The sequence below is a fragment of the Bactrocera oleae genome, chromosome 4, assembly GCF_042242935.1.
Source record: "Bactrocera oleae isolate idBacOlea1 chromosome 4, idBacOlea1, whole genome shotgun sequence".
In the NCBI taxonomy this organism is placed as follows: domain Eukaryota; kingdom Metazoa; phylum Arthropoda; class Insecta; order Diptera; family Tephritidae; genus Bactrocera; species Bactrocera oleae.
The window spans coordinates 38,177,526-38,249,614 of record NC_091538.1 but is presented as its reverse complement, the minus strand read 5'-3'; the positions used below and the strand labels follow the sequence as shown (position 1 = coordinate 38,249,614).

Genomic DNA, 72,089 nt, shown 5'->3' with positions numbered 1-72,089 from the left:
AAATGTATTGGCTAAATGACCACTCAATCCCCCCGCACCGTAAGACACTGTCACACTACACCAATTCACATCCACATCACCACACCTACTTACCATACATTCCACGCCTACATACCATACATTCCACATCACTACACCATGCACCAACACGCACACAAATACAACTTAACACCGATCACACCACCATGAAGACATCAACAGATATATAAGGGACTAAAAGAAGGATCCCGCTTCCCTTTTTTCATCGACTCGCTAGCGATCAGTTCTTTGAGCATCCGCCTTAATCGACTCTCTTTCTTTTTTAATTATTATTTGCTAACGGTGAGTGAAGGTAAAATTAACTTATTAGTTACTTAAATATGGTCCTTCGAGCCCTAGTAGACGGCAATGTCACGACAATTCCGAATCGGTATTAGAAATCAAAAAGGAAAATCTTGATAATTTCTGGACCCGTCTCCAAGCTGCATATGACGCAATAGTAGAATCTGACGACTCAGATCTACCTAAAAATTTTAAATCCTCGGCTTACGCCAAGTACGAAAACTGATTTCGGATCAATTAAAATTAATTAAAGCCATAGCACCTGCTCCACATCCGAGAGTAGAGCTGCCACAAATTCAATGTCAAGAGTCAAATTCAGGCATCCATCTCAAGGTGCCCTCATGTGATACCGAAGTCTTTCATGATGGTTATGAACAATGGCCGTCCTTCCGGGACATGTTTACAGCCGTTTACATAAACCACCCAAAATTAACAAATGCGCAAAAATTGTATCACCTCCGATACAAAACAAAACGTCAAGCAGGCGTCATAGTCAAACAGTTCGCACTAAATGACGATAATTTCAATCTGGCTTGGGAAGCTCTAAAAGCGAGATACGAAGATGAAAGAATATTGGTCGATAAACAAGTAACGATACTAATGAACTTGCCTAAAATTCAGAAAGAAACATGTGATGAATTTATTAGACTACTATCCACTGTTTCTAATTGTTTGTCGGTTTTATCGACACAAAATATTCCCACAGACAGCTGGGACCCTATTCTGGTAAATATATTCACCGCGGCATTACCAGAAAACTCGTTACTTTTGTGGGAGCAATCGTTCTCATCTCGGAAAAAATGCCCAACGTGGCAGCAAATGAAAGAATTTCTAACTACCCAATATGAAATAGCAGAAAGGGTAGACAAAAAACTAGTTAGAACTAAAAACGTTCAAAACGACCTCAATAGAAGCTTTAATAGACCCCAAACCAGTAGCAATAACCATTTAAATAGAAGTTTTTTTAAAAATCAATCGTTCACGTCCGAACAGTATAAACAAACGTCATGCGAACTGTGTACAGGAGGGCATAAACTTAAATCTTGCGATAAATTCAAAAAATTAAATATTGTCGATAGGAACAATTTCGTGAGAACAAAAAAACTTTGCACAAACTGCTTGTCTCGTTCGCATATTCTAAAAGAGTGTGAAAGCAAGTTCAATTGCGTTTATTGTCATAAACGACATCATTCTATGCTTCATATAAATAATTTTTCCAGTTCACCCCCAAACAGCGCAAATACGAAAAGAGTCATGGGTTTAGTTGCAACAGCAAATCACGAAAATTGTCAAAAAGCACCATGCTGCTCAAAGGCATTAAAAACTCAAACGCTACACAGCGAAAACCAAAGTAGGATACTACTACCCACAGCAGTCGTCTCCATCGAACACCGAGGAGAGCTGTTTAAACTTAGCCTTAATAGAGCAGGGATCACAACGATCTTTCATAGCGTCTAGGGCTCAAAATAGGCTACAACTGCCAACAAAACTAGCCAAGTTTGAAATCACGGGAATGGGCGGTAGCGTTGTCCAAAACTCAAATAAAATCTGCCCCATTACCCTAATTTCCCCCCAAGCAGATAAGCACATACAAGCAGAAGCTAAAGTCTTACCGCAACTTACAAATATGCTTCCAAGCTATCACATAAATAGCAAGCATTGGCAAAAGGTTTCACACCTAAAGTTAGCAGATCCCAACTGCAACACTCCCGCTCAAATAGACCTTCTATTAGGCAGCGATCTCATACCACAGATAATACTCGAAGGTATTGAGAAAATTTCAAATACCCTATTGGCACAAAATACCATTTTCGGTTGGATCCTAAGTGGACTAGTTACGAAACCAGTCACCACTATGACCACTCAAGTTGAGGAAATCTCAAACAAATACCTCAATTCACAATTGAAAAAATTTTGGGAGTTAGAAGAGCTCCCCCCTATATCAATCACAACCCCTGAAGATCAGTATTGTGAAGACTTTTACAAAGCCACAACTACTAGATCAGATAATGGTCGGTACGTCGTACGACTACCACTAAAACAACAATTTCCCAACACAATCGCCTTAGGTCACTCTCGCACCTCTGCAATACAGCAGTTTCAAAGTATGGAAAAAAACCTACTTAAAAAAGGCGAACTCAAACCAGTATATGATGGTGTGTTGGAAGTATACCACTCATTTTACTTGCCGCATCATGCAGTGGTAAAGCCAGACAAAAAACAACTAAAGTAAGAGTTGTTTTTAATGCATCAAGATCTACGAGCTCGGGGAATTCCCTAAATGATATTCTATTTATGGGACCCACGCTCCAACCAGATTTAATGCTACTCATTTTAAATTGGCGTATATTCAAATACGTATTTAACGGAGACGTCGAAAAAAATAGGCAAATAGTCGTACATAAAGACGATCAAGATTTTCAGCGAATTATTTTCCGAAAATCTCTCAATAGTCCACTACGCGACTATAAACTTAAAACAGTTACCTTTGGCGTCAACTGTGCTCCATATTTAGCCATTCGAACACTCCACGAACTGGCAGAAAATACAAAGTCAGAATTTCCTCTGGCAACCAAAGTGTTAAAAACACAAACATATGTAGCCGATATCTTATCTGGAAGTCACAGTCTTCCACAAGGATACGAGTCACTCTCACAAGTGGTAAAAGCCCTCAAAACCGCAGGGTTTCCGTTGAAAAAGATAACGGCAAACCACCCTAATATTTTAAAAAATATACCACATGAAAATTTGTTAGATACTAATTTCCTAAAATTCGAAAAGGAAAGTACAACAAAAACTCTGGGGATCCAAAGGAATGCGATATCTGACCAGTTTTCATACACTACAAAGTCAATATCAGCATTATCCGCCATAACAAAACGCCAAATTTTATCCTCTGTGGCAAAACTTTTCGACCCCGCAGGATGGCTTTCGCCAACTATGATACAAGCCAAAATCCTAATACAAGAATTATGGCTAGATGGAACCGACTGGGACGAACAGGTAAAACAACTTCGTTTAGAAAAGTGGTCCCAGTTTGCGAATAATCTAAACGATATCTCACAGATACAAATCCCACGATGGGTAAATTATGCCCCAGAGCACAAAGTCGAACTACACGGCTTCTGTGACGCTTCTGAAAAGGCATATTGCGCAACTATATATGGTCGCACACAAAATGACACTGCGACCACATGCCACTTACTAGTAGCCAAAGCAAAAGTGGCTCCTTTAAAAACAATAAGTCTGCCACGACTTGAATTATGTTGAGCGCTACTACTAGCCAAACTCGTGTCCATCGTACAAACGCATTTAAACATGGCACAATATAAATTATAACTATGGTCCGATTCCGAAATTGTACTAGCCTGGTTAGAAAAACCACCACATGCATGGAAGACGTATATTTCCAACCGAACGTCTCAAATACTTGAACCATTAGGATCAGCCACTTGGCGACATGTAGCCAGTGCTGACAATCCTGCTGATCTAGGTACAAGAGGATGCAAACCCCTGCATCTTGCCACCACCACCTTCTGGTGGAATGGCCCCCGATGGTTAACAGAATCTCCCGATTCTTGGCCACAATCGCCCATGCGCAATATAATTGCCCCAGAAAGTCGAAAAATCGACTCTTTTCACACAACAGTGGATGATACTGACATCCTCGAACGATTTTCATCGTATCCCCGAGCACTCAGGGTAATCGCTTACATGCTAACTTCATTACACTCCCAATGCGATACAGTGACGCACCTAGACTTACAAAAAGCTCTTATCGCATCTACGCAAGCGCGCACCTTCAGCCGCGATATATCACTTTTGAGAGAATCAAAACCTATTGACAAGAGAAGTCCCCTCTTAGTTCTAAACCCATTCCTCGACACGAAAGGTCTTCTTCGTGTGAATGGTCGGCTTGCCAATACAAACCTAACATATAACGAACGCCATCCCATAATTGTTCCAGAGAATCTCGACTTGCCACACTACTCATCAATTATATCCACATATTAATGCTTCATGCCGAACATCGCCTCATGCAACATATGGTCCGCCAGGAATTTTACATTCCCTGACTTAAGCCCCAAATAAAGAAGTGCATTTTCTTGTGCAAAATCTGTACCACGCACAAGCAAAATATGAGAACACAGATTATGGCAGCACTTCCCCGGGAACGCTGCAACTTCGCTCTGCCTTTCTCCATCACAGGTGTCGACTTTGTTGGGCCTTTTCAAATAAAGGCGTCCGTGTTAAGGTCTCCCACTCTGATGAAAGGCTATGTGGCTGTTTTTGTCTGTTTTACGACAAAAGCAGTGCACCTTAAGCTTTTTACTAATCTGACGAAGGAGGCTTTTCTTGCGGCATTTGCTCGCTTCGTCGGTCGACGCGGCTTTCCATCGAAGATCATGAGCGATAATGGTAAACATTTATCGGCGCTCAACGAGCTACCGAAAAACAATTTGTGGACTTTATCAAACAAGTCTCACCTGAGATTGTACAAAAGTACGCGACCCAAGGCATTAATTGGCAATTCGTCCCCCAAGCGCTCCTCATATGGGTGATTTATGGGAATCAGCTGTAAAAAGCTTCAGATCCCACTTCAAAAAAGTAGCTGGAAATTACAAATTCAATTACGAAGAATTCACGATATTATTAATTCGAATTGATGCCGTTCTCAATTCACGGCCTCTTACAATCCTTTCGCAAGATCCCTCCGATTTCACAGCTTTAACTCCAGGGCACTTTCTCAAAGGAACACCCATTCTGGCCATACCTGAGGCAGGCGTGTAGTCGCTATCCTTATTAAATCGCTGGGAAAGAATTAAAATTCTCCATAAGGATTTCAGCCGTCGATGGAAAGAAGATTACATAAAGGATCTCCATAAACGATACCGTTGGAAGACTCCTGAACAAGCACCAAAACTTGGAGATTGTGTCATCATCCATGATGATTGTCTACCCCCTACCGAATGGCGGCTTGGGCGCATAGAAAAGCTACATTACGGCTCCGACGGTCACATACGAGTGGTTGATCTTCGTACAGAAGGCGGAATGCTAACCAGACCGCTCGTGAAGCTATGCTTTCTCCCAACCGCCGATAATTGCGACACAGTAAATCGCAAATAATCAACCGATACTACCGCAATACAATAAAATAATCAAATCAAGAAGCAAAAACCCGAAAAACTCGTTAATAACTAATAAAAAAATGGTCGATCAATACTATGACCCATTCATGCCACATAACGTGGCACGATCATCCATATCCTTTATATGACAAATCTGCGTAATTAAACAACTCTTTCATACAGATTAACATGGATGTGGATACTCCAACTACTCCCACGCCAACTGTGCAGTCGGCTACCAACGTGCGACGCACGGGGCCTACCCCAACGCCCCGATCTGCAGCTGCAGCTGCCCCTGCAAGCGCACCTGCAACGACACCGATGTCAACACCAGTTCCTCGCGGTGGCACGCGACCTTCACCGACGCTATCATCGCCGCCTTCAGAGGCACCTCGTATACGATGTCCCATTTGTAGGCGCCCGCATCGCCTGCAACATTGTGGGATTTTCAGAAGTATGCGACCATTGCAACGACAGCAAGTTGCCCAGGCACACGGGCACTGTCTAAACTGCCTATAGCACACGCATGGGAGTCAAGAGTGTGTGTCCACGGGTCTGTGCCAAATATGCAGCAGACCACATCACACACTACTTCATCGCATTTCGAGGCGCGCCTTTGGTCGGCCACCTACTCTGCGAAGCCGCGCAACAGGACCTCGACCCTCAACTCGTGCGGTACACCCGCGGAATGTAACACCACGGCGTCGACAGCCTAGACCGCATCCACGTCGTTCCAATGGTCTGAGCAACGTTGTGGAAACGTTACAACAGCTGCAGCGACTACTAGGCTAATAATTTGCCTAGGGGGGCCGGGATGGCTAAATGACCACTCAATCCCCCCACACCGTAAGACACTGTCACACTACACCAATTCACATCCACATCACCACACCTACTTACCATACACGCACACACAAATACAACTTAACACCGATCACACCACCATGAAGACATAACAGATATATAAGGGACTAAAAGAAGGATCCCGCTTCCCTTTTTTCATCGACTCGCTAGCGATCAGTTCTTTGAGCACCCGCCTAAATCGACTCTCTTTCTTTTTTAATTATTATTTGCTAACGGGGAGTGAAGGTAAAATTAACTTATTAGTTACTTAAATATGTATAGTAAAGAAAACTTGAAAAAAGCTAGAATACCTTAAAGAGAGAAAGCCCTATATGTTGGCGGATATTATTTATTACTAAAAAAAACCACTAACCACTAAAATTTTTTTTTGCCCAATAGGGGAAAAGTAAAACCACTAGCTTTAGTGGTAAAACCACCGAGTTGGCAATACTGAGAACAACAGGCTCTCAAACTTTGCGAACGTTGTGCAACATTTACATGTCGTACCAACTGGTCGCAACGCATAAAAAATTGTTTACACACGGACACTTTTGTCGCCCAAACTGGTTTGTTGTAGGCGAGCGAAGGACGAGCAAAGACGAAGAGACCGTGCCGTTCGTACTCGGGTAGCACACTTTGTGTCTTTGTTCGTAACAGCTCGCTGCAGAGAACGTATATCATAGAAAAGATTCATGGTGTGCCGATTGTCAAAATGGTCCGCTTGACGGAGGATTTCACCACAAACAAATTATAAGCGGATTTCACCAGAGTTTTACCCTTGCGGAGCGCAAAATAACAGAATTGAACATTTTGAGTGTTAAGTGAGAAAAGTAATGCTAATTTCAATGCTAAGAAATGTACGCTACAGACTCGTATATTTACAATGCGCAAACGACTTTGCATACAATTTTAAGATATTCTGCATATACAGGGTGGCTCCCGAATCGTGCTACAAAACTAAAAAGTAATAAGTTTCAATTTAATCATTTTTTTTATTGTATAGAAAGTTTCATTTTATACAATTAATTATTTCGCTATGCTCAGAAACGCATATGCGACACCTAATTAGAAAATTATTGCGAGGTGAAGGGTTGAAGTCGGGATTGCCTTGCCAGTTCAGGGAGATTTCTGGGTTTAATTTTGTACGACTCTTGCTTAACATAACCCTATAAGAAAAGACCAAGCGGTCGCAAATATTCTTATGCATATATATGTATATGTATAATTATCTGTGCATGTAAGCACCCATTATATTTATTTGTTCATTTGTCTACATGCAACATATGTAAGTAAATATGTACTCTCATTGTTAGATAGTTTCATTAGAGTCTTATAAGTTTTGGATGCATCCATAAAAATTCGCATAATGAAATTCATATCAATAAATATGATTGCATATAAACGTATAAAAATATAAGTCAAAAGGTTAACATTCGGCTGTAATATCAATGCAGGCTTCTGAGCATAATTTACATTCAATGCTCAGCCCTGTTCACGCGCCACTGTTAAAATTTCTCCTTCCGAGCTAGCTGAGGTCAAATCCACTCATAGAATCTTGTTAGGTTTTTACCTTTCACACGCTGGTCCGCAATTGAATCTTCTCTATGATATACGTAATCTGCTCGTTGCTACCCATTTCTGCCTTCTTTTTCATTTTGAAATTCTTTTCATGGTTGCATCAGCGCTTGGTTTCAACTGAATTTATACGATTCGTTCAGAAATTTGAATTTTGTTATCTAATTTTTGTATGTAATATGCACATAATAATATAAATATTTTTGAAAATGGTGAATAAAAATAAAAGTAAGTAACTTAATCATAATTTAATTTATATATTTAATAACATTTAACAGTATTAAACGTAATAATATTCATAAATGTATTTTAATAAAAATTAAGTTACTTTAACTTTTTTATATTTACCTAAATATATTAATATGCGTTCATATTTATTTCTTTTAAGCGCAAAAGATTGAATTCGATTATACAGTCAAACCTGAGTAAGAGAGAACTGGGTAAGCGAGAAAACTCAATAAGTAAGAATAATTCCCAGGTCCCGAACTTTGACCTCTCAAAAACCTCTATGAGTGAGAAACAAAAACCTCCATAAGTAACAGTCGTTTTTTCCACTCTTAACTCTATAACTGAGAGCCTCTTTTATATGTACCTCTATAAGCGACAATTTTCCTATGGAATGTGGTTTTCTTGTAATTCAAAGAAATAATATTTAACTGTGTTAATTTATTTGTCACGCTAACTGCAGTTCATATATATTATTTGCCACGAACAGTGCAGCTCTTACAACAACTTATAATGTCTAAACGAAACGTATAATGTCTATACGAGAAACATCTACCAGCGAGAAAGAAATCATGGCCCCCAGAACTCTCTCTTAACCAGGTTTGACTGTAATTTTAATTAAAACAAGAAATATCATTAATTCATAAATGTTTTTTAATAAATAGAAAAAATGTGGAGATTGATGTGCAAGAACGATGCGCACGCGGTGGCTGGCAGCAGAAGAAGAGGCCCTTAACCGTGTTGTATAGTCTTTTATAATAACAGCAGGCAGAGATAAGGAGATGCCCAACTCGTCTCTCACTGGAAATGAGAGCGCAATTGATAAACGTCAAAACCTACTGAACTCAAGCAACTGTCAAAGTTCAGTAGGTCTGACGTTTAGCAATTGGAAAAAGAGGGACGGCCAGATTAAAATCCTACAGAAAAATATGTAAACAGAGAGATTTGTGCTGCTGTTGAAGATCACTAACAAAAATTAGAAAACAATGAAAACGAAAGAAAACGCGAAATTGAAATGTATGTGATGATATCTTTTGTGATGTCATGCTAAGTGGTATTGATTTTCAATTGAAAATTTTTAAAAACATTTATTAATTGAGAGCTAATACATTTATCCTTTTGATTACGTATTGAAAGTTCAAAAATCAATTGTTTAATATATCACAAAATCACAAAAAGACAGTATAAAAAGTTTCTGCATATGTTTAACGGTAATAATATTTAATCTTAATAAATGATGGGTATTTTAATTTAAATTCCGATCTGGCTACAATGGAAAATGTTATAAAAAACGCTAATTTTGAGGCGCTCTCACACTGAAAGAGTTGGGCATCCCATTATCCCTGACAGCAGGCGTCCTCGAGCTTAACTGTTGACTATGTATTCGCTGTTCCGTTTTGTGTCGTATTCGTTTCAGTGATCCTTGTAAGCCAGGATCAGCTAACTTGCTGACATGGTGTTGCCATGTTATTTTGTCGTATATAATATAATATTATATTGTGGCTCATCCCACAAGTACTCCCCTTCTCGGAGTACTTTATCGAAATCATTGATAATTTAAGAATGTGATCAGTAGTTCAGCGGAATCTGACGCGTCTCTTGGGTAACGTTGTAGGTGAGCTGAAATAGGATTCTGATGGGCGGTATGATGACGACGAAAATCGAGATGTCCCAGATTCGGATGACTCCGGTGAAGTTAATGTAATAAGCGTTGTGTTGTTGTCATCGTCGTTGTTCTGCTCACTGTCGTTGAGCTTATCATCGGGAAGGAAGTAGACAGGCTTTAGTCGATCGATCGAAACTGTAGTGTTGTCGCCTCTGACGTTTACGATGAAATGTTTCTCATGCCTTGAAATGACTCGGTGAGGTCCTTCATACGGTGAAGTGAATGCGTGGTGTGGAGCGTCGCGACGAACAAAAACGTGTGAACATGTCGATAGTTCTTTAAAAATAAATGTTTTCCTCTGACCATGTCGGACGGTAGGTTGAGGTGCGAGGTCTGCGAAGTAGTTTCTCAAGCGTTCTGCCATATTGGATGGTGGCAAACCAGATCGTGGCGAAGGAGCGAGGAATTCACCTGGTAGACGAACTGGCTCTCCATAAACAAGACCGGCAGGAGTTGCGCCAAGATCTTCCTACCAGGCAGCGCGAATTCCAAGAAGGACGATTGGTAGCATGTCGACTCATGAGTTATTTTCGTGACAACGAATCGCATCCTTCAAACGACGGTGAAGATGCTCCACCTTTCCATTCGACTGTGGATGAAAAGTGGTGGTGTGTATGTGTTTACTGTCGAGGAGACGAGCGAGAGCGTTAAAAAGTTGACTCTCAAACTGTGTACCCTGGTCGGTCGTGATTCGTAACGGTACTCCGTAGCTGCATATCCATCCGGCGAAGAGTGTGCGAGCTACACATTCGGCTCCGATATTATCAATAGGAAATGCCTCTGGAAACCTGGTGAAACGGTCAATGATTTTCAAACAGTTACGATATCCTCTTGATGGTACGTATGGTCCAATGATATCCACGTGAATATGTTCGAAATGTCTTGTGCGGCATGGAAAGTTTTGGATTGGTGATAAAACGTGGCGTGATACCTTATTTCGTTGGCAAGCTAGGCACGTTCGGGCCCACAAACGGCAATCGCGGTTAATGCTGGGCAAAACGTATCGTTGCGTTAACAATTTGGCGGAGGCTCGTGCTCCGGGATGACTAATGCTATGGAGAGCGTCGAATATTCTCTTCCTAAGCGCTGCAGGAGCGTAGGGACGAATAAGGTCGCTAGAAACGTCGCAATAAATTGGTTTATTGTAGCCTGGAATGTTGACTGGTCGTAAGTTCAGTGAATCGTGCTGTTCCCTGCGTATACGTTGCTGAAGTTCCTTGTCTTCAGCTTGTGCTTGAGAAAGTTCGTTTGAGGATACTGCCGTTGATATTTCTTCGATGCGGGAAAGACCATCTGCGACGGTGTTGTCTTTGCCGGCTATATACTGGATATCGGTTGTAAACTGGCTGATGAAATCCAAGCGGTGGAATTGCCAAGGTGTCGCTCGATCAGGGTCCTGAGCAAAAGCATGTAGCAAAGGTTTGTGATCCGTGAATATCGTGACATGTCGTGCTTCGAAAATATAGCGAAATTTTCGTAAAGCTGCGTAGATAGCGTGAAGCTCACGGTCGTCTGGGTATGCTAATATCGTTGCTTTGCGTAGCTCTTCTTTGCATCGGACGAACGCTGCTTCTCCTTCTGGTGTCCAGGGGACCGGATGAGAACCTTTTATTGAAACCCCTTGAGTGTACTCGTGCAGGGGTGCCTGAAATTTGGCAGCGTTTTTAAGAAATTTACGACAGAAATGTATCATGCCGAGGAACTCACGCAGTTTTCGGATCGTTGTTGGACGAGGAAAGTTAACGATTGCGTCTACTTTACCTGGAAGAGGTAAGATTCCTGTTGCTGAGATGCGGTGTCCCAAAAAATCTACTTCAGACAGACCAAAACGGCACTTAGTGGTGTTAATTACGACATATTAGTGAGCCGTTGGAAAAGCGAGCGAAGGTGACTGCGGTGTTCCGTAGCATCCTTAGAAGCGATTAGGATGTCGTCTATGTATGGGAATACAAAACCATCTAATCCCCGTGTTACTTCGTCGATAAATCGTTGGAATGTTTGCGCAGCATTCCGAAGTCCGAACGTCATGAACGGAAATTCGAAAAGACCAAACGGTGTTATAATTGCAGTTTTGTCGACATCTTCTTTGGTGACAGGTATTTGATTAAAAGCGTAAAGTCTTCAAGAACACGAACAGGATATCGATCTGGCAATGTACGGGCGTTAAGTCGTCGATAATCTCCACAAGGTCGCCATTCACCAAACTTCTTTGGAACCAGGTGGAGCGGAGATGACCAGGAGCTCTGCGAACGTTGAGCGATTCCTAATTGTAACATTTTTTCGAACTCTGTCCTAGCAATTTTGAGTTTGTCGGGAACAAGTCTTCGGGCTTTACAGGAAACAGGAGGTCCCGGCGTAGTTGATATGTGGTGCTGCGTCGTATGTTTCGTTGGCTGACAGATTCCTTCCGGCTTTGTCAGATTAGGGAACTCCACTAGAGTATCTGCCCATATAGGGTCGACGGGCAGTACTTTAATTTGCGAATTTACATGCGACTTTTAGTCCAGTGATCGAGTCGATAAGGCAGTTGTTCTTTAGGTCGGGTAAGATGCCGAAATGTGCTAAAAAATCTGCGCCAATAATAGTTTTCGTTATGTCCGCCACTACGTAGCGCCATGTAAAATTTCGTCTGAGGCCAAGGTTTATTGATGAGAGTTATGAAACCGTACGTGTTTATCGTAGACCCATTTGCTGCTGTGAGATTATAGTTGATTTGTTCCGGCGACCAAGGTGCGAGAGACTTGGGAAACGTGCAGAGATCAGCGCCAGTATCCACTAGAAATTGGATTTTGGTGGCACGATCTGTTACGAAGAGGCGGTTTGATTCGAGTGAGGAGCCGTTAACCGCCACTAACGATCCGACGGTAGGTTTCCCTGAAATGTGCAAGGCGACTGGCAACGTTTCGCTTTATTGCCGAAATTTTGATGATACCAGCACGTGTCGTTGTTCGGTGCTGGAGAAGATGTGCGCGAACGAAAGCGATGACGAGAACGGGAACGAGATATGACTTGTCTCTTAAAACTGCTTGTCTCTTGGAATGCGCGAAAACTCCAGCTGTCCTCCAATCGGTCGTATGCGTGGGTAGCCACGTGCGCGATTATGCACAAAAACCAATACACAAAGTGCACTACAATCGCAAATTTATGCACAAGTGTTGAAACTTGTAAACGAAATGCACTGTAGACGAATTAGTTAGCGAATTTTAAAATTATATTTACAAAATCGCGGAAAAACTATTAAATAACGTCGGGGTCACCAGTTGTGGTGATTGATGTGCAGGAACGATGCGCACGCGGTGGCTGCCAGCAGGAGAAGAGGCCGTTAACCGTGTTGAATAGTCTTTTATAATAACAGCAGGCGTCCTCGAGCCTAACTGTTGACTATGTATTCGCTGTTCCGTTTTGTGTCGTATTCGTTTCAGCGTTCCATGTAAGCCAGGATCAGCTGACTTGCTGACATGGTATTGCCATGTTATATTGTCGTATATAATATTACGTTGTCGTTGATAATATTAATAGAATTTTAAATATTGTCCTATCACATTCATGGTAACTCCTTGTAAGAAAAATGTGAGACCATTATGCCAACATACAAATGATATATGCAAAACGCGTAATATGCACAAACATTTGCGAAAATTTTGTGAAAAGGAATGACAGAAAAAACCCGACTCGAGTTGCTGGACTCTTTTCATTCGTGGGAACACATAGAGCGACATCAGAACAGATTTTGCCGATAATGAGGGAAAAGAGTCCCCATGTGAACGCCGACCTTGCGCACATACCGACAGAACGCACATGTATGTGGCCATTTAAAGTGGCTGTTACATTTTTACGGCCGTTTTCTCAATGTCTGGTTAACCAGAGCTTTATTGGCAACATGTTGAAAAACGGTTTTCTCATGCAGGAAATAGTCACCGACATTCCGCCATTCCGTACTTATTGCCCGTATCAAGCGAAATTTGTCAAAAGTTAGGCAACGCAGTATTCAATTCTTTGCTTTTCTTTTCATTTGATTAATGTTACCATAGTTCAATTTGCATACACGATTTTGCACACATCCAGCTTTTTATTTATAATTTTTCATAATGTAAAAGCTTAAAACTAAATTCCAACTATTAAAAATAGTCAATCTATTTATAAGTAGTTGTATTCGACTGTGAATTTGAGTTAGTTTAAGAATATTTCAAATATTGGGTTGACAACTAAGTGATTTCACTCATAGATGGCTTCAGTGGAATTTTTAGATTTGCTGGCGTAGTCCAAATATAAAACACATTTTGCTATTTGATAGTTGGCAATTCAGCTATTAATCAGTAAAAAAAAGTTTTTTGATCGGTTGCGTAGTTTTCGTTTGGCGTTTGTTGAAAAATGGAAGATCAAAAGGAACATTTTCATCATATTTTGCTTTTTTATTTTCGCAAAGAGAGAAACGCGTCGCAAGCTCACAAAAATGTATTTGCTGTTTATGGCGATGAAGCCATAGAAGAACGGCAGTGTCAAAATTGGTTTGCCAAATTTCGTTCTGGTGACTCAAAGATGAAAAACGCTCTGGTCGTCCAGTTGAAGTTGATGACGACCTAATCAAAGTAATAATTGATTCGGATCGTCACAGTACAACACGTGAGATTGCAGAGAAGCTTCAGGTATCAAATACATGCATTGAAAATCACTTAAAACAACTTGACTATGTTCAAAAACTCGATACATGGATTTCTCACGAGCTGAAAGAAACGCATTAACAGCTGCGATTTGCTAAAGAAACGTAATGAAAATTATCCATTTTTAAAACGAATGATAACTGGCGATGAAAAATGGGTTGTTTACAACAATATCGAGCGGAAAAGATCGTAGAGCAGGCCAGGTGAACCAGCTCAAACAACAACAAAAGCTGATATTCATCAAAAGAAGATTTTGTTATCAGTTTGATGGCATTATAAAGGAATTGTCTACTTTGAACTCTTACCACCCAATCGAACGATCAATTATGTTGTCTACATTGAACAACTAATGAAATTAAACAATGCAGTTGAAGAAAAGCGGCCCGAATTGATAAATCGAAAAAGTGTTGTATTCCATCATGACAATGCAAGGCCACACACATCTTTGGTCACTCGGCAAAAATTATTGGAGCTTGGTTGGGATGTTTTGCCACATCCACCATATAGTCCTGACCTTGCAGCATCGGATTCGTTTTTGTTTCGATCTTTACAAAACTCCTTGAATAGTTTTTTGCTAATAAAAACCTGAAGTTTTATGAACGTGGGATTTTGATGCTGCCTGAAAGATGGCAAAAGGTCATTTAAATGGGCAATACATTACAGAATAAAGTTATTTAGTTCCATGAAAAAATTGCCTTTAATTTTTTTAAAAAAATCCGCAAATACTTAGTTGCCAACCCAATATTTTAAAGTTTATTTTATTAATTACTACAAAATATGGAGACTATCAACCCTGCGTTACAAGAGAGCAATCAGCTGACTCGTTTCTACGGGAAAAATCCAATTTTCGCGGATATCCCATCGTAAAAGCGGTAAAAGCGGGGGTCAGCATGGTATAAGGGAGTAGCGAAAGTCCCATTCAGTCAAACGGACGGACAAGTTTCTTTGAAAGGTAAATTGTCTTTTTTTAAATGTTTTTAATATAATTATTTTATGGTCTTTTTCATAGAAACAAACCAGTTATTTCGGATCAACAGGTAAGTATTATTTTCTATAATTTAAATTAAAAGAAAATACTAATGGGAACTTTTTACAGAAGCAATATGCCACGCAAGTGCATCCGAAGCTGCAAAGGCTCGTTACGTTTTTACAAATCTCCGGGAGTGCGGGAAATGCCCAGGTGAGTGAAGTATTTCATTTTATATGTTTATTTAATAATAGTTTAATATATTTTATCGTTTACGTGGTCTCGGTGTGAAAGCGTAACAAACATACTTACATTCACATTTATAATATTAGTATGGAACTATGGATATGGATATGTATATTTCGAACCCGTATTCCGGGTTTATAATAAATAATGTAAAAGTGTTTAAGTGGAAAATAGAAAATTTTCGATTTGAATTAAAAAGTAATTGCTCATGTCTAAGAATTTACGATAATTTATTACCTATGCTAATTTTAATGAAATGCTTCTATTTTGTGATTCAATAATTAATTTTTCACCATCTTTCTTCATTTAATACATTTTTCAAAGTTTTTGTCATTAATTTCTATTTGCATTTTAAGTTCAAATATTACATACAAATATAACTTACATATATGTATATATATTATATGAAATTTTTGGTATGATAAAATTTTAAAATTGCACACTAGGTGTGCGCTTAATAATAAAAATTTAAATTCGAAAAAAATAAATTTAAAATACACACTATGAGCGATAAATATAATATAAAATTGCAGTAATGGCCAAATATTAATTAATATATTGTAACTGTGTATATTTGTTTTCATAACTTTTCTACAGAAAGTTACCGACATACAGTGGGATCGTCTCTTAATTGCCTCCTCTGTGGATTTACTTGTACAATCAGTACCCGTATGTATATTTTTGTAAGTGAAGGGACACCTAGGAAAAACAATTTCTGGATGATATTGTTAGCCTTAAAAAAAGGAATAGTACTTTAGAAAGAGAGGTGCAAGAATTAAAAAAACAATTAGGAAAAAAAGAAAAAGGGATTAAGGCCCTAAAAAAACCTGTGTAGTTTGCCTATTGAAAAAAATGAGAATAGGCAAATTGTTGAGCTATGTAGCAAATTGCCTCCACATATTGCTGCATGTGTGAGGAATAGTTTGACAAATAATAACCGTAATCTTCTCGGTAATAGATATGATAGGGAATTGAAAACCATAGCTCTGGGGTTTCACTTCTTACCATCTCTAGCGTATAGATATTTAAAGCCATATTTTAATTGGCTATCACCAAAAACTTTGACACAGTTTATTCAAAGTTGGCCACGAAGTCCTGGTTGCACGTATAGCAGCATAAAAACTCTGGAACTCCGTAGGCGTGACTTTACGAGTGACCAGAAATACGTGTCAATTTGCTGCGATGAAATGTCTCTGAAGACCCATTTGCAGTGTGATAGATATAGGGATTTAATTGTAAGCCTGGAGGATTATGGCGATGAAAATCGTACCTCCAAAATAGGCATAGGTGGGGAGCCTTGGTCTCAACCGTTAGCATATTTTTTTGTGCATAAATCTTGCAAAGGAGTGATATAATCCACTTCCATGAGCAAGACGCTCAACAAAATATTAGGTGTGCGCCTACGATAACTTCGGCTCATCTAAGTAGAATTTGAATATTTCTAAGTCTCCAACTTTCCTTAATACCGCCGAATTTGTTCTCTTTTTTGATAAATTTTTTAATATATTTAATAGTAGTAGGCTTGGAGCCCTACGAAAATATAAAGAACCTTTTTTTGGTAGTACGGAAAAAATTACCTTTCTCATAGAAACCGAGAATTTTTTTACATCTTTAAAAATTACTGATAGCATAGGTCGTGATATCACGAATACATTTTCTTTTATTAAGGGATGGCTTCTAAATATTAAGGGTTTACAACATTTGTGGAAGATCTTGTCCACCAAAGGATTCGAATATATTAGGACAAGAAATCTTTGTCAAGACAGACTTGAGCATTATTTCGGACAGATTCCTAAGGGGGGCGGAAAAACGTAAGAACTACTCCGTACATGTTCTCATGTCTTTTCCGAAAGTCCTGGGGCCTTAGGACCATTAATTATGTGACTAAGGGCAACTGCGAACCTTTGCCTAGGGAAGAATGGGAATCTTTAAGTACTAGCACCCTTCAAAGCGTTTACAATGACGCTTTGATTAATGATATTTCTTGGCAAACCTTTCAAAGTTTGCCAAGGCCGCCCTTAGAAGCACTTCGAAATATTGAAATCGCGAAAATTGATTTAAATTAAAGCTTTTTCTTGAAGCAAAATTCGTTCGTTTATTTTTGCGGCTATATGTATTCAAAGTTTTTAAAACTTCATAATTGTATGAGTCCTATACCTCGCCTTGAAGATGAAACTGATTCTCGTTTTCTTTTTTCAATAGGAAAAGAATATAACGACTGCAGTCTGGTGAAACCCCCTTCAGACTTTATAAACTTCCTCGAAAAATTAGAGGAAATATTTTGCAGCAATTTTGATTCTTGCTGTCATTTGCGAGGGTTTTCCAAATTTTTATTTGAAAAAGTGCAACACATAGAGCCGTTTTATTGCTGTGAGAATTCTCAGCCAGACGTTCTTATATCTCTTTTTATTAGAATAAGAACGCATTTTTATATTAAAATTTTTAATAAACAGACAAGCACACCTGCTTTCAAGCATGTGAAATTTTTATGTGTTGCACACATGTAAAATTTGTCTGAAGTCCTTTGTCCGGGTGTCTATCTGAAAAAAAATCTTCATTTGTTGTCCTGACTACAACGTGATAGAAATTTTCACATTTTGAAGTGCTCAATTAATTATTAAGATAGGAATCCACATATATTCTTGTTGTTAGGCACATTTTATTGATAGGTCCTACCCCACCCCACCATACATCATTTTGAATTTTCTCAGGGTTTTTATAGATCGCCATGCATATAAAATGTATTTATATAATTATTGTAAAATTAATATTTTGAATGTTTTTGTTTTTTCATTGTTAATAATTTTGTTATTTAGTTTTAAGGTATATGGTCTCCTGGGGAACCGAACACCCATAAAAATCGGTAACGCGCCATTTGCATACCTCATGGTGGTGTGAAAAATGCATTATAGATATAAGGAAATGTACAAAAATCCAACGAATTAAAACATTTTATTTGGCACAGAAAAAATCATGGTTTTATTTAAACAAAATATTTATATTATCAGGTTAGATTTTTAAATTGTTTCAATGAATGCAAATAGAGGCGTTGCAAATGAAGAAATTGCCCATTATTCTAACTTTTGTTGGTGTTGAGCACTATATTACTCATCGTAAAGGGGGAGTAGAGAAATAATCAGCTAATCGATGTAAACAAAGCTACAGCTGAGAGGGGTCCATGGAGAAACGTCAAGTCCGCCTAGGGGTTGAGTTTCTATTGGTCGACTTTCAACCGGAAAATCTTGCTATTTTCTTTTAATTTATGAAAAAGTTGTCCAAAAAATATTGGTTATATGTAAAATTTTAATATGTTTTCAAAATAAAATAAGTTTATTTAACTATCTGTTTTTAAAGGAGCGGCTATTATTGGCAAATTTTAGAGTAATTACGATATATATTTATGCCTTTTTTTAACTGTGGTAACTTAATAAATATTCACCACAGAAAAATATTAGGTGCAATTAAGCAACCATGTCAAATAACGGGATGCAGAAAATGCTTATTCAACGAAACTGAGGGCAATGTTTATGAATTTGCAACACAATCTTCGTAAAATAATGAATATTTAATATTGCTCCTGATAAAACTGCTCACACAAGAATTTTTATAAATAAGCGGGTGTGTATATTAGTGCGTTTGACTAAAAGTTGTTAATAAATTCAAATGCCAGTATTGCTATTAAGCATTGCCTAACAGTGTTGCGCAAGCTAATTTTTAAATACTTCTTAAAAAAGAAATATATCTACCGTATTTTATACCCGTATACCATGTTTTATACTATAAAGATATTGCAACTTCAACAAATAATTTATTTTAGGAGTCTATATATTTAAAAACTAAACTTAGAACTATATAACAATATGGTAATTTATTTATGTAAAGAGTTTTATGTAAAATATTGTACATATTATAATCGCTACATGCTGAAATACAGAGACAGCTACCTGATATGCCTACCATATTTTATACTATAAAGATATTGCAACTTCAAAAAATAATTTATGTTAGAAGTCTATATATTTAAAAACTAAACTAAGAACTATATAATAATATGGTAATTTTGTATGTCAAAAGTTGTAATAAACTATTGTACATATATCCACCGTTAATTGCTGATATATAAAACATAAATAAAATTTGTGATTAAATAAATCTATTCTTAAATTAGAGAAAACATCGGCACAGAAACTATTTCTTGATATAAGTACAATGATAAATATTGCTTTATTGTTTAAATGAATTGTTATCACTTGTATGACAATGATAAGTTTTGCTTTTTTGATTATATAAATTCTTGTTACTTATAATATCAAATTCTGTTACAATAGTTATTTCTTCCCGTCCACTCATAGTTAAATTGAATTTTCAGTTTGTCCATTAATAAGTTATTTAAAATGCTTAAAAATATGCCGCATATTTACCTATATCAACATGGTATAATATCATATATTGTTAGCATTAAACATCAATTAATAACCAAAGTTTAAAATATTTGTAAATAATTATTTAGGCATTTTCACCCCTCGCCACCCTAACTCACCATAGCCACCATATTGGTTTTATTGTGAACGTACGCCGCAGAGGTGGCGAAACTATTGCGCATGGGACTTTTGCTACTCCCTTATACCATGATACTACTGGCCACATATTAGCTTTGGAAACAATTAGATGCACACTAAATCATTTACTCTGATAAAAGCAATTTGATCGTAATTTACATATAAACAATTTTGTATCATTTAAAACGTAATGTTTGTTTCACTTTCTAAATTGTTGTCATACATAAATCAGTTTCTAAATTTAAGTCACTCAATCGAATTTAAGTACGCAATTTAAAGAATCAGGGCGTCTATTAATGAAATTATATCCTTCCAAGACTTTTACGATGTTGGTTAGTTTCTAACCAAGACATGAATTGACAGCTGTCAGCCGTGAAAGCCATAATAAAAATTAAACTGCATAGATGACGTTCTGACTCGGACTCTTTTGTCGCCCATTATCATTATATATTATGCATATATGCATTCATATGTGCATATTACATACAGAAAAGAGGTAATTAGATTTAAACTTCCGAATATAACATAAATATTCCTTTAGAACCGAGCGGTGTTGCAACCAAAAAAGGAATTTCAAAATGAAAAGGCATGCTAAATTCCGTAGCAGCGAGCTGTTGGGTAACAGAACACAAAGCGGACCACCCGAACACGAGCGGCACGGTCTCTTCGTCTTTTCTCGTCGTCTCCTCGCCTAAGAAAACCGGTTTAGGCGCAAAAAGAGTCCTCGCCTGAACATGCACATACATGGCTTTTGACGTTTACACACTTTTGCGTGTATATATATAATGTAAGTTTTGTGAACTGTTTTCTCCACGCATTCATAATAATCAAACTATCTGTTCCGACCAAAAATTTGAAGTGATTAGATTACATTATACATACATACTATCCTCACTGCTGTTGGAGTTTTTTGAAATTAAAAAATCACATCGTTTCATATTTATTATAAGAAAACATTGTTATGCCGTACTTTGTTATAAAAGTCGTCTTGTTTTAAATATTTTCCATTTACAGCAATATTTAAAGAAAAACTCACAACTTATTTGTGAGTAAAAATTTACGAGATTATTCTTGCTTGAATCTCATAAGAAAAAAGCTTAAAAAAAAGTCACTACAGGAGGTGAAATGCATTCTGCTGTCAAACAGCTTGTTTATAAAAATAATCAAAGCAAAATAAAGAAATGGATAGCCAAGAAAAGTAAGTAATTTCGCAAATTGAATTTTAATGAATAATAGTTAGGATTACATATTTTCGGGTGAAGAATTCACCAGATCTTTGAGAATGTTATTATTACAGATTACATACATATGTATATGTACATATATGTTAATGGAAATAATGGACGCATTTTTTGATTAGGGAATTTACTAATATTTACTTATTTTTTGCATTTTTTTAATATTTTACTTCGATTTCAAATGAAAGCTCGGAAGGAGGAATTTTAACAGTGGCGCATGACCAAAGCTGAGCATTGAATGTAAATTATGCTCAAAAGCTTGAATTGATATAACAGCCGAATGTTAGCCCTTTGGCTTATATTTTTATACGTTTATATGCAATCATATTTATTGATATGAATTTCATTATGCGAATTTTTATGCATGCATCCAAAACTTATAAGACTCTAATTAGATTATGTGTTATTTTACATAATATGCATTCCTAATAAATATTTTGTATTGTAACGGATTTCTCGATAAATCGTCTAACTATAACTCACTATTGAGCTCGATCACTGGATTGTTAAATTAAAGTCCCAATTTAATGCTATACACTTATCTTTATTTTCAAGTCCAACAACTTAACACTCATTGCTCGCTATTCGAACTTACAACTTATTGCTTATAGCTTAATTGCTCTTTACACGGCAACACTCTAATTAGAACTGTGTCTGCTGCACAGTCCGGCGGCCCTTATATAGTAAATTTTTAACAAAAGTTCGCTACTAGAACATTCTGGCAACTACGAATTCGCTGTCTAGTTGCTTCTGGCAGTTTATCGCTAATTCTGATTTGTTCTGGTACTCGTGTTCGCCACACTGCCCTCTACCTAAGTCTGATCGTCCCGATTAGACATATTTGCGGTACCAAACGCTGCAAGCTGTTCCAGATGAACAACCTTCATTTTATTCCTTGTTCTTCCAATGGTCTGTATGCGATACACTACATCATTGAGTCGTTAAATAACCTGGTATGGTCCTTCCCAATTACACTGTAATTTGGGAGACAGCCTTTTTTTCGTTGTGGGTTATATAACAATACCCAATAAGCCATCAGGCACAAGGATATATGGGTATCCCAATCTTTTTGATACTTGTCCACAACTTTCCTCAAATGTTCTTCCAAATTTCGATTGAATCGTTCTACCATGCCATCGGACTGCGGATGTAGTGCAGTAGTATGGGTTTTCCGGATAGCCAGCTTCTGGCATATCTCCTGTATTAGAGCTGATTCAAAATTTCTCTCTTGGTCACAATGTTATTCTATTGGAACACCATATCTCGATACCCAATTGTTGATGAATACATCCGCTACTGTTCTTGCCTCTTGGTTAGGAATTGCGTATACCTCTGGCCATTTGCGGAAATAGTCCATGACTATCAAAACATATCTGTTTCCTAATTTACTGATAGGAAATGAACCTACATCCATGGCCACTCGCTCAAACGGCGCACCTGAATTGTACTGTTTCATCTGACCTTGACTCCTGGATCGCGGCCCTTTAGCAGCAATGCACTCGACACAATTAGCGATCCACTCCGTAACTGATTGACGACAACCAACCCAATAAAATCTTTGTTTTAATTTCTCCAAGGTTTTAGTGATACCCATGTGTCCTCCACTTGGACAGTTGTGCAGCTCGTTGAGAGGTTCAGGAATTCTTACTTTTGGAACAATCATCAGAGCTCGTGAACCTTGCCCATCTTCGCTTTCCCATACGCGATGCAAGCAGCCAGACACTAACTATTCCATTGTGCCCAATAAGCCTTTGCGACTGGGCTTTCTGCAGCTATTTTTTCTCTGGTTGGACGTTTATTCATCTCCAATCCGTGTATTACATTTTTCAAATCTGGATCCTCTTGCTGACATTTCCGTAGCTCCTCCGAATTCCAGTCTGATGTTATAGTCATTAATCGGACATCTATAATGTCTTCTTTGGCCTCAGCTTTTGAGCAATGTCTGCATTCCAGATTACAGGGACGGCGGGACATGGCATCAGCATTGCCATGACTACTACCTTTGCGATGTTCTATAGAGAAGTCGTAACTTTGGAGTCTCTCAATCCACCGTGCCAACTGTCCTTCTGGGTTCCTGAATTATAGAAGCCATTTTAATGCTGCATGATCTGTCCTCACCCGAAATCGCTGGCCATAAAGGTACTTATGAAAGTGTTTGATGCACTTCACCAACGCCAGTAATTCCCTCCGAGTAACACAATAATTTCTCTCTGGCTTGTTTATGGTCTGGCTGTAATACGCAACCACTTTCTCATGCCCATCAATGACTTGTGATAGAACGCCTCCTACTGCAAATCCACTAGCATCCGTATCCAAAATAAACGTTGATCCTGGGACCGGGTATGCTAACATTATCGCAGTACTTAAAAGTTTTTCAGAGTTTGGAAAGCCACTTCCTGTTCTTTATTCCATTCAAAAACTCTGTTCTTTTTGGTGAGTTCATGGAGGCTACTAGCTACGCTGGCAAAATTTGGAACGAATCGTCTATAATAAGTACACAGTCCAAGGAAACTCCGCAATTCATGTAAATTTTTAGGAGCGGGCCAATCTCGTACTGCATCGATCTTTTCATTAGCTGTGCAAATGCCCTCCGTTGTCAGTTTGTGTCCTAAGTAGCTTACTTCCTTTTTGAAAAGAGAACACTTCTTTGGACTCAGCTTCAGACCAGCGCTAGCTATTCGTTGAAAAACCTCTTCCAAGTTCTTAAGGTGTTCATCGAAGCTTTTACCCAACACGATGATAGCGTCGAGGTATACCAAACAGGTCTTCCAGTGTAATCCTTTTAGTACCTGGTCCTTAAGTCTCTTAAAAGTAGCGGGTGAGTTACATAATCCAAAGGGCATTACGGTAAATTGCCATAGACCATCTCCAACGCTGAAAGCCGTCTTTTCTTCGTCTTCTTCGTTTACCTCCACTTGCCAATAACCACTTTTCAAATCAAGTGTTGAGAACCATTTTGTGCCTGATAACGAGTCCAGTGTATCATCGATTCTAGGTAGTGGATAACTGTCTTTCTTCGTTACATCATTCAACCTTCTATAGTCCACACAAAATCTCATGCTGCCATCTTTCTTCTTCACAAGTACTACAGGTGAGCTCCACGGACTCTCTGATGGTTCGATTACGCCGCTTTTGCTCATTTCACGTATGGTCTGGCTTATAACTCCACGTTTTGCTAAAGGAACGCTTCGAGGAGCCTGGCGGATTGGTCTTGCATCACCTGTGTTGATAAAATGTTGTACAACTTTGATTCTTCCTGGTTTGGCATTGTCTTTATCAAATATGGATGAGTATCTGAGAAAAAGTTGTTTAGCCATAGTTTGATAGTTTGCCTATAGTTCCTCAGTCCATGCGTTAATTTCACTCGATATATCGTTTTCGTCCATGTAATCTTCCTCAAGACGTATTTCACAATTTATCACGGCCTCAATCTCTTGACACTGCCCTAATACAGCTCCTTTGGAGAGTTTGATTGGTAACTTGCACTCATTAAGTACTCTTACTGGATCACGTTTATCTTGTCTTGTCGTAGCCAGGGTTTTGCCTATGAGTAAGTTTGGTGTAGATTCTTTTGTGGGCTCAACAATCCACCACTTGTTTGACCCATAGTCTCCATCTATTTCTGCCCAAATAACTGCTTCTGATGTTGGTGGAATCTGCTGGCTCTCTGTTGTTATCACTCGTCTAACGGTATACTTATTATCGTAACCGAACATAAGTGGCACTTCCATATTTCTATAGGACATAATCCTGTTTTTCATGTCAATTTGATTCCTTGATTCGCTAGAAAGTCTACTCCAATTATGACTTCGTCAACGATATCTGCCACTATAAAATTGTGTAACACGGCTGCCTTTCCAATTACGATCTCGCACGTTACCTTTCCAAGAACTAGGGTATCTTCTCCAGTTGCAGTACGCAACTTTGCCCCACCTAACGGTCTCACTTCCTTCTCAATTAGATCAGATCGAATTATGGAATGTGATGCGCCCGTATCCACAGTCAGTATGCGCTTTTTACCGTCTACACATCCACTAACGGTAACGTTACTCGTATTCCTGCTTATATGTGAAATGGAGATTACAGGACATTTGCTTGAGGTAGCCAGCCCGTGCCCTTTTCGGCTGGCTCGCTTTAGTTTAACGATTGCTTTGATTTGACATTTGCTTGATCTTCCTCAGCTTTGCGTTTACGTCCAACTGGATTATTGGACTGCTTACAGTTGCGTGCAATATGGCCCCTTTTTCCGCAGTTGAAGCATTTAAGCACACCATCATTTTTCCTATGCGCTTCCGTAGACTTTTCCAGTGCTTTCTGCATGTTGTCAATTTTTTCTAGTAGTTGGTTCACCCAAGTGTGTTCCTTTATTTCTACTTTGTGAGCTTTAAATGGTTGATTGCAAAGCAGAGATGCAGTTTCCTGTGTCAGAGCATACGAAACGGTTTCTGCAAACGTCAATTTTGGACATGCTAATGCAGCGAAGCGTGTAGTGTTATGTCGTATTCCATTGACGAAAGTCTGAATTTTCGGGTCATTGATGTATTTCATGGACTTATGTGCATAAGCTAAGTGAGCTAACCTCTCAATCTCTGTAGAAAACTCCTTCAAAGACTCATTGGCTTTCTGGCGGCGATTTCGCAACTCGATTTGAAAGATCTGCTTCCTGTGCTCACTACCATACCGTCTTTCTAATCAACCCATCAACGTTTCATAACTACTCGCCTCGCAGTTTGGAAAGGTCTGTAATATCTCCGCTGCATATCCTTTTAATGCAACGAACAATGCAGCTACTTTACCTTCTGCATTCCAATTATTTAAATATGCTGTCTTTTCAAATTGAAGCTTAAAAACGGGGAACGGAACAGTGCCATCAAAGGATGGAGGTTTTACCTTGGCAGAAGCTGTTGACACAATTGGCCGATTTAATTGTAGCTCGCGGAGACGATCTTTTAATTCATCCATTTCAGTTTTAATTATATCCCGTTCTTCAGAAATATGTGAGGACGCTTCTGCTATTTGTGAGGTCACCTGTGCTGATATACGTGCATCTTGCGCTGCGAACTGCGCTTCCAACCGCGTTTCTAACGAGGACTTGTTGTGTCAACAGTTTTGATGACACCTCTGCTATTTGTTGGGTTATACGTGCATCCTGCTCTTTAAATTGTGTCGACATTTGCGTTGACATTTGCGATATTGCAGCAAAAACCATGTTTATGTCCACAATCTTTGACGAGCATTGAGCCTCTTTCTTTTCTTCTATCTTCGTTGTCTCTTCCTCTAATTCCATGTGAAAGACATATTCCTCAACATTAATGTTTTCCGCCTCCATGGCCTCTCTTAAACGTGATTGTAATTCAGTTTTTAATCCATTTGTCGCCAAACCACGTTGCTCCAGCTCCTTTTTCAGTTGTGGATTCTTCAGATCGTTAAACTTGGCCATTTTCAAATAATTATCTCCTTAGGAATTTATTTGACAATCCCACTTCTGACACCAATTGTAACGGATTTCTCGATAAATCGTCTAACTATAACTCACTATTGAGCTCGATCACTGGATTGTTAAATTAAAGCAGAGAACGTAAATGAATAGAGAAGGAGCAAATGTTAACTGAAAACTTTTTGAGTACTAATTTGTAGTTCCAGATGAGGGAACATCGAAAAATATAACTTCGAAAAAGAAAAATACACCACACAATATGCGAAATGCTATAAATAGACACAAGGAATATTCCTATATGAAAAAACGTTGCGCATACCTATTTAGATTTACTGATAATAAAACTGAAATTTTATTTAATTTTTATTTTATTAATTGGAATCTAAGCATATCATAATTCAATTACTTTAATAGCATATTTAACTTCCTGAGATAATTAAAATATTTCAGGAAAATATGTTCATATGTTTGGGTTTATTGCATATTCCTTTATTTATGCGTATTTACACAAATGTGATAATCACACATACATTCATGAGTACACGTACGCTGATGCTTGCTTCTTCTTGCCCCGCACAAGCAATGACCTTTGTCCACACTTTTTGCTTTTTGGAGGGAAAAAATGGGATAGATAAAATGGGCTAAATCGGCAAACTATGAAATAATGATAATAAGTAAACATATAAAAGTACTATATGGACTGTGCTTAGAATATATAGAAGTAGTTAATGATTTCATATGAATGGCAATTTAATATAAATTTTGTAATTTAATGCCATAAATAGTGCATAATATGCAAAAATATAAATATTATTTAAACACGCTAAGAGGTCATGTTGCCAATTCTCCTTTTTGAAGTGAACATCAGACAAATTCTTCAATTTCTGATTTTTAGCAAATGTTGTGAGGAAGCAGCTTGTGGGCAACATACAAACGCGAGGGGGATGGTAGGATTTTCAGTGATACAAATTGTAAAATTGAAATTTTGCTGATTCTTCAATTTTACCGAAGACATTCAAATTCAATTTCATTCATTTTTATTTTCGCACATTTGCGGTAGGAATTCTATATGAAAACCAAATGTGGTTTACCAGGCGCACAGAAAAAATAGCGCGGCCCAGAGTTATGAACGAACGCACTTTGCTTTGAAGCAGCGCACGTTCCTTATGAATGAATTTGTTGTCGTTGTAATATGAAATACTTAGAAAATAAGCCGCGAGTTCGCTTGAATATTATTGGTCGATGATGGTGCGTCTACGTTTTTTTGTCACTTGCGCGAATGTTTGATTTTTTGCGAAAGACATATTGAGGTACATACATATGTACATATGTGTACATATATGCAAATATATTTGGACATGCGAATGAAGGAAGGCAATTTCAAGAATATTCACATATAGACATATAAACATTGAAGCAAGTAAACAACAATAGCTGTTTGAGTTCACAGATTAGACAAATATGTTCTAATATCATCTGTGGTGCTGCTTGTATAGCACACTTCCTTATTGCAATGAAATATTTTGCCTAAGTTCAAATCCTATCATATTTTTATATATTATACTATTTTTTATTTTTATAACTCTTTTTTATTAAATGATATTTGAATTCTATTTTAGTATTATTTCCCTCATTATTTATATTTTCTTGTCGGAGGTCAATTACTTTGGTTTTTATTATTTCAATTTTTGTTTATGCGCATACCAATGAACATCTGTGCATATGTATGTATATACATTTTGCTTATAGAGTGGTGTAGTTCGTTTCGTACCCTGATAGTTGTGGTGAAATTTTATTTTCCAATTTGCGCGTTTTCGATGTTCCTCCATCGTAATTAACATTTTAGTACTGCTAACATTTGCTCCTTCTCTATTCATTTACGTTCTCTGATTAAAGTCCCAATTTAATGCTATACACTTATCTTTATTTTCAAGTCCAACAACTTAACACTTATTGCTCGCTATTCGAACTTACAACTCATTGCTTATAGCTTAATTGCTCTTTACACGGCAACACTCTAATTAGAACTGTGTCTGCTGCACAGTCCGGCAGCCCTTATATAGTAAATTTTTAACAAAAGTTCGCTACTAGAACATTCTGGCAACTACGAATTCGTTGTCTAGTTGTTTCTGGCAGTTTATCGCTAATTCTGATTTGTTCTGGTACTCGTGTTCGCCACAGTATTATAATTGTTACTAATAGTGATTAAATTTGTTAAAACATATACATACATATTTTATCGTATTAATCTTATATAGTCATATGTACATATATCTGTACATGCGCATTTGAATGTACGCATTCAAATCATATTTTTATCACTTAGCAATACGCTATATGTGCGCGCATTGATTTATATGTCCACATATACACTAGGTAGTAAAAGTCTCCGCTCACCAATACGTGAAATGTGTTTCAATAAAAATATTAATAAAATATATGCGTTTTTGAAGTTATTTTCAGAATATCAGATGCGAATGCTAATAGCATTACAGTCGCCAAATTTAATGGAATTCCTGTGTGCGTTTGCAAAGTTAACGGCATTTTTTGAATTCTACTAATGGAGAATAAGCAGAAAAAGTATCCGCTCACTGCTTATTACATTAGTTTATTGTAGTTTCTACACGTATAAGACCTGATAATTTTTTGTGTGTTGTTGTCAATAATACAGATTTAGATAATCGAAGGAAAAATCTGCAATTTGTGAGTAAATTTTTCAATTATTCAGCTTTAATCGAAATGAGTGCAAAAGGCAAATAAATAAGTGTTGATGAGAGGAAAATAATATTAAAATTAAGGGAGGGCGGTAAAAGCTTTCGTGAAATTGGACGAGTTGTCAACAGAACGGAGTCATCAGTGCGATACGTAATCCAGACTTTCAAAAAAACGGGAATTATTACTTCAAAGCCTCGATCTGGACGTCCGACTGATCTGGAGTGGCACGCAAAAAGCCACTAATTTCCTTAAAAAAACGGATGAAGGGCATTGCATTCGCAAACGAACATGTAACCAAGCCTATATCTTTCTGGGAATCAGTTTTATGGAAAAAAGGAAGACAGATGTTTGGCGAAAAACTAGTACGGCCTTTGAAGCGCGAAATCTTACTTCAATCGTAAAGTATGGTGGAAGGGGAGTTCAATTGAAGGGGTGTATGGCAGCAAGTAGAGTTGGTGGTATTGAGTTTATTGATAATATAATGAATTAATTTGTTTATCTAAATATTTTAAAACGACATATGAAGCAAAGGGCTGAGCATACAGCGGAACTTGTTCGCCTTTGGCTTATTTACAATGCTACAAAACAGCTACATTCACCTACACAATCACCTGACCTCAATCCAATTGAGCATTTATGGGCTCTATTGGAGCGCAGAATTCGTACACATACGATTACCAGCAAAGAAATGCTCAAGACCTTTATATTGGACGAATGGAGTAAAATATCAGCCCAAGATACGAGAAAATTAGTACATTCCATGCCTAAACATCTAGCAGAAGCTCTAAAACTTCGAGGCTACCCCACCAACTATTAAACTTTTTAAAATGAAAATGAACTCTGTAGCTTTTGTTTATTGAATAATTTGAAAAAAGCAAAGCTTTTTAAGCGTAAAGATATGAGTTAATAACACAAAAAAAATTCTTAATTGGGCAATTGGTTTGTCTTTTGTTTTAGTTCAAAAGATTTTGTACCCAGTAAGCTAAGACTTTTTCTACCTACTGTATATGTATATATATATATAACATATAATATATAACATTGCCAAACAAATAATGCATACACAAACCTACATTGATATGAATATCCGTGCATATGTAAATATGTCACCCGCAAAAACTACAAACATTGTTCTACAAAAACAACAATCATCACAAGTTAATATGTCAGCCAAATAGCCGAAGCCCAAATATATAGTAAATCACACAACAACAAAATTTTCATTCATGAACGCAAGCGTATTTTCAGCAAGCGACCTCGCTTCATTCATAAAAACAGACACCCTCACATCTCCCATGCATTTGCCTACATGCGTCTTTTCGCTACAATGGCAAAAGCTAAAAATCATAAATTGAACAACAGAAAAAATTGATAAAACTGGCAACAAAGCAGGCGGTCGTTCGTTATTTTTTTCGGCACAGCTCAATTTTTCGACACATTGACTCTTTGACATATAAACAAACACATTGGCTGTCCGCAGTGGCGGGTCCATGAAGGAAATAAATAATAGTTCGGTAATTATAAAATATTGACGAAAAATGTATATAGTAAATAGATCGATTCACAGAGTCCGCTACTATCATAAAAGCAGAGCGCGGCAAATAAATCTGATTCAAATTCAGAAGAATAAACGAAGTAATATCAACAATAAAAATATGTTGGAAGGAAATAATCCCCCATGAAGAAATTCTGTATCTGCCACTGGTTGTTCCTGACAACGGATATTTCACATGAAACAATGAGTGTACATATTTTCATACATACATATGTTGCATGTAGACAAATTTACAAACATTATGCGTTCTTTGATATTTGTTTACATACACACATAATTATATTTAATGTTTCAGATGTTATCAAAACTTTAAATTACATTTAATTATTTAGCTAATAATACAAACCTCACTTTATTTTACATACATAGATTTTGGCCGGCCAGATCGCGGTTTTGACGTTAAAATTCCGGAATACGTTCTTCCAATAGTTTGCCCAATTTTTCTGAAACTTTTGCCATCTTTTCACAACTTAATGATAATTTTTCTTTCCAAACGACTAATTTCTTTTCCTTTGGTTTCCATTTTTTTAAATATTATTAAAACGCGTCACGAGCTCTTTAAACGACTTATTATATTAAAACACAATAGAATCTACGCAAAAAGAAGGAATTTACAATTCAAGCTAACTGAACGCAGACTTTCTGGTGTCTATATTTACTTGTTATTACACTAAAATCCCGTTATCTCAAAAATGAAAATAGGAATATACATTTTTGTTTTTGCATTTTGAACTTAAGAATATAAAGAAGAAATACATGCAAAAAATTTTAACTGATTTACCTATTTATATTGTGTTTTTACTTCATTTAAAAAAAGTGTCGGGTGAACGCATACTTATTGGCTATGTGTTTGTATATTTTAATAGATTTTATGAAATTCATTATGAAATAGGTAAATTTGTATATATTATATATACGTATATGCTTTGATACCAAATACATGCAGAATATTTTTAAAATAAATGCAAAGACGCTTGGACATTGTAAATAAACGAATCTGTAAGCGTATATTTCTTAACATTGAAATTAGCTTAATTTTTCTCATTTAACACTAAAAATGCTCAAACTCTGGTAAAATCCGCTTATAATTTGTTTATGGTGAAATCCTCTAATGTCGGCGAAAAACATGAACCTTCTCTGTAATATACGTTCTCTGTTCAAAGCATAAGACATGTTCAGAAATTATTAATGAGACAAATGCGAAGAATACTCTATTTTTGTATTAAAAATTATTTCTGTACCCAAAATCATATAAAATTGCCTGTACTTTTCACGGAAGGAATCAATCTCTTGACTTGTCACATTGAATAGGGGATCTGTTACAAGACGCTTTAATTCTACAGTTAAAGCAAGTTAGAACAACCTCCACCCCCAATGGTTCCTAATTAAATATATTATCTTTTGTCATTTTGTCAAATTCTATAAACTCCGCATCGGTTTCGTCGACAAAATCAGGGCCGGATTTAAATTTGTGCCGACCTGGTTCACTGAAGAAAATGCCGCCTTATGATAGAAATTTTATTTTAATAGTTTTGATATTTAATTTTTTAAGAATCAGAATAACTAATTAATTGCAGAAAATTTATTATGTATTATATATATATTATTTATTATATACTATGGTTATATAAAAAATTGTTTGCATTTTTTTTAGAATTATAAATTTTGCACTAAGGACGACTTATATTAGTATTGCATTATTTTTTTCACAGGCAAACTCGCCCGACTTTTTGAATTGCAAACTGGTCGATTAAATCTTGACAGTCTAAACGTTGAAGCCCTTGTATAAATCTACAAGTAGCCATTCCTAAGATCTTCACTAAACACACGCAAAAATATCCCACTTTGTACGGGTTGCCTCGAAAATTCTAGTACTAAAATCACACTTGGTACGGGTTGCCAACCAATATTCTGCTACTAAAGTCATACTTTGTACGGGTTGCCAACCAATATTCTACTACTAAAACGTCCAAATGACAGAAATCTGCTCTAGTGTGTTGCCGTGTTATGTTTTAAAATTTATAACTTTAAGAATGTTTTTATTCAATATTCATTATTTGCGTTTTGATATGACTGACTTTGACAATCTGCGAGATCAAGATGAAAAAACTCAAGAACAGATAATACAGCAACTACAGGCGTTCCATCTTTTTTCACATATCTGATAACAAAAGAAAGTTGATCGACGTGAGATATGCCATTTGTGGAATCTACTATTATTGCGTAATATTTCGCTGATTTGACTTCTTGAACAATGATAGCAGATACTTTTTGTGCTAAAAGCTGTAAACATTCTTCATAGATAGTTTTAGATAGGTAACTTGTACTGCCAATTCCTTTATTTCCAAATTTTCTAATATGTTCTTCGAGAAATGGGTTAAAAGAAGAAAGAAATTCCATCAGCATCAAAAAAGTGCCATTGTTTGGCGAGCCAAATTTCTCATTACCACCTCGGAATGGAAGTCCTCGAAAAGCTAGGGCTATAGTGGCAGCCTCTCCTCTTCTTAAAACATTTCTCCAATACGAGATTTCTGTCTCTGTTTGAATAACTAAGTCATAGTCTATTCTATTCTTAGTATCTGACCTTTGCTTAAGGGTTAACATTCATTTTTTATAATTTTTAGAGTTTTCATGCTATGCATGATATTCTGTGGCAGTTAAGAAGTCGTGGTACTGTCAGTACTATTACTCGTAGACGAAGTCTGCTTCGAAGTTGAAGTAAAACGTGGATCACTACCTGTCAGAAGTTACCATCATTCGATTAGCATTATTATTACAATAAATAGCGAATGCTCATATCGACAAAAAAATCATTATTATATTCTGTAAAATATGGAGCTTAATAAGATTCCCGCGACAAACCTTTATGATCCAAATTTGTACAATCTTAATTCAAAGATTCGGATTTCTTGGTTACACATTCTTTCTTTTTAAAAAAAATCATCCAAAATAAAAGTTTTGCTCAAAACCTTTTCTCCTTTTTAGTTTTGTCCAAAGCGCGTTTTCGATACTCATATCCACTTAATTTTTTGCGTTCAAAATTGAAAGTATTTACAGATTAGATCCATCTAAACGTCAAATATGAGAGAAACTATATCGCAGAAACCTCGTTACATGTGTAGTTGACAGTTGATTTGACTCGAAAATATAAAATTGTAAATAAATTAAACTATTTTAATAGTTTTCACTTAAATTTCCCATAATATAATATATAAAATTTTAATTTGATACATAATGCATAAATTATATTTCTTGAAAGATAAAATGTATATTTAAAAGAATTAGTTAATTATATATTGTATTTAAAATTTTTTCTTACTTTCCAAATTTTGCCGCCCTGGGCACTAGCCCCGACTGCCCCTAGTGTAAATCCATCACTATACATAATCTTTTTTTAAATAGCAGGGTGTTACTTTTTTTAACATATCTCACATTTGGCTATAAAGAACAGGTGGAGCGTAATCAAGAAAGTTTAGATATACCTACAAAAGTCTAACTCCTATTCAACTTTTTAAAAATAGCAGAAACTTCTTTATTTTTTTCTTCTTTGCTCTCTTCTTTGAAAAATACGTATATTTAAATAATGCCTCGTACTGTTCAAGTAAACGTTTGACTGAGTAGTCACCGAATTTTCATGATTTATCGTATATACTTATATGTTTCCGTCATTTAACTTTCAACAGCTCGCGGTAAGCGAGGTGTGATACACAAAGAGCCAATAAATGACAAGTACATTTCCAAACAAATAATAGCAGAAATCGTATATACCAGCACAAGGGTCCTCACAGTTGGAAGAGGAGGAAGCGTGTGTACCAGTACAAGGGTTCTCACAGTCTGAAGAGCAAGAAGCTTGTATACCAGCAGAAGTGTCCTTACAGTTTCAAGAGCAGAAAGTGTGTATACCAGCACAAGGGTCCTTACACTTAGAAGAGGAGGAAGCGTGTGAACAAGGGTCCTCAAAGTCGAAAGAGCGGGACGTGCGTATGTCAACGCAGGGGTCCTCACAGTTGGAGGAGAAGGAAGCGTGTGTACCAGTACAAGGGTTTTCACAGTCAAAAGAGCAATAAGCTTGTATACCAGCAGGAGTATCCCTACAGGTGGGAAAACGGGATAAAATAAAAACTGAAACGGATGACTCTTTGCAAGAAGGTTCACAATCGGAAAGTGAAATGCATGAAGTAGAGTTAAACCAGTGTACAACGAGTGGAGAAATAAATTTAGAAAGCTCAGTCGCAAAAGCATATTGGGCAGAGCGGAGCAGTTTAAAGTTGGTGTGTGGCTGCTTGTATCGAGTATGGAAAGCGAAAATCGAAAAATCTTCCGAGTACTTATGGTTGTTTCAAAAAGTAGAATTCCTGAAACTCTTAACGTGCAGTACAAATGTGAAGCAAAGGTTTTATTGGACTGGTTGTCGTCAGATAGCTATGGAGAGAATTGCGAAATATGCTGAATGCATTGTAGCTGAAGGGTCAAGGTCCAGAAGTCATGGCCAGATGAAACAGTGCAATTCCGGTGCGCCAGTTGAGCAAATTGGCGTGGATGAAAATGGTAAATTTTCCACTAATAAATTAGGAAATAGTCCGGTTCCCGAACGGCCAGAAGTATACACAATCCTTAATCAAGAGGCTGAATCAGTAGCGGCCGCGTTCATCGACAAGTGGGTAACGAGATTCGGTGTTCCAAATATGTCTAATCGGGACGAGCAGGCTTAGGCAGGAGCAGTAGGATGAACAAGGATGATAGAACAAAATCGAATCGACAATAAATTGCCAGAAGCAACAAGTTTGCAAATTCGTAGTTGCCAGAATGTTCTAGATGCGATGTTTTGTTAAAAATCTACTATATAGGGGCTGCCAGACTGTGCAGACAGCACAGTTCTAGTTAGAGTTGTCGTGTTAATAGCAATAGAGACATAAGCAAGAAGTGCTAAGCTCGAATAACGAGCAATGAGTGTTAAGTTGTTGGAATTAGAAATAAAGATAAGTGTATAGCCAAATTGGAACGTTTATTTAACAATCCAGTGATCGAACTCAAGAGTGAGTTACAAGGTAGACGATTTACCCAGAAATCCGTTACAATATACTTCCATACATATTTATGTACATATATGCTTTGTGTATACAACAAAGATACAGGTTGGTTGAAAAGTTTCTGCTTTCACCAAGAAATAGTACTACTAGCTCCACATTTTTTCCTCAAGTTGGTACATCTGTCGTGAGAACACATGCAAGGTTACAAGTCATTCTGTCAATTAATTATTTGTTTAAAATCCATTTGAAGTTGACGTGTCAGAGTATTTTTTTAATATGGAAAAAATTGAATATCCCGCAGTAATTAGATTCTTTGTTTTGAAAGGTTAAGAAGCAAAGGAAATTTATTAACAATTTTTAGTAGTGTATAAGGAGTCCTCACCTTTAAACCTTTGAATTTTGGGCTGGTGAATTTAAACGTGGTCGTCCTACGCTTAAAGACGATCCATGCGGAGAACGACCAAAAACCGTAACCACACCAGATATCATTGAGCTAGTTCATAACATTGTTAGTGAAGATCTAAGTTTGACCAGGTTTTCATCACAAAAAAAAAAAAAATTTCATTAAGATAATGCACCTGCTCACAAAGGTGTTTTAACTATGATAAAATTCAACGAATTAAAGTACGAATTGCTTGAGCGTCCACCGTATTCTCCAGATTTGGCTCCTAGCGACTACTACCTCTTCAGAAACCTGAAACAATTCCTTCGTGGAAAGGGTCATCACAGCTATAGACGGGTATTTTGGATAGCTTCCTAAAAGTCATTATAGGGATGGCATAAAATTATTGGAGGATCATTGGAGTAAGGGAGGTTATATTGAATAAAAAAATATTTTTCGTACCTAAAACAGTATTTTTTCATTTCGAGCGCAGAAACTTTTCAACCAACTTGTAGTATATATATAACATACTTTCATAATATCCTAAAAATCTTATAATGGTTGCTAACCAGACATTGAGAAAATGGCCCTTATATATTAAAAATTAATATACATACATATGTATCATGCAAGTCAACACCGCCAGTGTCACAAACTACTTAGCTATTAAGTAAACAAAATTTACAAACGAAAAAAAACGCTTAACGTTCTTCTGAAAGCGTTTCGTTTTGATCTTATTAAAAACTTTTTGTGTTCCGACGGTAAATTAATTTGCACATATGTGTGTATGTAAGTACAACTCAAAATCAAATCAAGATATTATCACTTATAAACAAATAGATATGGGCGTACTGCTAAATATGTACATTGTATGTATGTGTGTATGACACTGCCGAACAAATAATGCATACACAAACCTGTATATATATGTATGCGTACACATGTAAATATGTCACCAGCAAAAACTACAAACATTGTTCTACAAAAACAACAATCGTCTCAAATAGCACTATAAGTCAATAGGGCAGTAAATTAGATGAAGCGCAAATTTATAGTAACAAACACAACAACAACATTTTCATTCATGAACGCAAACATATTTTCAACTAACAAAGTTGATTCATTCATAAAAGCAGACACCATAACATCTCCCTGAGCATGCGTTTGCCTACAAGCGTCTTTTCGTGACGATGGCAAAAACTAAAAATCATAAATTAAACAACTTTCCGATGTTCCTTCTGAAAGGGAAAAGTGACAACCCCGCAAACCTGCAAATCACAGAAAAAAGTGACAAATGTGGCAACATAGCTCTTGTCGATTAAAATATTGGTCAATTCTGCCAATTCAAAATCTGTGTCGGTATGTATGCATGATCATACTTATACATATGATACATATTTACGATGGTTTGTAGGCAAAGATGTTAGACACAATGTTGTAATGCTTCAGTCCATCGATGTCCGGATAGGATTGATTACGTTTGCGTCCTGTGGTGATGATCGTGGGTGCTACGACGACGACGCTCGGATTTTTCTGCCGGCGCTTGTGGATAGCCGTGAAAAAATAATCCCGGTCCACAGGAGACTGTGTTGGCGACAGAAACTAAAGGGTTGAATCGGTTAGAGGATCAACTTGTTGTACTTGTTGTGTTGTTTACGTGGTGTGGTTTTACTGTGGTGTATGAGTACTTGCTAGGTCTTGCTTTTCCTTTTTCTTGTATACTTGCAGTGTTGTATTTGTTTAACAGGGTGCGTCTTCATGTGTTATGTGGGCTGAATTCCGTATGGAGATTTAATTCTCACATTCCCATTAAGGTCCAGACTACTAATATACCTTGCTTGTCGTATTTTGTCTAATATGTGTTGTATCCTAGGTAAGGGGTATGCGTCGGGCACTAATCGGGCGTTGAGTTGCTGATAATCCGTCACTTACCGTTCTTTTTCCGAGCCAATACAATCGGCGCCCACACAGTGAGACGGTTCGATGCATCCCTTCGATAGCAGCTCATCGATCCCGTCGTTGATAATAGCTTGCATCGCTGGATTTCGTGAAGAATATCGTTGCTTGATGGGGAGGTTGTCGGTCATAGTGATTTTATGCTCCGCCACTGTCGTCACTCCGTCGTATGTGGGCCGCTTCGTTCCTCCTGCACTTTAGCTTACGTGTTTTGTTGCGCTTCGTCCTACTGGGTTTTAGTAGTCGGCTATTTGCTGCAGCTGGGGTTGCGTTGTCTACCATTTCTGATGGCATGGTGTAGAAGGTCGCTGAATACTGAGTATCGGGAAGGTTGTCCAACTCTTCAAATGTTCGTTGTTGTTGAGATACCATTGGAGAGCGGTACCGCACAGTAACTCGGGCATGGTTCTTGGAAGAAGGTCTATGTCTATCATGTACACTTCGGAGAGCTTTTCCAACCGTTCTATGAACGCTAATGGGTCTCTCCCACCGTCGTATTTTACGGACCCCTTCCTCACCTGGTCCTATCTAGCTCTGTTGAAGTGACATGCCGTTATTCGGCATGATTATTGGTGGCAGCTGTCATCGTGATGATTAAGCGAAAAAGTCCGCGGCTCCTCTGCCTTGATCTTGTGGAAGTGGTGTATTCTGATTGCCTTCGTCTCGTGAAGCGAACTCATTTGCTTTGTACGCAGCTCCCATTTTTAAAATTTTTCCGTGTATTTCGGAGTCCTCGTGCGCCTTGGCTGCCAGTGCAGTTATGCGCTTTCGAATATCTTCCTGATGTTATACGATTTGCAGGGTCCTTGCTCGGCCGCCAATTGTAACGAAGCTTTTTGCTGCCTCTGCTTCTTGTGATTTGCTGAGGTATACTCGCCGTGTCCAGGGTTCGTTACAATAAATTTGTAAAATTTGGGGCCTTTTACAAATCGTATTTTATTAAATTTTCATACATCTACAATTTCTCCTGCGTTTACTTTAACTGTACAAAATGGTGTCTTACGCGTTGTAGTGGCGTCACCCGAGGATAGCTCTATGGCAGAGTAGCGGTTTGCGTGGCCCGTTAGCGCGTCACTATCACGCAGTGTTCTGTGGTGATGATGTCCGACTGATACGTACTACAACGACGATTCTGCCGCTGCGTGCGTTGACGCTCGTGAGTGCTACGACGAGGACGCTCGGATGCTTCTGCCGGCGCTCGTGTAGGCTTAGACGACGATGTCCTGCTGCGTGCTTTGACGCTCGTGGATGCTACGACGACGACGCTCGGATGTTTCTTGAGGCTGTGGGTAAATCGGTTGAGAAGGAAATTAATGCTGACTTGAAATTCTACGGCTTGTACGTAAGCTATCGTCCTTAGGCCTTGTGTGCGGTTATGACAGCTTACTGAATACAAGTAAGTAAATTATATATTTTAAATGTTATATAATATGTTATTGAGGCCATATATCCGCATTATAATAAAACGAGGTGTGTTCAAAGGAAGATGTGAATTTTATAATTCGCGCGGGCTGTGTACATTCGATTATAGATATTTTGTTTTTGTTATAATCGGGCACATATGTATATCATGTGCTTGCATTAGAAGCCAATTTCGATTAATAGTTTGTTTTTGACAACAGAAAAGGTTAGTAAAGTTTTTGAAAATATGTATTAAATTTTGCGTCGTGCATTCGGCATCACGATAATGCACCGGATCACACATCAATGCTTATTCGTGATTTTTTTGAATTAAAACAAAACCGTAAAAATGCCTCAACCATCCAGATTTGGCTTCCTGCGACTTTTTCCTATTCCCAAAACCAATGAAATTAAAGCGTTTTGCCACAATTGATGAGATCAAGTCAGAATCGAAGAAGGAACTGATGGACATACCGAAAAACACATTTCAGAAGCGCTTCGAGGATTGGAAAAAGCGTTGGCACAAGTGTATTATATCCAAGGCCTATTACTTTGAAGGGGACAAAGTAGATATTGATGAATAAATAAATACTTTTCAAGAAAATTCAAAATTCAGGCTATTTAAGCCTTGTACTTTGAAGGGGACTAAGTAGATATAGATGAATAAATAAGTACTTTTCAAGAAAATTCAAAATTAACCTCTTCCATTGAACTCACCTCGTATATAAGTATAAATAATTTAATCATAACTGGTTAATATTGTACGTGTCTATGTTGAATATATATATAATATATACTTTATTTATTGGAATTTTTATTAAAAATAGTTTTTTCTTGTTGTTTATAGCACAAAATTGAAAGTTGAGGATTTCATCATATTAACCATATAGTTAAAAATCGACTTTATAACGGCTGCCAGATTGTGCAGCAAACACAGCTCTAGTAAGAGTGTTAAGAGCAATTAAGAAGTTGTAAGCTCGAATAACGAGGAATAAGTGCTAAGTTGTTGGAATTAGAAATACTTATCTTTATTATATAGCCATTAAATTGGGACTTTAATTTAACAATCCAGTGATCGACTCAAGAGTGAGTTTATCGAGAAATCCGTTACAATATATATCTGAATTGCTGGCAATATTGCCAATGGAGACTGCACATTGCTAATGTTTAGCAATTGATATCTAAACATATTTGGGGCCATACCTTGCTAGCTGTCATTTTGATGGTTTGACAGAGCTGTTTTCATTTGCACACAAATTTAGAAGAGGGCACATATACATCAGTGGTTCTCAAACTTTTTTAATGACGGAACCCTTTTGGGAAGCAAAATACTTGATGGAACCCTACAATAAAACAATTGTTTTTATAAGTGTATTCTTTATTAATCAGCATAATAAAAGTAAAATGTAACAGTGACTAATTATTATTTACTTCACCACTTGGCAAGGACGATAATAAAAAACTTTAAAAAAGAAAAAATCTAACTAGTGGGAGGTATGAAACTGTTTTTTATTTTTCATCAATTGGTTGATATCTGGTTTGATGGAAGAAAGTTGGAGTCTCATATAAGCTTCGGCGTCCAGTCTATTGCGATATTTGGTTTTTGTGGCTGAGAGAGAGCCAATTAGCCAAGCATTGCATATTCATCTTGGATTCTGCACCAAAAATCATTGAGAGGCGTCGTTTTGAATAGTGGCTCCATACTTGTACCGGATGACATTTCTAAAAGAGATTCATATATCTCGTTTGACATGTTTTCAGGCTTTTCCAAATTAGGTAAAAAAGGATTATGTATCCATGAATTCACTTTAATTTTTGTATTGTGTTCTTCGGGAAAATACTTTTCAAAAGATGCGCGCAACGAACTGAGATAATTGACCAATTCTGCAAACATATCATCTTCGAACATTTCTAAGTCGTTTTCGCTTATAAACTCACTGAGTAACGTAAAGCTTTCTATTTATTTCTTATTAATGCAAATGATCCAAAAATCTAATTTTCTTTTAAAAGCAGTTATTTTATTATAGGCCTGAAACACTGTTACCTGTTTGCCTTGCAACGATAAATTTAATTCGTTAAGTTTTTGAAAGATATCCGCCATAAAAGACAATCGAAACAACCAATTTTTATCATACAAACGGTCCTTCAAATTAAAAGAAGTATCTGCTGAAAGAAACATTTGTAACTCGGCTCTGAGTTTAAATAGCCTTGTTAAAGTTTTACCCCGAGACAGCCATCGCCCTTCTGTATGGAGCAGCAGTATTTTATGTTTGCTGCCATAATCTTCACACAATAATGAGAACAATCGGGATTGTAGTGGTCGTGATTTGATAAAATTAATTATTTTTACAGCTTCATCCATAACTAATTTTAGATTTGATGGCATTTGCTTCATCGCAAGTGCTTGTCTATGCAGAATATAATGACTGGAACTACAATTAGGTGCTTTATATTTCATTCGTGACACTGCTCCTGCTGTTTTACCTGTCATCGCCTTGGCCCCATCTGTACAAATGTCAATACAATTGTTCCAACTTAGATTACTTTCTTCAAAGAATATATTTATTTTATTAAAAATTTCTTCCCCGGTAGTGTTTGTAAGCAGCGGTGAACACATAAGCATGTCTTCTTCAAAAGAACTTTTATATGGATATCTCACAATAACCAGCAGGATAGCCAAACCAGCGACATCAGTCGACTCGTCCATTTGCAAGGCGAATCGTGTATTTTGTAGACGTGTAACTAGTTCTTGTTTGACGTAGCTTGCCAGATCATGGATTCGTCGTGAAACAGTATCGTTTGATAGCGGAACAGTAGAAAAATGCTTTGCAGATTTTTTATCGAGCATAACTGATCTTTTTTGCGAACAAAAAATTCTTTATTCTTGTCTTTAGACTCGGGGGGTACAGTTTCTAAATGTCGGCGCAATTTTGCAGGTGCCATGGAACTATTAGGAAGCAGTTTACTACAGAGCATGCAGAGAGGTGAGCCGTTGGAATCAACAAATCCGAAACTGATATAAGATTCATCATACTTCCTTTTTTTCGTTTTTGAAACCGTCAAGCTTGACGTCGAGGCATCATCTTCTGGATCGGTGATTGCTATATTCTCCGCGCGCACTGCTTTTGACCATTCAGCGTTATTAGAAGATGTTGTTGCAACACGTTTAACACCTTTAAGCCAATGTTCCATTCTTCTTTATTTATAATGTTACACGTCAGGATAGTGGGGTTTAAATAATGCACAATCCTTGCTGCGTATAAGAGACTAAATTTAGCACCTACAGTGAAGAAATGTACCGATAAAACTGAGACAACAGAATACCAGCCAGTAAAACAATGAACACTCGTTTCTCGCTTGTAAGTAGGTAGTAACTTATCGCTCCGAACGCTAATCGTCAACTGACGACGCGCGACGCGCAATCGCCGCTTTATACTTAGTCCTAGACTCGATCTCGAATATTCTCAAAAATACTCCAGTCGGCACCTTTGATTAACAAAAACCCAAAATAAAAACAGAAATTTAAAAATTGCGTTCAAAACAATATCGACTTTATCCTCTAAAAGTTAGAGGCGAAAGTCGCTTGTTAACAACTATAGCGCTAATTCAGAGGCGGCTTTTATCAAAGAAACTGCGCGCTCACAAGTATACTTTAAGTTTGCCGCTGGCGATAGGTCATACCTTAGGTCATACCTATCGCCAGCGGCAAACTTAAGTACGTTCGAAAAGTAGCGTCATCCGAAAAACATAATACAAAATAGATTTTATTTAATTGTAACAACAAAAATTGTGTATGTATTTGGATAAAACTATGACACATTATAAGTTTTGTTGTCACATGGGGGAGGGTACGCGCATTCCACAGACCGGTAGTAACTTATCGCTCCGAACGCTTATCGTCAACTGACGACGCGCGACGCGCAATCGCCGCTTTTATACTTAGTCCTAGACTCGATCTCGAATATTCTCAAAAATACTCCAGTCGGCACCTTTGATAAACAAAAAGCCAAAATAAAAACAGAAATTTAAAAATTGCGTTGAAAACAATATCGACTTTATCCTCTAAAAGTTAGAGGCGAAAGTCGCTTGTTAACAACTATAACGCTAATTCAGAGGCGGCTTTTATCAAAGAAACTGCGCGCTCACAAGTATACTTTAAGTTTGCCGCTGGCGATAGGTCATACCTTAGGTCATACCTATCGCCAGTGGCAAACTTAAATACGTTCGAAAAGTAGCGTCATCCGTAAAACATAATACAAAATATATATTACTTAATTGTAACAACAAAAATTGTGTATGTATTTGGATAAAACTATGACACATTATAAGTTTTGTTGTCACATGGGGGAGGGTACGCGCATTCCACAGACCGGCAAACTTAGAGCGAACGGGTTGTACAAGTATAAAATTGTTGATACCAAACTTATGACATTTTGTACCAGCTATTGTAACACATGTTTGTACAAATACAAATAAAAAAATAAATAACGTTCATAGCGTTTTGTCTCCGCGCGGCCGCGGAGACCGCGCAGCGACCAGAGAGAGGTGTTTTGATTTTTTTTTCTAAATTCTTGTGGAACTCTGACAGAGGTATCACGGAACCCTAGGGTTCCGCGGAACACACTTAGAGTATAGCTGATATACATGAATAGCTTCGGTAGCATGATGACAGCAAAGATGTAATGCAATGTTGTATGTTTTGTTGCGTAAACTTCAATTTAAAAATGGGCTACTGAACAGATGACAAGCAAAACAACGAACTACCACCAAATTGCGAAAACAGTGGGTGATTTGTGAGATCAGATTTTTTAGTGAACTTTTTGGTGTGTTTCTAATCTTTATTTAAAGAGATTTAATATAGTTTTGATTGGCGGGTATTTTGTCGCAGAGTATTATCTTGCTTACCAGTACCAATTGTCAACGTATATACATATTTTTTGTAGAATTCCCAGCAAATGTTATTTAAACTTTGACTTCCGAATAAATTTTTAAAAGATATTTGTTTATTGAGTATATAAAAAATAAGCAATGTTCATGTTTGGGTTATTTTAAACTTGTCAGTGTTTTGCAACATTAAGACTAAAATTATTTATGTTAAAACTAATATTATTTATGTATATTTTTCTGTTATATATAAACAGAAAAATACCCAAGAAATACATTAAAAAATCTCAAAACTTATTTTTTTCCTTAGTGGCTCCACTGTAAAATATTATAAAAACTGTGGACTTTAACAGCGCTCTCTCGAATCAAAGAGTTTCGTATCATTTCATCCTTGATACTTACCCAATGTATAAGCCTACAAGTAGCCAAAGAATCAGCTGTTTTGCTTAGTATGTGAAACAGCCGTGATCACCTGATCGAATATGTCTTTTTGACACAGAGTTTTAAATAAAAGGATGTAGTTTAACAATTTGGTAATGAACATGTATTTGTAATGGAAATATTAATGAAAACTTTCAAGAATATTTTCGAAACAAAAGATTATTATATTTTAATTGCTTTTTCTCACCACCTCTGATGTTGCAATATAGGCGCGTTACCGATCTTTTTTGGGTGTTCGGTTCCCCAGGACTAAACCGGTAAACTAAGAATTTAAATATTCAAGATACAAAGAATTTTCACTCACAAAAACATAAACATGTAAGTTTAAAAAGATAAAATTTTAAACATTTATTAATATTTCAATACAATAAATAATAATTTAAATAATACTATGTAAATTTAATCGTTAGGAATTAAAACAACCATAAAATGTTTGAATATGGAATAAAAACATTCTTAAAATTATAAATTTTAAAACATAACACGGCAACACACTAGAGCAGATTTCTGTCATTTGGACGTTTTAGTAGTAGAATATTGGTTGGCAACCCGTACAAAGTGTGACTTTAGTAGCAGAATATTGGTTGGCAACCCGTACCAAGTGTGATTTTAGTAGTAGAATTTTCGAGGCAACCCGTACAAAGTGGGATATTTTTGCGTGTGTATTAGTGAAATTCATAGGATTGGTTACTTGAAGATTTATTCAATGTACTTACCCGACCCCATTTCGAGCTTGAATATTTCGTGATAGTAAATCGTGATAGTCCCTCAAGAACATTTCCAACTTCAATGGCAATATATTTGACAGATGGTTAGCAATGTGCATTGCCTGTGGAGATACGGCTTTAAGGCATATTCACATACAACTTTCTGCGCTTTACGTGACAGTTCATACTGAAACAACGAAGAGTAGAAAACAGAGGGTATGCCACAATGAACGCTGTGCTTTCAGTGCTTATCTCTTATAAAAATAACAAAAGTTGCGAGGCAAATCGTAAAAAGATGAGAGGTGCTCAACATTTTGCTTGGTGTCGCGTCGAAAAATTTTTATGCGAACGTACTTATACAAAAGCGTACATCGAACTTTTTCCTTAAACAAAATCTGGATCACGAAATTTATATTTCCTTATATGTATTTATTTGAAACCGAGCACTATTGCAACCATGAAAATAATTTCAAAAGGAAAAGGAATGCTGAATTGCGTAGCAGCGAACGGTTCCGAATGAAACGGATATTTGAGCGGTTCGATTGTGCAACACTTAGAGCGTGTTGCATTTTATTTGTATGTTTAGATGTTGGTCACATATTTTGCTTGCAATGAATTACCATGAATATGGTAGAACAATATGCATAATATCTACCCGCTTAATAGTTTCAAAGAAATACTTAAGACGGGAATTCTCTAATCCACCAGAATGTATTGAATATCCGCTACTAATATTTTCAAGGCCAAATTTATAACAGGAATTTCCTAATCTTTAACTATTGAAAATTCATAATTTCTTAACTCCATAATCTATATCTTAATTTTCTCCTTATTTACAATTTTTCAAAATATTTCTATTATTCTGTGCATACATATTTGCATATTACATACTAAAAATAGATAACAGAATTTAAATTTGTGAACGAATTTATTTGAAACCGAGCGCTCTTGCAACCATTCAAGAATTTGAAAGTGAAAAGGAATGCTCAAAAGGGTAGCAGCGAGCTATTACGAACAATAACACAAAGCGTGCCACCCGGACACGTGTGGCACGGTCCCTTCGTCTTTCCTCGTTGTCCCCTCACCGGTTTGGTTTACAAAAGAGTCTGTGTGTAAATGCGATCTGAGAACACAACAGGTGCCACCCGAGCACGAGCTGCACGGTCCGCTCATTTTTCCACGTCGTCCCCTCGCCGTTGAAAAACCGGTTTGGCAACAGAAGAGTAGGGTGTAAACTATGATATTGCAGACAAATATGTCACTGGCGACAGTCACACGTTCAATGTATATTGTGATCCATATTGAAGATTCATGGTTTGCGAGTGAATGCCACACGTTCAATACATATCCCGTTGGTATCTACTCGAAATAAATTGAGTATTTAACAGAAATACGTTAAAAAATAGTTTTATTAGGATTTGTTATTTGTTTACTTTTTTGTCTGGTTCTTTTTTATAAACTGTCGAAAGAAAGCTGGGAAAAGTTTCTATGGTTTTTAAGAAAAAATTCAAAGAAAGCATTGGAATAAAAAATGTTAGCAACCATTGTGAATTACTTTCTGCATTTTTGAAAATAATAAAATTTTTAGATATACACAAATAAATTTTACATTTTATAAAAATGGCACGATTTTTAATTTTTTTTTATACTTTGTTTCGGCGTATCACGAATTTACATGCAAAATATTGTGGATCGCGCGTTCAATATAGTTTTGGATAATTGTTTTCGTAATGTTTACTACAGTTACCGTTAAATATTATGAAATCTATATATGATTTCAGAGAATTTCAAATGAATTTCTTGACACACTAACCAAATAGTTTCTTTGATGTATATCTGGTATAAGGTAATAAAGTTTTTATAAATTGAGCCTAATATAACGTTATTGTTTTAAGCAACTCTGACAACAGAATGCATTTCTGTGTCGGTGTCGCCATTTGCAATTCCTTTCGCTTGTGTTTCGCATAGTTACATTTTTTTTTTATCGTATTCTTGTCGACTAAAAGCGTTGAAAGTCTAGGTTTGGATAAAAGTTGCAGTTAATTTCATAAATAATATAACTATAACGACTAGCCAATTTTGATTGAAGCGCTAAATATCGGTTATTAGAGGACGTAGATAAAAATATTATCAGGTGAGTAACGTAAATTGAATATGCATATTAAAAATAGGCGGTAGAATATTTTTACGTATGGAAAATTGTGAGTAATAAAAAGTGACTAAATGATATTGTTAATATTAGGTGTAAAAGAAAATTTGAAATAATTTAATTGAAAATTATGATAAAACATTCAATAAAAATATGGCAGAAAGAAGTGCGCGGTAAAAAATAATGTTTGAGAAATTTGTAATACGTTGACTAATATATTTTTCAGTAATTTTGATGAAATTTGTTTTTATTTTATGAACAGTTTCCATATCTCGTTAATAAATATTTTAATTTCAAATAATATTTACTTATTTAACAGATCTAGAAAACTATTGAACTATTCTCTACTCATGGTTTTTTGGCACCACTTAGTTATTTTTCTATGGGTATTTTATCACAAATTAGTCGATTTTGTTGAAATTCAAAAAGCCAGTGTACAGTGTGACACAAAAACTGTCATCAAAACAAAGTGTAATAAAAATTAAAGAAACGTAATCGAATTTCATGATATATTTTGTTTTTTATTATTTAATAAAGAATACTTTAAAGATTGTGGAGTTATTTCGTTAGTTCAAAACTTTCCAACTTATTTTTTTGTCGTTTGACGCAAACGTTTGAACAACGATTTACAAGCGTCATATCTGGGTCCAATTCATCCCAAATTTGTCTCATCCTATCTTTAAATTGATTAATGTTTAAGCCTTTCGTAACACCGATTTTACTGAGCATATATCCCCATACGCAAAAGTCAAGAGTATTAAGATCAACAGACGCCGCAAGCAATTCTTTACTTGATATAAAATCGGATAAATTTTGATTACACCACTCCTGAGTGGGGTTTGCTTGGTGTGTCAGAGAAGAATCTTGTTGAAAACAAAAATATTCGGTTTCATACAACTTCTGGGCGTGTGGTAATAGATAACCTTCCAAAACATTTTCTATATAATAATTTGAGTCAATTTTGAATCCTTGATCGATGAAAAGGAGCGGCAACTTTCGCTTCACTGATATTGCCCTCCAGGCCATTACTTTGGAAACCTTTTGGTATCGTTCCATAGCTTTTGTCTATGGGGCCATCTACCAGACTTATTGCATATGCGCCATTATTTTGCTGATTGTGGCTATCTTGCAATGAAACCATTTTTTCATCCGAAAATAAAATTTCGTCACCGTCGTGCCAACGTTGTAGCTCTCTGTTTTTTTTCGATCCTCAATTTTATTTTTGAGCCACAGTTAGGCCACGTACTCGCTGTTTCTTGTAAGCTGAGAGTCCAAGATCATTTTGGAGTATCTGCTGCATTGATGACTTCGATACCTCTACTCCCTTAGCTATAGAACGACCCGATTGAGCTGCATTTCGTCTTATCCTTTCTATTGCACATTTTACGATAGCTTTGGTCCTAGCGGATCGCATTTGTCCGTTTTTTTATGCTCTCGCAACCTGTTGCTACAGAATATAATAGTTTTGTTCACCTAACGGTTGTTTGTATCACCTAAAACTAATCTAGTTAGATATAGGGTTATATATATATAAATGATCAGGATGACGAGACAAGTTGAAATCCGGGTGACTGTCTGTCCGTCAGAGCAAGCTCTAACTTGAGTAAAAATTGAGATATCTTTTGAAACTTGGTAGACATGTCTCTTGGTACCGTGAGACGGTTGGTATTGCAGAGCGGACCACTGCCACGCCCACAAAACGCTATTAATCAAAAAGAAATAAATTGCCATAACTAAGCTCTGCAATAAGATACAAGACTGTTATTTGGTTCACAGGATCACATTAGGGAGGGGCATCTGCAGTTAAATTTTTTTTAAAGTGGGTGTGGTCCCGTCCCTAATAGGTTTAATGTGCATATATCCTAAACCGCTATAGCTATAATAATAAAATTCATTGAGAACAAATAGTTTTAGCACCTCTATTGGCAGTGTAGAAATGGCTGAAATCGGGTATAATGAAGCGCGATAAATCAAGTACTAAATACGCCAGAGACATTATGGATGGTATGAGATGACTTTATAGGAGACGCGTTCAAAATTAGTCAGTGGGCGTGGCACCGCCCACTTTTAGGTGAAAACGCATATCTTGGGATCGGCTTAACCGATTTCAATCAAATTCGGTGCATAACGTTCTTTTCATATTTCTATGTTATAATGCGGAAATGGGTGAAATCGAACTACAACCACGCCTATTTCCCATACAACACCATTTTCAATTCCATCTGATTCTTTCACTTTCCACTATGCAAAACAGGTAACAATGATTATATCGGGGTAAAACTTTGCGTGAATAATGCAATTAAATTATGCCACCTTGCGGCCAAAAATTGTCTAAATCGAACCGAAACTGTTCAAACCCCTAAGTACTAAATATGTGGACCCCAGTGCCTATAGTTGACCTTCTACCGAAAATATCAGTCAATCCACAAAGAAATCTCAAACGAGTATACCATTTGACTTTGCGAGAGTATAAAATGTTCGGTTACATCCGAACTTAGCCCTTCCTTACTTGTTTTTTAATAATTTCGGGCATTTTTAAATTTTTTAAGTACAAATTTACCATGAGCTCTCCCTTTGCTTTCATCTCGTGACGCCAATCTTAAAATAAATTAATTGAAGAAAAGTTGTTGTTATTTGAATTTTATTAATTCCATTCGAAAAATTATGGCATACTTAAAAGAAAATTAATTTTAATTTTGCAAGGCAGGAAACAATGCAAAAAAAGGTGACGGTTATTCTAGGACAATCTGTATACTGTATAAATTGTATATTAAGAACGGGAGATTTTCTGCGACCTTCTCTCTTTAAAAAGACTCATTTAGTCCCAGTACACTGATCGTTCTAGGTGTAAAGGAGTCAATGTGCTCTCTACTTGAATATGCAAATCCCAAGGCTACTTTTACTCTTATAGAGTGTTACTAAGTTTCTGCCTCCATCTCGTGATTATACCAAGGCGGTACAGATGACTATTGAGCCTTTCTATACAGACCCATATATTGCCACGAATATCCTAACTTTGTTACTTTGAAGACTTATAATTTGGTGCCTATGCCTACCTTTTTTTTTTCTTTCCTCCATCCGGATTACCAATTATGGTATGGGGTGCTTTTGATGGTTTCAGCAGACAGATTGCCGTTGTCAGTTAATTCCGTTTCGGAAATATGCATGTGTCCCGGTACCCAAATTAGGTGGAACAGGTTGCAAATTGAAAATCTATTAACCCTGAACAAAAATTATTTGATCTCGTAAGATAATATCGCCTTTAGTATGCTGTATTAAATATTATTATTTTTTGTTTTAAAATAACCGGTTTGATTGAGAACACGTAAACATACATAGAGCTTTTCTAACCGGAATTCTGGCTTACTATATTTTATATGAATACAAAAACAGTGATTAGTAGTTTTAGGGTCTGTAATGATCTTGTTCTTATGCACTTGAAATGCATGTGTTAAAAAATCCTATCTTATTCTTTTCAGAGCCTACAAAGTTTATAAAAGGTTTTAATCTCGATTAGTCAAGTTTGCGTCTTCACGCCAGTTATGACTAGTAAGTACGCTGTTTTACAACTAAACATATTTTTTATTTGAAATTTGTTTATTGCAAACAGTAAAGATTATAAGCCTTGTATTCGTCGATACTTCTCTTTTAGTTAGATATACTTATTTATATATAAATACGCTTTATTTGTATGTTTAAAACAACAACTCTTCATTGCTTTTCACCATTGTTCAATATTAAATTTCAAAGGAATGGATTTACCATTTACATTTTTTTGTACCTATAGACGCTTTAGCAGAATAGATTCTTATATTGGGGGTATGAAATTGAAAACAACTATTTACTGACAATATCTTTTCTGCAGGATATCTATTTCTAATATCTCCATATGACCCATTAATATCAAATAAAAAATTAAGCCAAAAGGTAGGAACTCGATAGTCAACTTGTCGAATTAAATAAGGTACATAAACGAAAGGTATATCGACACTGTATCCTAGTTAAATTAAAAAAAAATACGTGTCTTTGATATTAATCATAAGAAATTAGTTCTTAAGTATGGACGAGTTTAATTTATTACTAAAATGCATCACTATTTCGAGTTAAGAGTTAAAGGGTGTTATACATCGAATTATAAATGTATTGTTTATTATAATAAAATTTATTTTCCCATTTTGTACTTGTATAGTGTGTTTTCCCATATGTACAATATTTCTCATCACAGGTAATTACAATATAAAAAACAATATGTTTGGATATGTTAGGGAAGGCATAGATATGTATCCATAACTGCGGCCATACACAACTTATATATTTGGCAACATTTTATAGCGGCACTTTTTGAATGTTATTAATCAAAAATATTAAAAATTAAAAACAAAACACATTATGTTGTAGACTAAATCATTTGAAAGATAGTGAGTCTTACAAAATGTGCTCGAAATAAAAGAGACTGACACGCGGAAAATTTGATAATATTTATTTATTTTTTAAAATTGAAATACAATGTTTAGTCCCGTTATTAATTTAAAAACAATAAAATCGAACGCTTTTGTATAAGCAAAGAAAAACTCCTTTGTGTTTTATTCATAAAACGAAATAAATTAAAGACTATAATTATAATTAGGTAATATAATATAATTTACTTGTGCGTAATAAAAACATTAAAAAAAAAATTAATTCGAAATAAAAATCCTGAAAGAATGAAAACGTCCGAAAAAAATTTTAAGAAAGTATAGTGGTATGTTCCGCGTGGCCGCAGGTGTACATATGTATAGTTATATGCGTTGTACGAACCTGTTATAAAATTGTACAAATTTATAAATTATTTTCGTGTAGATGGAGATAGATAACTAGGTAAGGTATTTTTTTTTTACACAATATGCTCTCTTTTGATACAGAAAATTATAATTTCATTGATGTATTTATGGTTGAAGTTCAGAAGGTATTTCTGAACATTAAGGGCTATGGCCACTGTAGCGGGCATAAAATCATGTGCAGATTCATTAATTTTTTTTTGTGATTATTTTTTCGGTTAATTTTGTTGACTATAATAAAGAAATTGTGCGATGTTTCTTTCGTCGTTTATTCTATTTTAGCACTCCGCGGCGACACATTATCTTTCACAATTGTCGTCGAGGGGCAAAATAAAAAAACAGGAAAACAGTAATAATTTATCTAAATTGGGCATGAATGATCCTTTGAACATTTTAACAAACTTCCCAATAAATATAATGAAAATCTCATTTCATTAAGAAAATTAAATCTGCCATTTATTTGGTTGTATATAATGTATTTGGAATGTTATCATCCCACATGTATATTAGCACTGTGTCTTCTTATTGTAGCAGAATTAAACAGTTACCAAAGTTAGATGGGTAATCGCTTTCACTAAATTAAGTGACAATTCCCGAAATACCTTTCGTTATTGTTGATATCAATCAATGTCCATATATCTTAATACACCGAGGAACTTTCAAGAACTTATTAGTGGCTTTTCATTCACATTTTAAAGATCTTATATCTTCAAGTTAAATGTTTCCAAAAAAATGGATATGTGTAAACGTGTTTTATTTGAATTTGAATAAAATATCGAACCTTGTCTGTGTATTGGGTCGACTGCTTAATTGCTTAGATATTAAATAGAAATACTATTTAATATCGCGTTTATGTTATTAAGGACAATAAGTCGCTTTCTTCTATGAGCCAAGCTAGATTAGTTTGTCTTAGATTGCCATTGAGAGTCAGTCAATGTAATTTTGTTGCCATGGGGATTGAGGAATGAAAAAATGCCGACAAAAATGGTCAAACAATGACATGCATTCACACTTAATACATAGGTTTTGTGGGTATTGAAGGAGTTTTGGTGGAAAGTCACACATTATGATTGATATATATGTTCGTGCGTACATTTATATGAAGTATACTTTGGAAAATACTCTTGTCAACAGTCATCTAAACTAGGCGTGGCTACTCGACTGCTTAATGTCAGTGGCTTCAGCAATCTTTAAAAAAGTTAAATATTTTTCAAATAAATATTTGTTTCATATAGTGGAAATTAAAATTTCTTCTAAAAATGTTTCAAATCTATGGTATGCTGGTATACGTCATCTTAAATATCATAACAACAACATATCATAAATAGATTTTAGAAGATTACGATTCACTATATCATATTACATATATATTGTTCAAAGTTTTAAACAGGTAAACAGTTTCACAAGGTTGCCGTTCCCACGACAGTCGGGTCTACGGACCTGGAACGGACCCGGATTTATTCCGGCCAAGGACTGTCAACTCGGTAGAATTCTGCCGCTACAACAACAACAACAACAACAAGGTTGCAATTATTTTGCTTCGCCACATTAACGGATTTTAATGTAGCATTTGCTGCAACCATTGCATATCTTGTTTTGCGGGTGTCTTGTAGCTGCGTCGTTGGAGGATTGGAAAACCACCGTGCAAGGATTTTGAAAGAGCATACCCCTATTTAATTGATTCCCCTAGAACGGTTACAGGAACAAAGTTTTTAATACCTTAAATTGATTAGCTGCTTTTTTTCGTTAAATAATACGAAATCAAAAATTTCTGCACCAAACTATGTTTTCGTTGTTTTTATGAAAAAAGATGCATGGCGAGAGTTATATGGAATTGAGGTTTCCAAAAGATTAGACAACGCAATCGGTTAATAAATGTAAAAGTTAAGTTACAGCACTCCTTACCACGACAGTCAGTTCAACGCAACCGAACATTCCACAAATTATGCGGGGAATTTTCATTCGCCGCTACAGCAACTCTCAAGTCGCACTCTGTATGTATTTAATTTTGATAACTATTGGAAGTATCTTATATTTATTTAAGAATATTTTTGTTTTTAGAACTGAAGTCTGCAAGTTTTGTATGTAATATAATCCTTTATTTTTATTAATCAAACATAAAACATCTCAGTTAAAATCTTCTTGTACCGCACTCGTGCTATTGAATAATCGATGTTGTGGTAAGAGCGACTTGTACAATACCGCAAAATACAGCAACCGATCAGCGAATTCTGGAAAGTATTTGCCATTTCTCATGTATGGTAAATTAGAGACTCAAGGCAAACAGGAGTAGAGCTCATCTCATGCAAACAACTAAAAAATACTTATATGGTATACTCGATTATATATACGCCTATTATAATATAGCCAACAAACTAAATCCATCTTCCGTTAGCCTAATGTAATGCATTTTTAGCAGTAAGCGTTTAACTCAGACGGTCATTTAAATAATTATCCTATGTCGAAGGAAGCTACTGCAGTAGAATTTTTCATTCCCACTTGCTTGTTTATCTAGCAAATTTTCCACAATTGGCTGAATTTCACATGATTGTCTTGATTAACTTAAAATTACCATAACTATCAAAGACAAGTTGTTAAGTTCCTTTTTATACAGGTAGTTACGCCTTGAAGTATTGTATATGGCTTGCTCTAAATTTTAAATATAAATAATGTGAAAACATCAGCTGATATTGACACAGCTAAATAACCCTCCCAACAGACAAAGTTGCTTCTAAAATCACAAGATAATGGGTATTGCTTTATTAAATATTCACAACTTGAGACATCAGTAGTGTTTTCAGTTCTACGTTTTCGATAGAAGTTCTGTTCCGGCCTGCCCATCGTGCAATTAAAAATCCCCATAATTTGATTACGTTCCTTGATGTGGATATATTTTCAAATAATTTCCTTACCCCTAGAAAGGGGTTGACCACAAGAGCTAAAAAATTCAATAAAAAAACACGATACACTGACAACATTAAATGCAACTTTATTAGTACCTTCTCCCCTGCACACAATAATGGCGCGTGCATTCACGTACATTCAAATAAGCTTATATAAATTGTAATTACATATAACTGCAGGTACTCGGAGTTTTTCTGTTGTGGTCTTTCAGGTTAATATATTGGTTGCGTGGTACCCGAACGTGTAACTTCCCCTGTTTCTATATATCGAGCAAGAATTTTTAATGATCTATTTATTTGTTAGATTTTTATTGGTCAGTTTGTGGTATTTACATGTCCTGTCTCGTGTCCTTTATTATCTATCCATTTGTAGTCTGTCACTGTTTTTTTTCCAAAATAGCCAACGGCAAATGTTCCTTCTCTGTCAATTCACTTCGCCCGATCGGGTCTGAATTTTTGTACATTGTAAAGTTCTGGTGTGGGGGTTAGAAAAGACTCGTTTTTGATTGGCCGATTTCCGGTTGCATTTGATGGGCCGGCTTTTCAAAGCCTAAGTATTGCGCCAGGTTTTGCTAATAAATAAAGGCTTTTGTCTCGTCAACACGATAGTTGGTACAGACATTTCATTGAAAGTGGTCATCGGCTGTTTGGACTTATCCATGATTTAAAAATCATTCTGTGAAAATTTGTGATAATTTTATAAGTGTTATCTTTTTTTAAAAAACTAACAGTAAATTTCAATAAACCTATTATACGAATATAAGGTAATAACCATTCTTAAAGGCGATATTGAAACGAAAAAGTGGGAAATCATTAATCTTTTATATTCATTTAAACTCGATTTTATACCCTCATTGCTTTATTATTGTAAATTATCGAACTTAAAATTACATTTCAAGTGATGTCGTCAAATTTAGGGAAAATCCATCAATTCAGATTTGATTGGTATAGTAGTAATTATATTTTGTTGCATAAAAATATTTCTTACATGTTACATATGGGTGATATTTTCAAATAGTTTATATATCAGTTATTAGATGTTCCTTTAAATTTGCTTATTTATTTGATATTTTCTATTTGCAAGCTGATCTACATATTATCTGTTAAGTACTAATTGTGTTAGAAATATGTAATAAAATTAAACAGTTTTAATATTATATAGTAATGAGATTTTAAAAAGTTGTATTTGGTTATTGCTACAATTTTGAATAGTCTTGTCATAGAAAAAACCATTTGTGTATTATATTTGTTAATTAAGTGTTTCAGTTTTGTTGCAAGTATTATTTTTTTTAATTTGAGCGCTTCTGAAATTTCTCTTACAAGTGAAATATGCTATAAATTTATTATTTTTTCTGATATTAAAAGTCATGTGATGTTTTTTAGTATTAGGTATTTTCCCGTTTAAGTGTTAAAGGTATTGTTTGTTAAAACAAGAAATTCACCACAACTCGTATAAGATTTGGTTAAGATAGTAAATATTATGAACTTGAGATATTACGGTTTTCAAACCAACTGCATTTTGGTTGAAGTTTTGAAACTCGGTAATGTGGTTATTCAACTCAACCCGTCAAAAAAATTCGGCTTCAACTTTTGGTATTACGGTTTTCAACTGTAGTGGGGTTGGCTAGAGTATCAAAAAATTTGAACTGCTAATAAGCAGTTGTAGTTGAAACATTTATAAATTTATTTAGGAAACATTTTAATTGAAAATGGGTAAAAAGAACAATTTTTATTTATTTATTTATTGGGTTGGCAACTGAGTAATTGCGGATTTTTTTTCAAAAATCAAAGAATTTTTTCATGGAACTAAATAACTTTATTCTGTTATGTATTCCCCATTTTGATCAATGACCTTTTGCCATCTTTCAGGCAGCATCATAGTCCCACGTTCATAAAATTTCTGGTTTTTATTAGCAAAAAACCGAATCAGGTACGATTTGACATCATCATCATTATTGAAATTTTTCAAGTTTTGTAAAGATCGAAACAAAAAGTAATCCGATGCTGCAAGGTCAGGACTATATGGTGGATGTGACAAAACATCCCAACCAAGCTCCAATAATTTTTGCCGAGTGACCAAAGATGTGTGTGGCCTTGCATTGTCATGATGGAATACAACACTTTTTCAATTTATCAATTCGGGCCGCTTTTCTTCAACTGCATTGTTTAATTTCGTTAGTTGTTCAATGCAGACAACAGAATTGATCGTTCGGTTGGGTGGTAATAGTTCAAAGTAGACAATTCCTTTATAATCCCATCAAACTGATAACAAAATCTTCTTTTGATGAATATCAGCTTTTGTTGTTGTTTGAGCTGGTTCACCTGGCCTGCTTCAGTTATCATTCGTTTTAAAAATGGATAATTTTCATTACGTTTCTTTAGCAAATCGCAGCTGTTATTGCGTTGCGTCTAATGCGTTTCTTTCAGTTTGTGAGAAACCCATGTATCGAGTTTTTGAACATAGCCAAGTTGTTTTAAGTGATTTTCATTGCATGTATGTGATACCTGAAGCTTCTCTGCAATCTCACGTGTTGTACTATGACGATCCGAATCGATTATTGCCTTGATTAGGTCGTTGTTGTTGTAGCGGCAGAATTCTGCCGAGTTGACAGTCCTTAACCGGATAAAATCTGGGTCCGTTCCGGTTACGTAGACCCGACTGTCGTGGGAATGGTTTGATTAGGTCGTCATCAACTTCAACTGGACGACCAGAGCGTTTTTCATCTTTGAGTGAAAAATCACCAGAACGAAATTTGGCAAACCAATTTTGACACTGTTTCGAACATACAAAATTGATACAATCTATTGCTCCTAGGAATATATTTTTTGAGAAAACCGTTTTGCTCCTCTTCAGTCATTGGTGTTTTATCCAATGCGCACAAATATGGTATCATAACAACCACAAATATCGTACATTCCATAAATTGGACGACCAGAGCGTTTTTCATCTTTGAGTGAAAAATCACCAGAACGAAATTTGGCAAACCAATTTTGACACTGTTTCGAACATACAAAATTGATACAATCTATTGCTCCTAGGAATATATTTTTTGAGAAAAGCGTTTTGCTCCTCTTCAGTCATTGGTGTTTTATCCAATGAGCACAAATATGGTATCATAACAACCACAAATATCGTAAATTGCTTCAGCCCTAAGTTAAAATCATTTAAAATGCATTCTTGATAACTACCGGTAGCATGGAAATGGAGAGTATAGGGTAACGTTCCTTCATTTTTGTGATCGTATTATAAATCAGAACTAATTTCCATTTTATATTTTTTTAAAATAATTATTCCCCTTTTCGTGAGCAATAACTAAATTAAATGGTTTTAATTTTTCGTTTAAAAATTTTCAGCTGTTTAATTATCTGTCAAATCTTAATTTTTAGATTGACAACAAACATCAGTCAAACTTCGGCTAAAAATAGTTTAAAATCGGAATACCAAAAAAGTGTTGGGTTAAAATGAAATTGAATTGCTTCAATAATAATTTCTTTTAATAATTAAAATTCCTATAGAAATTAAATCCTTATACTTAAAGAACGTATAATAAGATATTTAGGATTTATAATTTTTAATAAAACTGTTATAATCAGGTGCATTTGTTACGTGTCTTACCACTCGGTGGACTAGTATACATGTATTAAAATCATAAATTATAATTGCCTTTAAATTACATCCTGGTAAATTAAATTCACATACTTAATGAGATTGTCATGAAGATTGTATTCAACCATACCATTGGTATAATATATTTTTGTTTCTGTCAAAAATATTCAAATCAAATGTGTTCTTATAATGACTGAAGTTTGTTTAAATAATGATTTCGATTAAAAAAATTGCCGACGCCATAGATATAGATAGATAGATAGATTTGAGTAGAGGTATGCTTCGCGACCCTATGTCACAACGACTCATATAGCCCCAGCATATTGATGAACTCCAATATACTGCTAGGTGCTAATGAAGCGATGCGATCCCTATTTGAAACATGGATCCCAGGGCCTTAATTCTGCGTCTGCTGTTGTATAGATGCTTATTGAGCCTGCAATGGCCGGCGTAGAACGCGACAAGCAGCAGGAATTTGTTATTAGCGACGCCATGGAAATATATTAATCGCTTTCACGTAAACGGAACGGCTCAGGATTTATATTCGGCCAAGGATTGTGCTAACATTTTCTGAAAATTATTTATACAACACTTAGATATTTAATTTCAAAAATAATTGTATGAAATTAACGACACTATGTCAAAGATCAGATGGATAATTGTTATTATTTTCAAAAAGTATTTATTGGTGCATTAGCTTTACATATTTAGTGAGGCTGAAGGGATATCGGAAAATCTTTATTGTTAATGTATACATATTTGAAATCGCATTAATTAATTAGTTTTGTTAATTCAATGTGGTATATATTGTCGATTATGTCGATTATATAACTTTGATAGCTCTGACGTAGGGCAGACAAAATGCGACACACTTTCGAGGAAATGTGCGGTTATTTGTTTTTCAGAACCTTTTATAGCATTTGCGAACTTTGAAATTTCTTCCACGTTTATTATATCAATACAATACAAACTTATATATAGAATCTATTTCAATTAATCTATTTTCAGAAAAAATGAAGATGAAGCGAGAAAATAACGATGATGGCCCACATGTCGATAAGCGTAGTCGACGCAATGATGACCAAATACGTATCCTCATACCTAGTAATGTAAGTAGACATTCTGCTGTTCCAAAATTGTGGAGTCATTTATCTATCTATATTTCAATTTCAGATTGCTGGTGCTGTCATTGGAAAAGGGGGACAGCATATTCAAAAAATGCGCACTCAGGTAAAATATTTTTATGAATTAATTTTTAATTGCTTAATAATAATTTTTAAAAATTCCGACGTCCATTGCTTTAATTTGACCCTCAAATTATTTTATAATTAGAAGAATGTCGTACCGTTTACAGTTTTATTAAAATTATTCTCCCTATAAAACCATTTTACAAGTAAAATAGATTTTTGTGAAAATTTTTAACCCAATAATCACCACTAGATGATAGAAAATAAAATAATATCTTATTACAAATTAAGAATGTTAATTGCTTAAATAACTGCAAATTAAAAGCAAAATAACTTTGGGTAACTGATATTATAGGTCGCTCAAGTTAGATCGTAACATTTTAATCATTTTATAATAATTATTGAATAATTTCTTTCTCTATGCTTTCCATACGTTTATTGGTATTAAAAGTTTTGGATTATTTAATCTAAAATGCATCGTATGCCTACTTAAACTTAGGATCTATTTTTCTACTGTATAATAAGAAAAAAAAATTGTATTTCTTTTAATAAGCCATTGCACTTAACCTCATAACTAAATTAAAATTTTTCTCTTTTCTCTTGTCCCACTCTCTCGTTTTATGTAACTGTGTCGTACAAATTCGACTCGAAATGAAACGATTCGATTGTAAAAACTCAAATCGTAAACGTTGAAATATATACGTTGCCGTGACTGCCCGCTCGATCGCCCATCTACTGCCTGATTTGATCTGCCCCGTACTGGTTTGTTCTCAAATAAAATTCTCAACGGCAACCCAACAAAAAATACCGTATTAATACATATTTATATGTATATATAAATTGAAATTGAACGAAATAATGCCCATTCGTCTGCCCGATTGCCCGCCCGCCTGCTCGTTAATTTGCTCGCCCGATCGCCCGTTTTACAACTGAAATGGCCCTGGTCTAATCTGAACACCATCACCACCACCACCACCAAACGACTGTTTGGCCAACATCGATGTGTCTTCGGAAAATACATAACAAATCTATCTATATCTAAACTCTTTAAATCAACAAATCTGTTTCAACTCTGATATTCAAATCCACAATGACATTTTGAATGTCGCTGTGCCGTGTTGCAATCATTGCTGATCTGTCATTAAAATAATAATAATAATAACAATAATAAATAATATAATTGACTTAATTGAATATGAAAACTGATCCATAAACAAAAATGCATTTCGTCTACGTACCAATTCACCAAAATGTGAAAATAATTCTCGGGATTTCCGGTAATGAAAATGATCACATTTTTAAAAATTGTTCTTAACACGAATTGACCAACAACAACCACTTGTACTGCTAAACCGTCACCAATATTGTACGCCACCAATGAAACAACCTGACCAAATGTTATCCGTAAACCTAACACTGTGCCAATCAACCAATGCAATGCAAATGCAGTATAAAGCCACTGTATCTGTCGACGATTCTCAAGGCCCCGAACGGTAAACACTTATCCATTAAAATATTTTAGATTCCTTTTATCTAAATCGAAGATTGTGAAATATCAAAGTAATATATGTACTTTATCAGAACTTTAGACCTAGGTAATATTTATGTTTTAACTTTTTGGTTTTTCCGTTACAAAATTCCGTATGTCGTATATCGTACATTCGCATTTCGTATTTTTTAACATACTTGCACTCTAATCTCGTAATGGATTAATTTCTCTTATCTTATGCTAAATTCTTTCTTACATTTTTAAATAAAAAAACGACGTGCGTCTATAGGTAGCAAAGTTAAAAGTATTTGTGACATGTATGAACAATTTATGCGTATATACTTACTATAACTTATCGTACACACAGTACGTTAGTCGATTTAATCAACAAAAGTAGTAATTAATTACTTGTAAAAAAGCAATCACCATCCATATAAATTCCAAATTTCTGAATAAATATTTTGCCTTTCCTAATGATTATGTGCTGTTTTTGCAGAGATTTTTAAAGATCACCTCTGCTCTTTGGAACTTGAATAACTTACCATAAACCACACCGAAAATAAAAACAAGTTAACTTGGCAAACCTCTTATTATTTAAGTATAATGCTAATACATATTTAAACTGAACTACGAATTCATGAAAGCTCATCTAACTTTTACATTTAGCTATTTTTCAATAATTCTGGTTTAACTTAGTTTTATTTTTTCAGCGTCATGCATTAATTTTTATTTGTACCAAAATTTGCTCCATCTGTCTATAACAACTCGACCACGAATTGACACCTCTGTATCTTCATTTGGCCCGAGTTAAATCTTCGTGTACATTTATCTGCCCAAACCACTGTGTGGTGCAAACAAAAACATACGAAACTATGATCCACCAAGATAAATGGCCAGCAGTAATTGTGCTGCATGTACTTACACATATTGATGCTTGCATTCAATACCATTTATTTTTAAATTTATGTATGTGCGTTCGTATATTATTAATAAATTTATTGCACAATGCATTCATTAACAATCGGTATTGGAGTAATTGTAAAGATTTATTTTGGGAAATCGATCAACGGCTCATTATAATACTTATTTGTGAAATTTATTAATCTTCATAACCAACATTTTTTAATATTAACCAATCAACCAGTGCCATTGTCGATAGTATTAATGTTGTATTCATTAGGAGTTTGTGTCGGTTTGCCAACTATTATGAACATTTACATTCCTTAAACAAGTCTATAAATTTTGAGATTTTGTAACAAGCAATGGTATAACATAATTCCGGTCTTTAGCTAAATAAAGTCTGAAGATAATTGCTGAACTCCGCGCATATATAGAAGATAAACTGTATCTTATTTATCAAATAAATTTACTCCTTTTCTTTCGATTTTCTAATAGCACCATATTGATATCATCTGATCTTGAGGCAACACTGCAAATTGTAACCGAGATGTTAAAATATTTCGAAGAGGTAAGCTTAAAAATTTTCCAATTATTAAATGTTACGATTAAAATTTTATGTGTATAATTTGTAATAACCAGAATGAAATTCATTTACAGCGTGATGATGAGGTCGACGTACGCTTACTGATTCATCAAAGTCTTGCTGGATGTATTATCGGCAAAGGTGGCCAAAAAATTAAGGAAATTCGAGATGTGAGTACACAAACTCCTAGTGGTTATATGAACATTTTCAGGAGGCTTTGGAACTATGTATTTCATTTGTGGGATTTGTGCCAAAAACATATATTTCTAACTTTTAAAAACATAAATTTTGGACTTTAATTATTACTGCAAATATTAGAAACTTTAAGAACACATTAATTTCAAATCTTTGTTAAGTTTGAAATAAGTTTTTATAACTTAATTTTTCTCGCTCATAGTACTTTGCCATAATTGCCTGGTAGTGTTAGCAAATACTTTTTACAAGAACGTTTTTTACACTGCTGTTTCAGATGTCATTATTGATGAGAATGGAAAAACTTTGCCGTAAAAGTAAAATAGTAAATGTGTTGCGATTGTTTCAGATCTCATTTTAGGATTCAACTTCACAGGTGCAATTTTTATAGCATGAAAGGGTATAACAAAAATATGTTTGTTTTGATTTGATTCGGTCTGAGCAATTTGTTTGGATATTATACCTTTTTTACTTTAGACAATAATCTATGCCAAATTTCGTGAAGATACCATAACAAATAAAAAAGTTTTCCATACAAGGACTTTAGTTTTATCGGTCCGCTTGTATATCAACTATGTGCTATAGTTTTCCGATCTGAAAAATTTCTTCGGAGATTTTTCCGTTGCTTGGGTAATAATCTGCGTATACAATAATTTCTTGAAGATGCCTTGTCAAACTAAACATTTTTCCATACAAGATCGATCAGTTTGCTATATGCTACAGTTGTCCGATCTGAACATTTTTTTTTTTAGAGATTGTACCGTTGCTTTGGATAATAATCTATGCCAAATTTCGTGAAGGTATATTATATAACAACTAAAATCTAATCACTATAAATATTTAGATTTTCAATTTATATTTATATCTTCAATTCTAAAGAAAATACCTGCAAACCTAAGAATAATAATCAATATATATATATACTACATGTACTCCACATGTGTGTATGTGTACATATAAATATGAAATCCCATGCATGTTTCTACATGCATGTGGTCATCCACTTCATTGGTGTAAGTAAATCCAGATTTAATGTAATATTGCGAACAAAGAAATTCCCAGCTGTCTTTTGCCACTCGCCGCTCAACGGACCGGGGCTCTTTGCTTAGTATTTGGATTCACATTGTTTGATCCTAACGAATGTTGAACAGGTGCAGTGTTTAAACTAAGCAAAAACATCTGTCCTTCGAACTCAGTCATCGCCCTATACTTGCTTAATCGTCTTTTAGGTTTAGGCACGCACGCACATATAAACTAAGTGTATGTTTATACTTATGCATGTGATTGGTAGATTTTCTAAGATGTATCAAGCGACAGATGCGCATTGGATTTATGTATGTATCCTAATATCTAGAAATGCATTTTGTGAGGAACTTTTATAAATATACCTTTCATCAACATGAAATGGTATGAAGAGATCAATATTAGTTTTACATGAAAAGTACAGTTATGATATATCAATCATATTAATACTTGTTAGAAACTGTTCATATTTGAGTCTTTTATAAATCTAACCATTATTTAAACACTCAAAGATGAAAATCGGATTACATTTCAATAGAGGGTATATATGCTCTTTTGTATATTATAAGTCAACGATTTATTTTTGTTTGACGAACTTTTACAGCAGCATTGAACATCTGCTTCAAGTGTCATTTGGGTTTTCGTAGTAATTTTTAATGTTAGATTAAGAGTATTTTGGTGTTAAAATTTAGAAATGTCATTGTTCAACTCGAAATGTTCTCTTGCCATAAAATGATATACTGTCGATTTTTGAGTCAACTGTTGAATTGAATCCGGTTGCATTTGTCCCCATTTCCGCTTTGAGCTCTCTGTTGAACAGCAAAAAACGTTTCTGTACATGCGAAACTATATCCATAATTTTATGTACAGTTGGGTTCTGCCTCTTCGTGTTTAATACACTTATTCCCTTTGTAAAAACAAGCTTTATTGAGAAAATTCTCTTCTTTATTAAAAATGCCATATACATTCTAATAACTGTTAAAAGACTGCCTCATTAGAATGTTATTAATATATCAATTCGAAAGGATTGCCACATATAGGCGTTCAAAAAATAGTAGTTATATTTTAGGAGATTAAAAAACCGGCGAAATAATTAATCAGGGGTGTTGTGGAATTCAAGACAGATTTGCGTAGTTGTCAGAATTGCAAACCAATTCTTATTTTGAATGATGTCACAGAATTGGATTTGCGTCTTTTCAAACATATGCAAAACCAATATTCGGAGCGGCTGTCTAATAATGCGACAAAATTTTCAAATGAATAAATTACGAAGCGTTTTATACATTTGAAATGCTGAATGAAGTCTACTAAAGTTTACAGTGAGTTCCGGTATTTTAGCTTTTATTTTATTTGAAGAAAAAAAGCAATGAAAAAAATAAAAGGAATATATTGAAAGAGCACAGTAATCCACCTGATGCACCAGGGGAGTCGCATGTAAAATTTGGCTTGCCTTTACTTGTATGTTTGTATACATGCTTACTTTACATATTTATATCACATTATCGACTGAATAAAGACGCATTTGGGTGTAAAATTATGTTTGTTACGTTTTGTAAATTCTCTTAAAATATCTTGATTTTTTTCCATAAACTCTATAATTATGACATTTTTTATTTTATTCTTATGTTTTCTCCTATAGAAATAACAATAAATTAAATCTTAACAATAATATAAATTATTTTCTTAACTTACATTTTAAATCTGTCAGCAAAAATCCTCTTTCTTTGTTTCTGATAACAAAACCGATAAAATTGGTTTCCGTGACACCCAAAGCCGATAAAATTTGTTTCAAACGTTAACCAATAATATCTGAATTCATAACACCTACTACATACAATTCTGATTCCGACAACTATCAGATTCTACAACACCCCTGAATGTTAAAGAAATTCATGTATATTATATGTTTTATATATATTATATTATATTCTATATATACATATATTATGTTATATATATATAATATTATATTTGTTCTAATTTATTTTATTTTAGTCACACAGTAGTGTGCCCTTTGTTCACCTTAACTACCGCACATCGCCGATGCATTGAATCAATGAGATTTTCAATGGCTATTATTTATTGAATTATCATTGAAAACTGTTTTCTGCACGTCGCACCATAAGTTTTATTTAGGTTTAAGGTGTGGAAACTACGAAAACTATTCGATGATAATAATCCATGATCTATAATTTTCTGAAACCACAGATGAACTAACTTCCTGCATAATTCAAAGATATACAGCACGATCCATGGTTTCCTAAACTTTCAATTTCTATTAAAGCTTTCGCTTTTAATACAATTGTTTTTAAGTCCGCACCAATAAGCCACGCAGTGCTTACCTCGTCCCATTGTTAAAAAAATGTATATCAAATTTTTTCAATATGATAAAGAAATACTGTTATTATGATATTTTTTTTCATTTTACTTACATATAGAGACACTTTTCTTAAGGAGAACGTAGGAAATAAGGAAACGAAAGAAATCATAAAAATAAAATTATTTTGACCGTGGCTGTGAATATTATATATAATGCATATACCATACAGATTGTATATACTATATATACAAATGTAGTAGGTATGCAGTTGCATGTGTTTGTAGCAGTGTGCGTATCCGCCTTTTCCTGTATTTTTAAGGTTCAACAATAATTGAACGACAGCTGGTGGACAGCATTCACTCGCAGTTAAACAGCCTACCTGAATGACTTAAATATCTGTTGCAGATACCCACAAATACATGTTCTTTTTACCGTCTTGCATCATGCAATGACAGAACATCAATTAGGACATTTTTAATTTTTATTAGATACGTCCACGAACATGTATATATAATATATGTGACGTTGAACATAAACCCATACTTAACAGCAGTATTTATAACATACTGTACAAAAAAGTAGATGGAGGCGTGTATATTATTGTCCCACTAAGCTTTAATTGCACTACTTTTTAATCTTCCAGAATTTCTTAGGTCGTGTGGATAAACGAACACTTTTATACGTGGAACAATGATCAATTTCTCACTTCGACATTCGTCTCTTTTCTTTTACTGTCTTTTAGCATTGAGCTGCCTGGTATGGTATATTTGATAAGTTGCTGTTGTTGGAAGATAGTTTTATTGTTATTTTGGGAATTTTTCATACAATGTATGAAAGATTGTTTTTGTTGTAGGTAGGTGAGTTTATTTCAATACAATATACCTAAGTATATCGGTACTAAATATACACATATGAGTATGCACATCCATATACTTATGTGTACATATGCGTGAGTACGTAGGTAAATATTCAATGAAGAGAATCGAAGAACTGCGCATGTGTTTGCCGAACACCGGTTCCGTTGCGTGAGGCAGTCACACAATTGTTTGTATGTCTTTATTATCAAATCCGGTTCATTTTATCCTTTTTGTCCTGTGAGTCACATTAGAGAGAAGAGACTGCCTGCCTGCTGTCGTTGTGTGAGTGCGAATGTGACCATATCCATGCCTATATCGAATGAATTTCTATTGTGTGCCTTTCGGTATGAGATTGTGTGCAAGTGTGGTGACATTTGCAAACTCCAACATACATTCGGCACATTATATGTATGCCCTAGCATGGTTGGAATTTTATGTGTACCATGACTCTTCCTGTCATTTTGTGCTGCTTTGGTCATTTCTCAGTACCTTTCTCCCTTATGAGTTGCGTGCGCGTGGTTATTAACAGAAGTCGGCAATAATCATTGTCAATGCTGACACAGCGTTTTGGCATTTATGAATTCAGTCCAACTAGTTCAGTATTTAGATTGGTCGCGGTAACATCACACTTCGGCATTTCGATAATTGTCTCCTCGTCTGAACAGTGATGTCGGTTTTTAGTTTTCGGTCATCGCTCTTTACATTCAGTTGTATATATATCAATTTTATTTAACTCATGTATATTTTCAATGTGAAAAATGCTCTTTGAATTAATCAATAAGATGGATTGCTATTATTTTACAAAACAAATGTTAATAAAATAACGATGGAAGGAAAGAACGGTATGTTTCAGACGTCTTTAATCGATGTTATGCTGACGGTAGTGAACTATGACACAGCCACTTCAGTTGCTAACATTTTCATATTACTTCCATGCATTGGTATGATATGTGTTTAGCTCGGTATGAGTATGTATTCGCGGCTACATGCCGATTCTGTTTGCTCATGTTCATAATTAATAAATTTGTTTTGTTACATGCTTATATTGATGTGTGAAGTGTATACATGTTTCTTTGACTGATTGAGTGTTGGCTAGTAGATACTATAAGGGTGAACAAAAAGTCTTTTAATTCACTTTACAAGGCTGTGACTCAACTCTTCTGTAAAATTGTCGCCTTTTATCGGTTCCTCCGACCCCGTCCTTAACTAATGACTATTTCATTGGTCAAGCCTCTATTGTGCCGTAATATATCGCACAGTGTCAACTTCTAAATAAGAAAGAGGGAATGTAGAAAGTACGGAAAACTATAATTTATAGTGTTGAAATGATGCAATCATCCCTATGTAGTAACAATTTAAATACAAAGAAGATCAATATTTTTAATTCCTAAGGAGATTATTAACATGCCATACAGTTTGACTGACGTTTTTCGCCAATAAATTTGTAAAGGAAGTATAGGCTCAATGTTACCAGAATGGATACGAATTTCTGTTTGGTCTATCAATTCGGCAGCACTCTCTAAAATAATTTGGCGAATGTTTTTTAACGCTACTATGTGTATTTTATTTGAATCAAATTATAATAATGTTTAATAGTAATGTAATATATTTTTTTTTTTTTTAGAAAATTGGATGTCGTATTTTGAAAGTGTTCTCGAATGTTGCCCCACAAAGCACAGACCGAGTAGTACAGACCGTCGGAAAGCAATCGCAGGTGATTGAAGCTATAAGGGAGGTGATTACGTTGACGCGTGAGGTAAGATTTGTGTACACGGTAGAATAATATGTATAAGATATCTTATTATTTAAATAATACATATATGTTAATTAATATTTTCAGACGCCTATTAAGGGTCCAGTACATAATTATGATCCCACCAATTTCGATCGTATGTACGCCGATGCATATGGTGGTTATGGATCCGGCGGTGGCGGAAACGGTGGTGGTAACAACCGTCCATCGCGTGGTGGTCGCGGAGGTGGCGGCGGCGGAGGCGGTGGTATAGGTAATGGTGGTGGCGGTAATTTTGGCAACGATCGTGGTGGACGTAATGACCGCAGCCGCAGCGGTGGCCGACGTGACAACCCATTTATTAATCCATGGGCTAATGATGATGGTTTCGGAAGCAATAACGGTGGTGGTAATTTCGGTGGCGGTAACTTTGGCGGTGGCTTCGGTGGAGGAAATTTCGGTGGTAATGGCGGTGGAGGATTTGGAGTAAATAACGGTCCATCAGGTGGCAGTTTCGGGGGCAATGGCGGTGGGTTTGGTCCCGGAAATCAAGGCAACTTCGGTGGTGGTAACCCAGGAGGCGGTTTTGGTGGCAATCAAATGAATAGTGGTGGAAACTTCGGTGGTGGCATGAATCAAGGCGGTGGGTTTGGTGGACCAATCAATAATAATGGAATGGGATCTGTTGGTGGTGGTATGGGATCTGCCGGTGCTGGCGGCTTCGGGCCTGGCCCAAACAATAATGGGCCTAATGGTGGCAATTCGGGAAATCTACCAAATGGCCATGATCCCAAAAACAGTACGCAGGTTACAATTCCAAAAGATGTGAGTCCATTACTAACATATCAAAGCCTTAATAGCTATTAACGGATATTTTCTTATAGTTGGCTGGTGCTATCATTGGAAAAGGAGGTGGCCGTATCCGACGCATTCGCAATGAGTCTGGTGCCTATATTACAATTGATGAACCATTGCCAGGATCAACTGATCGTATTATTACCATTTCCGGTAACCCAAAACAAATCCAAATGGCCCAGTATCTTTTACAACAGAGGTTGGTGTCCAACACATCCTAAAAGTATGAACACATTCTCTAACTCATGATTTTTTGTTTTCTACAATTCTCATATTCATTGTACTTTAAAAAAAGCATACTAATCCTTAAACATCAAACAAACGTTCATCTAACTCACTTATGTGTACTAAAGTGGTGATTGTGGCTATAGGGGTAAACAATGTGCTGTTAAACCTGGGATGGTCGCTTAAAACGCTTGTGTAACTACATATTTCGCTAAACTAATTTCTATAAGATACATTTTGCATGGAAGACTAGTGATTTTGTTGTTTTGTTTCACGAGTAACAATAAATCCCTTGTCTTCTTACAAAGTGTGTTGACGCCTTCATTTCAATACATACGTTTAGATATATAGCTAATCGGTTTTTTTTTTACTAAATGGGTATAATACAGTGTGTTAAACAAATGTGTGCATATGTGTGAAATTAATTTATTTTAGTAATGTTATAATAACTTACGTGTATATGTTTAAAATTCTTAATTATTAACTAATATTAAATTTTTGTTTTGCAGTGTGCACGAGAACAACAACGGCAGGCGAAACTTCTAAATCAGATGTCGTCGAGATTGAGATGTCAGTATACAGCCGTGTTATTGACGGAAGCATATATATCATATATACGCAAAAATTTAACTTTAAGACTTACAAGCTCCTTAAATTTCATTAACTTAATTATTTGAATATATGCAGCAATATTCGTTTTTAATTGGAACTAAACGAACAATTAAAAAAGACCAAATAAGTAAATAACACTTATTTATGTATTAAAATAAATGCTGTCGACATTTTTAGTAAATACCCACCAGTAATTTTCTTGATTATTATCGTAACAGCTAATACTAAGTAAATTCCAAATGAATGGAAGTATGAAGAATATGAAGAATTGTAAAATATTCAGTCCTACCGCTTAGGTAATTGTGCCGTTTTAATCGCATCGTACTGGATTGTAACTTGAAATTAGAAATTAGTTCGAGAATATGTTAAAGCCGAATAATGAGGGATGTTTGTAACGAAAATAATACTGTATTTTTTATTACTTGTAATCTTTATGCAAATTGTTAATAAACCTGTAATCAGCATTAATTGAATATTCTAATTTAAAGCATACAAGATCTAATATGTCCCGATAAAGATAAGCGTATATATATTTTTTAAAATTAACTTCTGACGAATACCACAGGCTGGCACGGACTGATATCATTGATACACAATATATTTGACAGAATTGTGAAAATATAAGCACTATACCAAATAGATTAAACACTAACTGCACTAGTTCTATGGACTACTAAAACTAAAGAGGAGTTTACGTAGC

General features: G+C 35.5%; 2 protein-coding genes across 6 annotated transcripts; one reads left to right on the top strand and one right to left on the bottom strand.

Moving 5' to 3' along the window:
- Positions 1-40,739: 40,739 nt before the first annotated feature.
- Positions 40,740-44,033, bottom strand: LOC138857106 (zinc finger BED domain-containing protein 5-like). Its single transcript, XM_070108642.1, has one exon. The coding sequence runs from the start codon at positions 42,752-42,754 to the stop codon at positions 41,867-41,869; it is 888 nt and encodes a 295-aa protein (XP_069964743.1). The 5' UTR covers positions 42,755-44,033; the 3' UTR covers positions 40,740-41,866.
- Positions 44,034-47,874: 3,841 nt separating this feature from the next.
- HnRNP-K (Heterogeneous nuclear ribonucleoprotein K) lies at positions 47,875-71,857 on the top strand. Of its 5 annotated transcripts, none has more exons than XM_036362233.2 (11): positions 47,875-48,072; positions 51,567-51,636; positions 60,423-60,523; positions 60,588-60,644; positions 62,051-62,094; positions 63,486-63,558; positions 63,648-63,743; positions 69,590-69,721; positions 69,806-70,522; positions 70,582-70,775; positions 71,287-71,857. In XM_036362233.2, exons 2-10 carry the CDS (start codon positions 51,630-51,632, stop codon positions 70,771-70,773), a joined length of 1,419 nt encoding a protein of 472 aa, XP_036218126.2. In that variant the 5' UTR covers positions 47,875-48,072; positions 51,567-51,629; the 3' UTR covers positions 70,774-70,775; positions 71,287-71,857. The 5 variants fall into 5 exon arrangements, with proteins under 5 accessions (XP_036218126.2, XP_036218124.2, XP_014095504.2 ...); XM_036362231.2 differs by having other exon boundaries at positions 47,876-48,072; positions 70,582-70,751; XM_014240029.3 differs by lacking the exon at positions 51,567-51,636 and having other exon boundaries at positions 47,876-48,072; positions 70,582-70,751.
- The last annotated feature ends 232 nt before the right edge of the window (positions 71,858-72,089 follow it).

What these genes read in the sequence shown, in the direction of transcription:
- LOC138857106 (XM_070108642.1), bottom strand. Translation starts at nt 42,754, where the DNA reads ATGCTCGATAAAAAATCTGCAAAGCATTTTTCTACTGTTCCGCTATCA.
- HnRNP-K (XM_036362231.2), top strand. An exon ending in TGATTACGTTGACGCGTGAG is followed by an intron (nt 69,722 to 69,805) that starts GTAAGATTTGTG and finishes TAATATTTTCAG; the next exon opens with ACGCCTATTAAGGGTCCAGT. An exon ending in CAGTATCTTTTACAACAGAG is followed by an intron (nt 70,752 to 71,286) that starts GTTGGTGTCCAA and finishes TTTGTTTTGCAG; the next exon opens with TGTGCACGAGAACAACAACG.